Source organism: Protopterus annectens, chromosome 4.part0, assembly GCF_019279795.1.
Source record: "Protopterus annectens isolate FY-2018-M chromosome 4.part0, PAN1.0, whole genome shotgun sequence".
NCBI classification, from domain to species: domain Eukaryota; kingdom Metazoa; phylum Chordata; order Ceratodontiformes; family Protopteridae; genus Protopterus; species Protopterus annectens.
The window spans coordinates 1,119,681,246-1,119,753,334 of NC_056733.1; the positions used below are offsets into that span (position 1 = coordinate 1,119,681,246).

A 72,089-nucleotide genomic window follows, 5' to 3' on the forward strand; every position below is an offset into this window, starting at 1 on the left:
CTGAACATGGTCAATGTATGCTGGTGGTGGAAGAAGGAAAGGACTAGATCAGCCTGTGGTAGTGCAGGGGCAGAGTAGGGTTTTATTTAGGTAGTCTTCTAGTAGTTATTTGAAATCGGAGAGGTTAGAGGTAGATCTTATTTGCAGAGGGATGTAAATCCATTTTTACCGACAGAGTACGAGTTGAGAATTTAGTCAGAGTGCATGTGGGGTTTATAAATGCTGAGAAAATGTTCTTCTTTAGAATGAAGTGGACTATTAGGGCGGTAGGAACTGGGAATATGAATAAAAACAAAGCAGGCATCGGCTTTTTCAATAATGCTGTGTGTAAGGACCTAATTTGATAGTTGAAATGAATTGTGCAAAAGTATTGGATAAAGAAGTGGATTAAATGTTCATATTACATAACAGCTGGATTACTTAATTTTAAAATTATCAGTAGTGTTTGCACTTTACTAGAAATCTAACTTGCTGTCAAGCCGCTGTAAGGAATTTTGAGCCAGATGAAATGTAGCCCATCTATTTCACTAAATGCATAACACTGAACAACACAAGATTTATAATCTCGTCTCTACACAACGTTACCTGAATCTGTTTCCTTTTTCACATTCTTAATTTGTAATATGCACTTTGAGTGAAAATGATTTTGAATAGAAACGATGTTCTGGAAAAATAAAACATATACTACTACTACTACTACTACTAATAATAATAATAATAATATACGACTGATATATAAATTAGGAACCAAATGTGTTTAAAAAGTGTTTTAACGTTGCTGCCTCTACTGTTTCACTTGTATTATAAAAGGAGCTGAATAAACCAGTTAATGATGTTTTTGTTTATGACAGACATGAATGCATCAGTCTGTGTAATGTTTTTGCCAGTGATATTGCCATTAACATTTTCTTTAATAAGAGTATGTGAACTGAAAGTGATAAAAGACAAGTATTCTCTACGGGTTTGCGTTATCTGTCACTCCCACAACATTTCTAACAGGAGAAATAATGACAGCAATTAAAACAGTAAAAAAAAAGCTGAGCACCATCAAAGTACTGTGGTCTCCTAGACTCACTCTGATGCATAGTGCCATATGTGTTCTCCAACACAGGATGCGAGCTTTCATTGACACACATACCACAAATTATTCCCAGTCACATGATATGTCTACTGAAAACCAAGAGTCCCGACTAATCCTGCGCTTAGGCTCAATGTGTGTTTTGGAGAATAAATGCTATAACATAGTTAGGATACTGTTTTTCTATAGTGGTCATGGCATTGCTGATAGTGAAGGTCAAGAAGTGAGCGCCATTCCCCCACATCTCTTTGCCTGCTTCACGCTGAAGCCCCAGAACCAAAATAAATAAAAATGTGCTATAAAACTAAGTTCAATTTGTTTACACCGTAACAATTTTCCATATTAGACTGCTAAGAAGTGACCTGTGTCTAGCATACAACCACCCTCTCACCCTTGGAAATACCGATGGATTTACAGCACACGTCGAATGTCATCAGAAATGCTCTGTTTAGGGATCTAAACCTCTTCTGCAACATCAGCAGAACTGTTTGGAGGGACAGGCACATTTTGCAGAGGAAACCACTGACCAGAAACAGACTCCCCGTCCACATAAAACAAAGTTCATCCCTGTCCATATATAAACTTGGATCTATGGATTGGAAACAGAAAATTTACCCCAGGACTGCCAATAGAGAGAGTCAACTTCTAAATGCTTATCACATGCATGGGTTCCCTCAAATAATCTATGGTATGATCCCATTCATAGCTATCTATCACTATTAAGTGTAACATATAATTATTGACCATAGGATGGGTAAGGTCCATCTCTGACCAAATGGGATAGGTTAATGCATAAAAAGGGGAAATGACTAGGCTTAAAAAGGCCCGCAAGGGCAGCTAGCCTAGTGCATATGAACTGCTCACACACACACAAACAAACACACACACACACACACGCACGCATACACTAGGCTTAAAATGGCCTGAAAGGGCAGCTAACCTAGTACATATGAAAGTCTCACACACACACACACACACGCACGCACGCACGCACGCACACACACACACACACACACACTAGGCTTAAAATGGCCTGAAAGGGCAGCTAGCCTAGTACATATGAAAGTCTCTCTCTCTCACACACACACACACACACACACACACACACACACACACACACACACACGTTTGTAAGTGCTTGTCAGATGTACCTGACCATTGTACAGAGCTGTCTTGGAAGTAATGTTAGTGCGCCTCGCTGATTACAGTTTTCAGACAGGATTTTCATAGCCTTCAGAAAAATGAGAGCTTTTACGACTTTTATCAAGACAGATTCTATTGTAACGTGACACAAGCATTATACGCAACAGTATACATTTAGTATGGTAAAAGTCAAAATAATGTCAGTGTATGTACGGACTAACCTAAGACATTAATACGTCTTGTGACAACAGTGTCTGCTTTACCTGACTGAGCATAACATTGTTGGAGAGTGCAACTCATTAATATTTCATTAAGTATTTAGTGACACGTTTATCAATGTCCAGTACGGACAGTGTGGGTTGCAGTTACAGAAACATTTATTGAGCATTATCAGGAGGTTTCATTGAAAAGTATGTTTCTGTCCAAGAAAGGCATTTGAAACATAATCATTCAGACTATCACAGATGCTGCAGCTGACCTTTATTAAAGGAGTGTAAGTGTTTTGCAGTGTTTTAAAACTCCACATTCTTGGATTCCAAGTTGGGAGTCCTTGGGGGATTCACGTTTGTATTTATCTTACTGAAAATGTTTTTTTTTTTTTTTTAGTTTGCCAGCCTGTAGTCCAGGTCTATATGAAAATGTAGTTATTTTTAATACATGAGAAATACTTGTGATTGCAAGCTGTCTGGTTGTAAAAAAATAAATAAAATCATAATTAAATGTATCATCCAATGCCTGTTGTAACAAAACATAAATAAGCCAATGTGTGGTATTTCCAAAAGAAGAAACGTTTATTGGTTGTATTTCTGAATAAGATAATTGATATATTTAAAAAACCCTAAAACTCAGATAAATTTAGAGGTTAAACACAAAGTGCAGCTAACTCGGTTGTAAGCCATCAAATTCCTTCTAGAACATTAAGTTCTTCCTGGTTCTTACATTGCTTTCCTTAGTTCTGATTCCGGTATATGGTCTGCCCTATGTACCTTCACTAGGGTTTGCCGAAATTCTGAGCAAATAAACCTGCATACCAGCGTTTATAACCTTAAAGAGGAACAGGACAACGAGTATCGAGGTTTACAGTGACAGTAAAAGGGGCAGGTAAATGGAAAGTCAAGTGTGCAATGGAACGAAAACGGGAGCTGACTCGTTAAACAATATATGTTAATTTTCTAATAGGAACTGCGGGACTGAAAAGGGCAGACTTGGGTGAATTAGAAAAGGGTGTTTTGTTTATCATCCTGCGATGCAGTTATCTCCACTGTCACTGATTTTGCAGAACGTCCCCGATTTTTGCCTCATATTTTCCCTAACCCTTATAAAATATTTGTTTTTCTAGTAAATCGTTGAAAACTACAATCAATAATGCCAAATGCGTGTCGATACAAAATCAATTGTTCTTCTAACTTTTAAGCGAATTGTGGTAATATTTGAAAACAATGTTCCTGGTTTTGGGGCCACGCCCCTCCATTTTTACTTTGTCGTGATTCTTGAGCAAAGAACTTGAGTACTACGCGTCAATGAACTGGCATCCTGTCCAGGACTGGTCCTCTGCCTTAAGGTTGATTGCCAAGATTGCTCCTGGGTAACCCGAAGAGAATACATCGGGTATGTGAAAATGAATACATGCTTTGTGAAACATATTTATAATACGTATTATATGCATATACAATGTTAAATATAGTAATAAGCAGTACAGGTTGAAGACAGGGCATGCTGGAGAAGCTGTTTGGTAGAAATAAAGCTAAAAAGGCAAAGGGGAAAATGGGTTGTTTGGAAGCTTTGCTGAACAGAAGCTTATTTTAGGTTGTCAGAACAACAGTGAAGACTGAAAAGAGGAAGACAATTTAAGGTTAGGTTCAGACCAACATATCTGAGTTTCCGTTTAAAAGCCTTAAACCACTTAATACATTTCATAGGTTCATATGTAGGTACTAGGCTATCGGCCCAAGGGCCGACGTAAGCCTAGCCAGCAAGGTTCCATAGCTTACGCCACCCAAGAAATGTTTCAAACTGGTTATAAACCTTTGATTTTTAGGGGTAAAATTTCAAAGAACTCGAGTACATCTCACATATAGAGAAAATAAAACCCATCCAGTACGTGCGTAGTCACAAGAACATTAAAAGTCGAATTTGTGTATAGTATGTGAAAAAATTACTCCTAAAATGTGCCTTTTTCTTAATCGGAGAATATTGATATCCTAAATGCATAGTATCTATTTGGATTTTTAAAATCGGGGAGTTACTTTCTGTGAAAAAAAGGAAAATAAAAAGTCTCCGGTAAATAGTGTCATTACACGGATTAATTTAAAACAAAAAAATAGCTTGTAAGACTACGTTCTTTTTTCTTCTTTCAGTTCAGATGAAATCGATACTTCCTTTGTAGGGATACTTTGGGTGGAAGTGAGAGATGCTCCTTTAACTTAATGTACCACAAACCGCACAAACGTGTTGATCATATTTATCTATCGATTATCTATCTATTAATCTATCGATAGACAGACACAAACACGTACAATGTGTGTGAGTACATATGGTGAATAACAAGCAGACGTGACTGCACCGCAGCAGACCGATCACTGTTCAGCACATTTTCCTCTCATTTTTGAGATACTTGGGTGTCCCTTTCGCCGTTTCATCTCATTCTGCCCACCTAACGCATTAATTTTATAAACTGTGTACATTATGTGTATTTTCCCCGTGTCATCGTTGTCATAAGGTTTGAAAGCTGCATGTATTTCCAGAACGGTTGTTCTCCATACCATTCCTGCTTCTCCTTTAAATTATTCATAATGTTGCTGTAATTTAATCCTTGGCTTTTAAAGCTAATAAGCTGCCAGCCCTGCTTTCTTTTTCCGAATCAGAGGTTCCGACTTCTCAGGTGCAAATCAAATACTATTACATTCTATTAAGAGGGCTGAAACTATTCCCTCTTTTCATTGCACTGCCATAAAAGATGGTAAGTAAATGCACTTCGAGTTTTATTTAATTTTTAACGTCTTTACTCCAGTGCGTGCATCAGGGAGCATCTCCAGATCCTACCAGCAAATCTTCATTTGTCGTGGAACTATGTCAGAAGAAAGGAATAATTGGAAAAATTCGATTTGTTCCCCGAAATGCATCCATGCAAAAATTTTTCTTCACAGCACATTTGCACAGGCAGATATGATTGTCTTCTTTAAAGTACGCACACAAAATATTATTTAGGAAATCAGAATGTCTTAATATAATCAATTTTCGGCAGAACATATACTTTAGATGGTATGTCTACATTTTGATCACTAGTTCTTCGGTGTGTGTGTGTGTGTGTGTGTGTGTACAGATAGGTAGATGCACATATGCACGAGCACACATATACAAATACACACCAGTATACTAGTTAATCATCGTATGTACCTGTGGACGGAGAAATGCACGCATCCACCAGTACACCTGCGGTTGTGCAGGAAATGGTGCGCAGCTGTCTTTATGGCTGATTTCAAGACCACAGTTCTTGATTATATTAATTGAAGTAAAAGATGTAGCAAAACATTCCAAGCAATTATAATAGATCGTTTACTCCTTTCTGAAATTTACTTCAATTTGTTAGTGATCCATAACACCTAGCCACGTTTCTGTGTATTTCCCGTTTTAGTTAGATAATGCAGTCCTGAATTCTGCTCCTGAAATTGTTAACACGGTCGGCCGCACACAATTTACTATATAAACACAGGTGTTTGTGGGAATGTATGGGGTGTGCACTACATTAGTTGATCTTTTATTGACACTTTGTGAAAAAACTCTCAGCCAGAAGTAGTGATGATGCTGATCCAGATAATAAGTAAAATAATAATTTCCTAATCATCGCCGAATATTCTGCTCTGTAAACTAGTACTACTATTACTACTAATCAAAATGTTTAATGCCAGCTATGTTTTAGGTGGTAGGGGTAATCTATAGCCAGCTTACAAAAACGAGTCTGTGCACATGTTGAAACAGTAGAACTGGCACACAGACTGCAGGTGGGGATAGGTTACCAAGAGACCAAGGTCTGCCTGGTAGAGTTGGCAAGGCAATGTGTTAACTTTGAAAGAAATATAAAACTGCTGGATTTGAAGTAGGAAGAATGAGAACCGAGAGACAGACCGAGATTGTGAGGGGAAAAGAAACGATTTTCGTCTGAAGTCAAAAAGTTGTGAAAGACTACGTTAGAGGAGAGTTCGCTGTTTTTGGTTGTAAGAGTAAGTACACTACGGAAATCATAACCCAGGACTGTTAATGTCTTAATACCTATAGATTCTTGTGATTTTGTGGGGCTAAGACTCTGCAAGCGGTATGTGTGTGTGCGTGTGTGTGTGAGAGACAGACAGGGAGACATTGGGTTTGAGACAACATATAACCGTTAGAATAATCTTAAGGTCCCAAAACTTGTCTGATACGTTTGGGATGCATGGATATGCTCAAAAAGGCTCGTGTGATCTTTAGCCTAGTATACACATATGAACCTATAAGAACTTTTGACAATTTTGAAGGAAATGACACTGCAACTTTGCTTCTAGTGCCGCTACCTTTATGCTCGGTATGTTTTTTTTTTACAGAAGTTGTCATTTTCTTTATTACCAAATCAGAAGAGGTTAAGCAAAACACACACACAGACTGGTGCAGCAGTTAGCGTTGTCACCTCACAGCTAGAGGTTCCCCAGGCTGATCCTCGTCTGAGGTGCCCTCTCTGCGGAGTCTGTATGTCCTCCCAGTGCTCACATGGGTTTCCTCCTCTGGTGCTCCGGTTCCCTCCCACATTTCAAAGACATGCAGCAGATGGATCGGGCACTCTAAACTGGCCTTACGTGCGAGTGCGTAGTATGAACTAACTACCGCGCAGGGCTAGCCACCAGGCGGGATAAACCTTGGCTCTAGACGATTGTCGCTGTTGAACTGACACCCCGACCCCAGGTGCAAAAATGAGAAAAATGAGTTGAGTATGGATGAATATAAAACGCAAGCATACCAGATTTCCATCTTTTTGCGGACACTGCAAGGGTGTAGTTAGGCATACTCAACATACTTGAATGAGTACATTTTTCTAAGAATTTCTTGTAAACTTCAAAACTCAAAAAACACAGAATGCTTGGAACTGTGTAAATGAATGTTTATAGTATAGAGATATACAAAGAATGTATGAAAGAAATAACTCTCCAAAATAACTTTTTAGGAGTACAAATGGCAACAGTTGAAAATAACGTTCCCAGCCTATATGTTTGGGTGTAGCATTTTGATGGTCTGGTACATTTTTAAAATGATAAGTGGGTAGTGGAGGCGAAAACTTTGGGTTTCAGTACCAAACACAAATATCTGGCTACACCCTGGGCGGCCAGTGGTTCTAAAGAACTTCATCAATCACAATGTAGCCTAAGAATCAGAAGTTGATAAAGAAGGAGAAAGAAAGCGGATAGTTTGGAGCTTTTTGGGAAATCGTAGTTTAGGTGATAAAAGATGGCCAATGACACACAAAATCGCAATACTTTGAAATATATATATATATATATATATATATATATATATATATATATATATATAGTTTCTTGCATAATGTGTTTTATCTGTACAGCAATTAGAAGTAGATAGTGTGGTGCAATGTAACTCTAGGAATGTAGTTACAGTAGTGGAAAAAGATGCACAGTAGTTTCAGAGCTGGCGTCATTTTTACAAAAACATCAGCACTTTATTAATGATAAACACTAAGGTGATTTGCTTAAGCATTTTCAAGTTATCGTTCTAACAACATCCTATGCAGTACTAAACAAGTAAAAAATAATAAAAAAGTTCCAGTAATAACTGTATTCTTTCAAATCAATATTTGTAGTGGCGTCATAATTTTGATGGAGGAGGAGGAGAAACGAAGCTGTGTATGTTTTAACCCCTGCAGCTGGTGTACTTCTGGTACTTCTGATGTCACCATGGGATGCTCCTTTAGCTCACTGTAGACTTCTGTGCCACACATAAGCCAATGAGCAGGCGGAGGCTTGTTCACATTTGCCAATCGGAACTACAATCGCGGGATGAGTAGCCCAGTCTCTGGCGGCATTTCAAAGAGAGGAGCTACAGCTTAAGCGCAAGGAAGAACTTTTTGGCATCAGGAGCTGCAGCAAGAGCGGTGCCGTTCATGGAGGAGCTGGACTATTGAGGGAGAGGGTATACAGCCAAGCTCATCCACCCCAGAGGATGGAGCAGCCAACATCAACGCCACCGCAGCCACAACATCCACCAAGCCAGCCCCAACAGCACGAAGCTATTACTTTTGGTATTGATCAAATTCTGAGCAGTTCTGACCAGGAAAACTCTTCACAGTCCACGAGCCGAGGCTCAGGTTCTGAAAACGCTGGGTACCAATTGGCAGGAGCAGGTCGTACAGGGCCACCTTACCAGTTTCACGGCCTAGGAGCACCATTCGATGACTCTGGATCTTACAGCGTGAGCCTCAGCCTAGCTCCAGCAGCAGGAGTGATCCGTGTCCCTGCACACCGACCTATTCCCGGTGCTGTGCCTCCACCTCCCATGCCTGCTGTATCCACTCTCGGAGGTCTCAACTTTCCTTGGATGGAGAGTAGCCGCCGTTTTGTCAAGGACCGTTTTACAGGTAGGTGATTTTACATTACCCGTACAGTATTTAGAATGACACTAACTGTCCTGTCCTGCAGCTATTTAAGAACTACTGCTCTCATTAAAACTGTATCTGAACAGCAGATAGTTGTATGACTCTTCTTAGTTTCTTTTCTAATCAATTAGTTTTACTGTATATTTTATTTAATTTCCTATAGCAGACGTCCTCACACTCTAGGAAATAACCTGAATGTAACACACGTAAATACATTCATTGTAAGCGTACATTCAACATCAGTTATTCTTTTCAAAATAAAAGTCGGCCTACGAAATGGCAACCACACCAACAACACGTTTTAAGGATTATACACACACCTATATATTATATATTTTAAATATATAAGATCACCTGAAGCACAAGAAATTCCAAATGTCCATGCATAACGTTATTAAACGGACTGTAAAGTGTAACTTTATATGTGTGTAATTAATGTGCAGTTTGTATATATACACATAAACATACAGGGTCAATAATTTAGAGTTAAACATAATAATAATAATAATAATACTTCCATATTCGTGATGTTAAATTCCGAGAATATACCCACAATTACTAAATTTAATTTCCTTAATGTGAAGTCACTACTGTGATTCTGCTATACATTTGGTACATCAGTGTATAAAACGAAGAGTCTGAGAATAGAACACTGAATAAAGCAAAGTGGCATTTTTTTAGAAACACAAACGGTAAATATAAGAGTACAATTTGTAGTGAATTAGTATTCTAGTCTAAAATGCTAAACTTCATGGAATCTTGCATTTTTTCAATGTACCGACAGATTATAGTTCCGTATTTTACAGAGTATTTACAAACACGGAAAACTGGTTATTTTAATATTTATAAAATGCACACCCCAGAGAAGAAAAGTGCAATTTATTTTCATGATAACGTTACTGTTACCACTTCAGTGTCGAGAAAGGCTAATCAGAACAGCTTTCCCCACAGAACAATTTTTGGGGCATGATAACCCAGTAACATTAATTCATTTGAAATAGTTAATGATAGTTTTTTATCTTTTTGCAACTTAACACTGAGACACTTGTCGATATTAACTGCTTGATATAAAACAGTTTGCATTTGGGGAAATTAGTTTCTGTAGTACTCAGTTGTTCCTTGATGTTACAGATCATTTTTTTGCAAAACATTTCCGCTTCTCGGATTTAATCCATGTAATCAAGAATTTACTTTACACATTGGTAACGCTTCGATAAACTTTCACGGCGACGCCTGCACCTTACTTCGTTTTTATTTATTATTTTAAATGCTGTTGAGTACAGCAGACACAATAATTATAAATTATATTGAATTCCATTGATTATTATTTCGTGTTACACAGATTATTTTAGCTGCATGTTATCAAACAACTGGACACAATTTTTCTATATATCGGTAGTACTAACATCCATTGTGTTTTCCTACCACCCTATGTGTGTCAGGTGTAACACTACAATGCAGAATTTTGATAACAAGTGTTTCTCTTGTTAATTGTTTGCTGCTTCATTTTACCATTTGCAGGTCTGGTTAACTGTCAACATATCTTTGTTTTTCTCTTTTATCTTGGATACCCAACCAGCCGGATCTCTACTATCTCCAGCAGCCTTGACGCCCTTCACAGTGACCCGCAGGATCGGACATCCTTACCAAAACAGGACCCCGCCGAAGAGAAAGAAGCCACGGACGTCTTTTTCAAGGGTACAGATCTGTGAACTAGAGAAACGCTTCCACCGCCAGAAGTATCTGGCTTCGGCCGAGAGGGCGGCGCTCGCGAAGTCTCTCAAAATGACCGATGCCCAAGTAAAGACCTGGTTCCAGAACCGCAGGACCAAGTGGAGGTGCGTAAGTGTGAAACAGATTTTTTAACTGAACTACATATTGTTTCTTGTGGTGTTCCGAATGTTTTGCATGTGCATCTTCAAGGCCATTGATGATAACCGCTTCTAAAAGTAGGATTGTCAAGGCATAGTATCTTGTTTATTAATTTCATAAAATAACTTAAAATGAGGTTACACCAGTGGTTAATTAGGTTAGAGTGTTTTGTGGTCGTGGAGTTGACCAAGTGCTTACAGTCTCTTAAAACTTTCTCGAGTTTGTCAGCGAAATATAAATCACTTTTGAAGTCAGGGATAAAATAATTCCGAGTAAGACACATATTACGAAGGTGGTGGGAATAAACAAAATGGTTTAAATGTGTGTATTAAGTGTATGTTTTTGTTGTTTGGACTTTCTTTACTTTAGGTAAACGCATACTTCTCATCCTATTAGTGCAAGACAACTGGACAAAGCCTAAAATGGGGGGGGGGGGGGGGTAAAAGTAAAAAAAGGAAATATTTAAATATTGCTGTTATAGATTTTAACAGAAAATATATGACGTCTAAAACTCAAATGTATGCCATTATTTAATGACTTCACTCTTCAATGGTTTGCCAGAAAACCACACATTTTATGAAGAACATGCAGAACATATGAGGCAAAGGTCTGGACATTCTGCGAAAATATGCACAGTTGAGAGGTATGGGTAGTGCAACGTTCACAAAATAAAATGCTGATTACAGGTAAATGTTTGCATATTGACTGCACTTAAATATTTGATTTTCAGGAAAATGAACACACACACACACACACACACACACACACACGCGGCTCTATTGTTAAACAAGATAAAGTCTGAAAGTGTATCGGAGTGTACATGTTGCATATTTATACCATGCCAATAGTTGTATATTACCTAACAATGTTGTACAACTTTGTGTGAACATATTGGTGTTATGTTTTTAGAAGCAAGTTAAACATAACAACAAAACAATACCCGTAAATAAGTCAGAAAGTTAACAAACAGTAATGCAAAACATCAAATAGTATTTACATAACAGGTACAACATACAACGGCCAGAAAAAAAATCCTATAATAGAAAAAAGCTACTGTGTGCTATGGACTTCGAAAATTTTAAAGTTTGCACCAGATCATGGATGCTTAACATTTCCCTTCGGACAGTCAACAACAACAACAAAAAAGTGGCCTAGACATCCTCAGATGCATCTAGTTAAGGGTAAGCAAACTAAATAAGACACAACAACTATCAGGTGTAGGGTGAGCTGACTGAGGCTGACATCATTGTTTTGTTAAAACAAACCTAGCAAATTTTGCAGTGCAGTTCTTTCTGTTTTATTATTGTTCGTGCTGTCGGTGGTGGTATGTTTGAGTGGAAATATGCTGATAAAATACTTTTCGGCTTTAAGTTGTTTTGTCCATTCTTCTTGATGTTTAATTACGTTGAGTGGTTTTGATGCAGAAGTTACTATGTGTAGTACCCTCTCATCTTAACGTGTTGTCCTTTATTACGGGATACATTATATTTATCTCAACATCTCTTGATCCGATACAACAATGCCGAGTTTATATGACCCTCGTATAATTAAGTGCTACGCTGATTACTAAGAAAGTTGATAAGATTAAATGTAGTTGTATGAGCAACATACCTTTTAACCTCTTAGAGCTCTTAGAGCAAGAATCTGGACAGAGCCATAAATAATAGGGAATGGGGACATACAGTGACAGTTTTTAAATACTGCTCTTACAGATGGTTTTGCATTAACATTTGCCAATAATTTGCCAGAAAAACAAATCTTTACGAGGAACAGATTAAAAACATGAGACAAAAGTCTGGACATTTTGCGAACATCTGGTCAGTTCAGCGATATGGATTAAGCAAACATTTGTAAAGAAGTCGGATATCCTACGTTGTGCAGCGTTGTCAGTTGTTTTAAAAAAGTCACTACTTCCTGAGAAATAGACCAAACGGTGAGAAAATAAGAAACAGCTGAAAAACCTGACCTCCTCAATCACCTTTAGCGTGTGAACAGCTGTGCCCCAATTATTGTTTTGTTAAATGTGAGTTCTTCTATGGTAGCAGAAAACTTGCCGCCAGCATAATGCGTCTGTGGACTAGTACGATGTCTTGCTTAGCGGTGTATATTTCACCAACATGCTCTATTGCTCTTTATGAAACTATAGCATTTATTTGTCATAGTTTTTACTCTGCAAGTTAGGCTTTTCCCAATGGTTACACCGTCATTATGTCATCAAAAACTTTAAAATAGCCATGTGGGTCTTAAGGGTGTTAAATGGTTGAGTGAATGTGTTTCACTGACCAGAGAAATGATTCAAGGACAAACGAAAGATGCTGTTTCCCCCTCTTTTCTCTACGTTCTCATTCTCTCTTTTTTCTGTCGGAATCTGCATAACTTTGGCTGAAACTGGGAAAACATTTATTGTGGTTTTAAGACCCATGTAACACAGCTACTACACACTTGGTCGTTTTTGATATATATTTTATGTACCTTTTCCGAATAATAATAATCATATTAACATTTAAGTAAACTGGAATAGTTTGATGTAAAATGAGTACACCCCAAAATACCTCAACCATATATTTCTTATTCCACAAATCCCCAGCTAGCAATTTCTTATTCCAGTGACAGTTTATAGTGTCAGCCATTCCGTTGTCTTTACAGTGCAACAAGCTGGGCTAGGAGACACCAGGAAGAATAAACATGGTAGGCTTTATTAAAAACGTAACAAACCAAGGATTTTGCATTTTTGAAATATTAAGAAGCATAATTTATCATGGAAGTACGTATTCACCGGACTAACTGCACGAGTGGTTAGATTACGGTAACATCTCTTTTTATTGTTGTTTAGGATGTAGGATGTTTTAAACTGCATAGTGCCGACAGTTTAGTGTGTACTGTATACGGTATACATCGGAAGAAAATTAAGAATGTCTATACTGAAAATTAAAAAGCATAAGCGATGCATGATTTGTTTGATTTATGGTTGTATCTATACATTAATGCAGCTTCCAAATAATTTTATATTGCTTTTCTTCATTTTTCTATAATACAGAAATTAAAATAACAGATACGTTTAAATAATAAAGGAGAAGGCAAAATGGGTGATTATAGCTCTCAGCCACTTAGCAAAAGAAATCTGGACAAAGCCTAAAGTAATGGGGGGCAAAGGCCCCCCAAATAGAGACAAATTTTAAACAGAGCTCTTATAAACTTATAACGTAGCTAGAGTAACAGGTTTTGTGTTAGCATGCATTTTCTAAAGGATATAAAGTCTAAAACTCAAATGTCTGTTACTATATAGTGACTTCATTCCTCAGTGATGTGCCAGGAAATCACAAATTTTAGGAGGACTAGACCAAAAATATGAGACAAAAAATCTGGACATTCTGCGAAAATCTGGGTAGTTGAGTGATCGTGGTCAGGGGGAAAACGCAAAACACACATTTACTGATAGAACATTCATTAACAAGTCTGGAACTTACTTATCAGGTACATAAACACTATTTCAGAACACTATGTCATTTGTTTTTGAGGATGCCTTAATCCCAGTACTGTATTTTCCATCTGAGGTTTTTATTAACAAATTACACAACGCAGTCATCTGCAATGGAGGCATTAAATTTGATATCTTTCTGCACTTCGGTGATTTTTTCAATGAGCCGTATCTTGCATGGAAATTGATGCGTTGACCAGCTGACATCAAACAGTTTAACAAGAAAATTGGCACCATAATCTAAAATACATATTAGTTGCATTTTGAGGAAGCATTGTTTATATAAGTGAGCTATGAGCTTCCCACACGCCTGCCCCATTATTTATGTGTGCTTAACATGGGACTCCTATAAAATGTTGTATGGCTGCCAATACTTCAACAATAATCTACATGTACTGTCTGCTTCATTGTACTGCAACAGCCTGTTGTGATGTCGTTTTCTTTTCCCCTTTTCACTTTTATTTTCTGACACATTATTAAGACCCTTGTGTCAAAGTGTCACAGGTTCAAAGTTTTGCCTTGCATGTAAGTTTCTTATCAGCAGGCAAAATCAATACTTTATATGTTAATCAGTACACATGACGCTGACTGAAAGCTTATTGTAAACGGAATACTTTCGATAACATAAATGACTACCTTGTTTATTGCTGTTTTGAAATCTCAGTGAAATAGGATTGTGTAAAATTAAGCGAAAATGTCAATTTTTGGTCATGTGGTGGGAGGCTGTTAAAACTTACGATATGTAACGCACACAGACGGCGGTTATAATTGCTAACACTTTACAAAGAAGTAACAGGAGTCAAACAATTTATTATCGAGATTAAGCATGAATCAGAATTACTGCAACTGTGGAACAAAACGGGGACTACAGTGTAGTATTTACTCACGGCATAGAAAAATGAGGATATATCAAGCCAATGTAACTTGTACGCAAGCTCAGGCAACGTACGATCATAAAAAATAATTTAATTGTATCGGTCACAGAGCGGGTGTCTTGATCAATATATATATGTACTTTCTAGACCCCTACACCTTTATTTGGGGCTTAATGATTTCTGGTTTCTCAAAGCTGTGTATATGTATGTATGTGTATGTGCTTGTGTGATGACTTAATTCACTTATTTATCTGCTTGCCAGCATGCACAATACATCACCACTGGCACAGGCAATGCATGAATAAATACCTGCTTTATTTTTTGGCGGCAATATTATTAATTTTATTACAATAGTTCATGCTCAAGGGTACAGAGCGGGTAAACATTTCTGTCATACGACCAACAACCCTTATTTACGTAATACAGATATCCCGATTATTTTCTTGCATTGTTTTACAATTCCAGGATTTTTCAGAGCAGAAACACGTCAGCCTTCCTTCTTTTATCGCTGGCATCCACCGTTATTTTGAAATAATTTGCATTAAAGATTTCTACTTGAAATGAGCGAGAGAAAGAGGGACGTGCCAGTAAACTGATACCCTTTCAGACCTCCATGTTTCACATTTTAAGCAAATACATAGCAGGTGTTATCTGTTTCACTTTTTATGTTTTCTACACTAGATGCGTCTTTCTTCTGTGATGTACAACATAAAAAACTGCAAGTTTTATTTCTGATCCATTTGGGGCTTGTGTGAGGAATACTAAGGGGGCAGGATACAGGCATTTAAGGCACTGACATGTATCACCTGAGTTTGATGAATTCCTGCCCCTCTCTCAGCGAGGTCACTTAGCTGTGTTTTCCATAAAATCCATATAAACCCCTAAAGGAGATGCATAAGTGACCACTATTGCCTAAAGGCCGCACCTGTTTCGCTGTTCGAAAGACTTTCTGTGTATGTATGTATTTATATATATATATATATATATATATATATATATATATACACACACACACACACACACATTTATCTTGTAGTCCACCATCTATCTGTGTGTGTGTGTATGTATATATATATATATATATATATATATATATATACACACACACATTTATCTTGTGGTCCACCATCTATCTGTGTGTGTGCGTGTGTGTGTGTGTGTGTGTGTGTGTATATATATATATATATATATATATATATATATATATATATATATATATATATATATAGTAACATAGTTGTATAAATTAAATGTATTTTAAGTTTTATGGATCATATGGCTCACGGCTGTAAATGTCAGATCGTTGGTGGTAAAGAATACTGTTTAAACTGCGCTGTTTAAATGGCTTAACTATTGAATGGATATTTATGGTGTACTGACTGACTTTTGATACATTTTGACTTCTGCAAATGACTGGAATGTGGAGGTTAATAGCGTATTAGAGAAATTAATTCACCCAGTTAAAATAATACACAAAATAATAGTTTGACTGCGCATTCGTCTCATCTACAGCTATAAAGTTAATGAAAAAAACTGTTTTGGTCTGCACCCCCCATTCACACAGACTATGGGAAGGTGTGATAACCAAACTATCACATTTTGCTTAGTAAACTCAAGATAAAGCGTGGAATGTGGAAGTTATTAGCGTATTACATAAATTAAGTAAAATTACCCAGTTAAAAATAATATAAAAAATAATAGTTTGATCCGCTTGCTCATCTCATATACAGTTACAAAGTTAATGAAAAAAGCCTACACGCTCCCACTATGGAAAGACAAGATTACCTAATTATCATGTCTTGCTTAGTAAACAAAAGATTAAGTATGAATAGAAGCGGACACGTCACCATTTTTTGCTGAAAATATCGTATACTAGTTGTGCAGTTAGGTTCATAGGTAAGCACTAGGCACGCTGGCCTTGCGGGCCAATTTAAGCCTGGTCACTTTCCCAAAGGTGAAACTGAAACCCTGTACCTTGTGTTTGTGAGGTAAATACCAAAACCATTATGCCAACCCAGCCCAACTCCCTATATTATGTATAGTTACATGCCGCATAACCTCTCAACTGTACAGATGCCCAGATTTTGCCTCGTATGCTTTGGTCCGTTTTTCATAAAATTGTGGTTTTCTGGCAAATTAGTGGCAAATTATTAAAAAATGAAGTTAGAGAATAATGATGGACACTTGAGTTTCAGACTTCATACACTTCAGAAAATTCATGCCAATGCACAACCTGTTATTATTAACTTCGTAAGTTTTAAGAGCAATATTTTAAAAAATGTCCCTATTTTTTGGGCCTTTTCCCCGCTTTTATTTATGGCTTTGTCCAGATTTCTTGCTATAAGAGGTTGAGAGGTATGTAACATGGTTTCGCATCGGGTGAATTTTGTCTGTTCCAATGTAGTACTAAACAGACAAAGTAAAAGGCCTGCGTTACCTTTCTGAACTGTAAAATATGTCACTTCCCTTAGATGTGTTTGTTTTGGGGAACTTGTGACAACCATTGAATAGGCTGTTTCAGATAATATATATATTGCGATTTTTGTTTTATCTGATACACAAGTTAGATAAATCAAATGACTCAAACCACAGTCCATGCAGTGATGGTAAATGGAGATCTCTTTGATATCTTTATAGAAATGTAAATGTTTTACTAACATCCACAATCAAGCTTTAATAAGAGCAAATGTTTTTATTTGTTACACCCGAATTCTGATTCAGATGACTCCAATTTTTCACTTGAGAGAGTGAAAGGAGACCTGTAATTTGTTTTGCAGTAAACCATAACCAAGGAAACAGGTAGCGCAGTTAGTGGCAGAATCTAACATTCCACCTTTTTGTATTTTCCAGGGCTTTAGCCGGGAAAAACAAGTAACCGATTCTGTCCACCTAATTACCAAAACAAATAAACACTAGTATAAGTGTGAATGCCAGCATACACAGAAGGTTAACTGATTACAGAATTTGGCTTGTGTTTTTTCGTTAAGCTACTCCCATCGGTAATGTAAGCTCCAAGGGTTATATAGGGGATAATGACATGTTCGGGACTGGGCAGAGAAATGAACGGGCTGAGTTCAAATAATTAATGTGAAGGAAGCACACACCTCTCAAATGTCCAGTTTCTGCAGAATATCCAGATTTTTCCTCATATTTTTTTCTTTAGCCTCATACATTTTTTTTGCTAACAAATAATTGATGATTGAAATCACTAAATAATGGCAAACATTTGCCTTTCACATTTTGCATCCTTCAGAAAATTCACTCTAATGCAAAACCTGTTATTCTATCAACTTTCTTCGTTTGTAAGAGCAATATTTAAAATCTGTCCCCGACTATGAGTTTTCATACTCCATTATTTTGGCTTTATCCATGTTTCTTGTACTAAGATGTTGAGAAGGGCACCATTTCATTTTCTGCAGCCTTTCGATAGTATTTTTATGGACAACGATAAAAAGGTACTAATGCAATCCTTATGAAATCCAAATGGATGTAAACTTTACTTATTTACTTACTGAACTTTGTTAACTTGGTAGGTGGACTGTTCCACGAACCCCTTTCATCTACGACCCGGGCCAACTGGCATATGACAGTAGCGCTTTATATAGTACATAAACAATTGCAATGTACGATAGCGGTTTCGATATATAGTCCTGTAATGTCTCAGCACTCACATCTTATCTTTTACAGAATACATAAACGACTCTGCAGCAAATAAAGTATACAGCATAAGGGAAGCAAATATACTGGGAACGCCGGAAAATGCAGGAGCCTGCAGAAATAAAGGCCTATTAAATGCAACGCCAGTTTCTTTGGATACACGTTTATTTACAGTAAAACATTTCGTCCTTTTGTGAAGTTTTTGTCTTAACTTTTTGATGAATTCTGCTTTGCGTTTTGGAACTGCACTTTCTTTAGAAGGTAAAATGTCTTAAAGATTTTATATCGCGTACTTAAACTGGCGATTTCAAACTCAATTGTTGATGCAATTTGTAGACTTACAGAAAGCGTTAAATCTTTCCTCAAACATGTTTTATTAAAAAGGGAATCATGTTCAAAAAATAAACAAAGGGACACAATAAATATGAAATATACCGCAGTATATAAAAAGGTAGCAGATCAACACATTAACATGACAATTCACTTGGTGAACTTCAACCTACAGCAATTCAACAAAGGGGCTTCAGGGCAAACCCCCACGCCTTTACAGGGACCCGCACACTGCACTCATTTATTCATCCTTTATTCTTATAGGTTCATAGGTAGGTACTAGGCTACTGGCCCTAGGACTTATATAAGCCTAGCCAAACGGTACCCTGGCTTTTGCAACCCAAGAAAATAATTTTCATGTGCCCCTGTCGAGCAGAGCCACAGAAGTGATCTAGGGGTGAATTTCCTATCTCCCATCCAATCATCAAGATTTTTCTTGAAGAGTGCTAATGAGGAGCTAGGTAGTTTGTTCCAGAGTATGGGAAGTCTCTGGGACAGGAATCTATCCCTCCAGCATGGTCTGTTTATTGTGGTGATAAGGTTTAGGTCCCTAGAGCATGTAGCTCGGATGGAGTGGGATTTCTTTAAGTGGAGCATGTCCAACAGCTCTGGGTTTGACATAGCTTTGTATGTTAGGCAGAGATCACCTCTGAGTAGACGATATGCGACGGAGTAAAGCTGGAGTTTTTTTTAGACGGTCTGCGTAGGGCATCTGTTTGAGGCCGGTAATCCTCTTTGTGAGGTATTTCTGCAGCCTTTCCAGTTGTTGTAGATGTCTTGTGAGGTACATACCAAAAGGTGCATTGTACTCTATAATGGGTCTAATGAGTGATGAGTAGAGGGGAACAATGACCTCTTTTTTCCTGGATGAGAAACCTTTTGTGATGAGGTGTGCCATGTAGAAGGATTTCCTGACTACTGTGGCAATCTGATTATCAAAGGAGAGACTATTGTCCACCTGTGTTCCAAGGTCTCTTATCACACTTTCAATGTTAAGTAGACTACTGCATATGTGGTAGTTCATGGGTACAGAGTTTTTACCAAAAGGGATGACAATGCACTTTTTGGCATTGAGCTTGAGGCCATGGCTTTGACACCAGGCATCTGTCTCAGTGAGGCCCTTTTGTAGGATGTCCACATCGTTAGGAGTTTTGATTATGGCTCCTAGTTTGCAGTCATCTGCGAACTTTGTTAGCCAAAGACCTTCTGTGTTAGCCTGTACTTCAGAGAAGTAGATACCAAATAGGAGAGGACCTAGGACTGAACCCTGTGGCACTCCACTTGTCACTGGTCTGAAGTTGGATTTAGGGTCTGCTACTTTCACAGTGTGGGTACTGTCAGTGAGCCAGGTGGCAACACATCTTGTGACATATGGATTTATACCTAGTTTAGTGAGTTTATCTATAATTCCAGAGTGGGGGATAGTGTCGAAAGCCTTGGCGAGATCTAGATAGGCTGTGTGAATGACCTTACCCTCATCTACGGCTTTGGTGACCGCTTCAAAGAAGTCTATCAGGTTTAGAAGACATGATCTGCCTTTTACAAACCCGAACTGGGTAGGGTCCAGAGTTTGGAGATTACCAATGTCATTGTTTATACGTTCCATGATGATACATTCCATAGCCTTGCAGACCAGGCTCGTCAGGCTAATGGGGCGGTATTTCCCAGGGTCCGTGGTGGCTCCCCCTTTGTGGAGTGGGATAAGTGTTGCTGTGTGCCATTCAGTGAGCACAAAGCCTGAGGTGAGGCTATGATTGAACATGGTATTTAGGTGGTGTGCCAGTTCATTCTGTAGTTCATGCAGAACGCAGCCTGGGATGTTGTCAGGTCCCATGGATGCTGTGTTCTTGGCTTTGGAGAGTGTGTTTTTTACCTGTGCAGCCATGATTACAGTAACTTTGCATTCTTCCGGTATAGAGATGGGCCTTTAGGGGGTGAGAGAGGGATAAAGTTAGCACTGAACCTGTCTGCCAGGATGTTGGCAATATCAGTTGGTTCTGTATATTTAGTGCCATTGTGCTGTAACTCAGAGCAGATCTGAGTGTTGCCATTGAGATTCTTGACATAGTGATAGAATGCTTGTAGTTGTCTTTAGAATCAGTGGCAATTTTGTTTTCATAACTAGCTTTGGAGGATTTTATGAGGGATCTCAGCTTCTTACTGAGGCTGACCAGAGAGTTCCTCCAGTCATGGAATTTTACTCTTTTTTTGCAACAGTTTCTTTCTTCTGTTGTAGAGTTTGTTTATGGCAGGGGACTGTCAGATTGGCTTCCTTTTTTGGAGGATAGCATCTTGTTTCTGTTAGGGATTGCACATTGTATAAGTGCTTATAAAGTGCATTTGTATAGGATTCAGCAGCCGTACCTCTATTGTCCATCAGCATGGGTGTTATGAAGTTTGCCACTTCTGTCTTAAGAAGTGTGAAGTTGACTTTGGAGAAATTTTTTACGGTGGTTTCCCTAATGGGGAGTGGGGGTGGGATGTGGATGTCTAGGGTGATTAGCTTGTGGTTGGCTCTGACCAATGAGGAATTGACCTCTGGTGTGGAACACCAGTTGCCCATAATGGTAATGACCAGGTCTAGGATATTGCTGCCCCTGGTAGGGGTGTGGATAAGTTGATCCAAGGCATTGGAATTTATGAATTCCAGAAAACGTTGAGCACAAGAGTTGGTACATGAGTAGTTTTCCCAGTTAATGGTGAGGTAGTTGAAATCGCCCATTATTAGGGTGTTAGGTTGTACCCTAATATTTTCCAGTGTATCAAGAAATGAGGAGTGGGAATCCTGGGACATGGTGGGGGCTCTGTAGCAAGCTACAATTTGGATTGCGGTCTTGCCCAGGGTTAGTTGCACTTGGATAATCTCGGATGCATTATAGCCTGGAGGTGTGGATCTTCTTAAAATACTATAGCTATCTCACCTTTCCCTTTCATATACGTTTTGAACCTCACACAAACTCTACTCATCTTTGTTTCACTCCATTTCTTCTTTATCCCTCTAATCTTCTTTGCCATCTCATATTCTGTATCACAATATATTCTGCATGATTGCATCCATGGTTTCATCTTTATTTTGTGCTTTCAGCTACTTCCCATTTGACCAGTCCTATTATGAACATTCAACATAACATGTAGGCCAACATTTCAAACCTCTGAGCTGACCATCATTTTCAGGGATGTCCCTGATTTTGACAGAAATTTTAGCTCTGTCCCTCTTAATCCCTCGTAAAACTGTTGACTTTTGGATAAAAGGTGGTGAATTACACTTAATAATGACAATTATTAAAATTATAGACTTCTTTTACTTCAGAAAATGAATATTCACTTTCTATCAATATTTCAAGTTAATAGTATTAATATTTTAAAAGTGTCCCTGATTATTTCTGGATTTGTTCCTGGTTGTTGAGATTTGTCCCCCATTTTTTCCCCTTTCACATAGAAAAAAAAAGAATCTTCCACTCACAATGCAACAAACTTTCACATACTTCTGACCACTGATGGGTCACTTCCAAACTCAATCCACCTCCACACAAACACATACTTCAGTTTTGTAGACAATCAACCTGCTTTTGCTCAGTTGTTAGACTGGCAGTTTTGTTAAGACTTGCTGAGTTCATTGAATCATGTTCAGACAACATATGACTTGGCTAGACTGCCTTATTTTCATTTCTTATAGCAGCTCGCCATAATGTTTTTTTAATGGTGGCCAAGGCACAAATGGACAGTGTTTAAAATCATAAAATGATGTACTTTGGTTAAGTGGTAAAAATGGAGGAGAACATTTTTTGCAAAAAAAAAAAAAAACAGCTAAATATCTATAATGATAAATACAGCCACCATAAAGAACTCTGTTGCTGTGCACATAACCTAAATGTTGGTTTATGTTGTCAAAAGCAGAAAAGGGGCTTTTTACATTTTCACATAGCAAGTTAGAGCGTCTTCTGTGTGGAGACATGCGTGAATGGGCGCACCTTCGTTGAAGGTTGTGCGCCAGAGCTGGCAACTTGGCACGTAAAAATCTACTGCCAATCATTAGTGGACCGGAGTTCTGCTGTGGCAACCCCTAACTGGGAAAAGCCGAAAGATACAACAACATAGCAAGTTAGGGGTCTACAACTGCAAAAACATGGCATTCTTCATAAGCACCCATCCATGTGCAATCCTGATTCTCAGTTGCAATCCCATTGGTGGAGGACACCAGCCATCTGACTTACTAACAAAGTGAGTTACCATGAGAGGGCTTGCAAAGGCCAGTGAGACACCATAGCACAAGAGAAGATTTTGACTTGTCTCACAGCCCCCCCCCATCAGCTTGTTGGCGTCCCAGGTATTGGCCACAGAATGCAATGAAGAGTGGCTTAGGAGCATCACTGTTATGGGCATTAAGGCAGGGATTCCTCCCAAACTCACCCATATGCCAAAGTGAGCTGTCATTCTAAGCAACCTGCATTTCACCAGCACATCATTCCTGTATCTCCCCCAGTAGAGGTGAGAAAGCAAGGAACTGTCATTTCTTTCTCTCTCCCATGTCACTAATTAAATGTGTGTTGCCTGGGTCACAGTCAGGGGTTTGTTCCTCTGTGCCAACAGAACTAGAGAAACATATTTTGATGGAAGAAAATGGACCACACAACCCACCTTGTCTGTTTAAGCTGCAGGTCCTACTTATTTAATATCTTATTTGAGACCTTCCACGAGACCCTCCACAATCCTCCTAGGGATTATCTTTTGACCCACACATTCTAGAATTCAGTCACTGTGTGCCCTTTTTTACCTTTCTAAGAAGTCTGATCAAAATTCACACCACTTTCTTGTGAAATAATATTTCCTAGTATTTCACAGAACCCTAAGTAAACATAAACATATATATATATATATATATATATATATATATATATATATATATACTTCCTTAGAATTCACAATATTTAAGTAATGTAACCTAAATCAGTGTTTACCATTTATATTTAATTGTACTGCATTGTTTAGACTCATTGTATGCATGTATGTATGCATGTATGTATGTAGAACCTGTCATATTGTAAGACCACAAAATGTTGTTATGATTGATTGTGTTGTGTTTTTTTTTCTACTGGGGCTTTTCTCCATAGACACTAAATAATGTCTATAAGCAGTCTCTGTCTGCCTCTGTAGTTAGTTATAATGCTTATCTAGTGCCGATTTCTGTTTCTATATCGAAAGTTGTATTTTTTATCTCATGTTAAATTTTGTTTTTGTATCGGAAGTTGCATTTTTATCTATTTTCAGTTTTTTGCTTCTGTATAGATGATCACATTGTTGTCATATTATTCCAACTATTTGTTTTTCTGTACTGAATGTGGAGCTTTTCTCCCCGGGCCACCGCTGTAAATGGACACGTGTCCAGTTGGACTATCCCGGTATACAAATGTAAAATAAATAAAAATAAATAAAAATAGGCTTACACTAAAATGAGTTATGCCCAGTCAAAATTTCCCAGCTAGCAAATTAAACTAAACTAAATAAATACTACACAGTATGCTAGATATAAATTTATCTAGTTTCTGTTCTAGATGTAAATTTATCTAGTTTCTGTGCTAGATGTAAATTTATCTAGTTTCTGTGCTAGATGTAAATTTATCTAGTTTCTGTAAAGTGTAATAATAACATCTTATTTTCTACAGGTGTTTTTTTTCCTCCTTTGTATTCAAGTATTCCGCTAGTTTTACTTGCTATGTTCTAAATCTATTTGATTACCTTTAGTTCATTTGTTATGACCTTCTTAGCTCCTTCTTGGTGCCAGTTCCCTTTCAACATCAATGTATCAAATTAATTTGAGATACACACTTTCACCTGAACTAGGAGTTCCTGAATCAGACAAATTCAACCACAATATTTCAGAAATGGTACTCTAGTGTTTTGAAGTCTAAAAATAAATAAATAAATGCAGATGCACAACTTCTGTCTACAACAAAGTATTTTCCAGTTTTCTGTTTTTTTTTTCAAGTGAAAGCTTAGAAGTATGTAGTGGTCATAATCAGTAGTAAGCACTACTTTTATATGGTGGTGGTGCGGGTGAGGGTTTTCTGTTTACATAAAACTTTTTTTGGGGGGGAGGCTAGCTGTCCTACAGTTTCTTGTTATTACTGTATATATTCATTTTGAAATGCTCACAGATTGTTACCAGACTCATTTTATCTGCCATATTTTAAGCAATTTGTTCAGTCTTGCTATGCCTGTTAGTGTTTCTGCTGCTGTCTTATTTTGTAATTTACACATTAACGTCATTATTTCTGGAATTCTTTGTATTTAAACTATACATGTTTCTATCTATCCGTTCATCCATCTATCTATCTATCTATCTATCTATCTATCTATCTATCTATCTATCTATCTATCTCTCTCTCTCTCTCTCCCTTTATCTGTCTACCTACCTATTATTTTCTTTGCCTCCCACCACTACAGAAAGTTAAATGTATGATGGAGATGCATATTGCCGAAAACTGCGCTATATTCAATGTAGATAAATTTAATGGCAGGATTGTAGAACAAAGGGCTGGGTCAGGATCTTGTTGTTATGCAGCTATTTCCATAATAAAGGCATGTATAATTAACTGATGATAATACAAGAAGTAATGAAAGTAGCAGGTGTTTATGCACAAATCTATTTTTTTTTAATTTACTAACTGATGTTAAGGGCTATTTGAGGTTTATGGATATTTATTATAGCGTATTCCATGCATTAAGTAAAATAGTAATATTGTTTTTGTCCTTCTGTTTAAGAACAGGCCTGCCTTCCTCCATTTTATTAAAATCAGAAAAACACAAACACTGATGAGGTGTTTACAAACACACACACACACACACACACACACACACACACACACACACACACACACACACACACACACACACACACACACACAAATACATGTGTGTGCATGTATGTGTATGTCTATATATATATAATTGCATTTGTTTACAAAGAAATTCCAACTGACATGGAACCCCTTTCAGCAGAGGCTTAGGAAGAAAAGCTCCAGAGTTACAGTAAAACAAAAAACAGAATCATAAAAACAGAAACATAAAGTAATACATGAAACAGAATTTATAAAACAAGTGCATAAATCTGTGTCACTCATTGATGATAACTTGTACATTTTGATTATATTTACCTACTGAGCAAAAAAGAATGTAGAGGGGGAAGTAAAGAATATAAAGGTGAAACTTGTTTCTAAAGAAGGCTAGTAACATTGTAAGAATGAGTGTAAGAGAATGCATTTAAAGTGAGTATAGTTTATTCCAGTAGAATTAGAGTTAATGGCTACATGAATAGTTACTGGATTTGATTATTTACAGAATATTATTATTATTATCAATTTATTTTAACTACGGTGGTGGTGCTACGGTAGCGTTGTCGCTTCACAGTAAGACGTTGTCCTGTTCGATTCTCAGCTAGAGCGTCTTCTGTGTGGAGACATGCGTGAATGGGCGTACCTTCATTGAAGGTTGTGCATCAGAGCTGGCAACTCGGCACATAAAAATCTACTGCCAGTCATTAGTGGACCGGAGTTCCGCTGTGGCGACCCCTAACCGGGAAAAGCCAAAAGACACAACATTATCAATTTATTTACAAAGGAGATTCTTTTCATTATCACATCAGGATTACCTATTGCCAGGACAGGTAACTCTATCTATCTATCTATCTATCTATCTATCTATCTATCTATCTATCTATCTATCAATCTATCTATCTATCTATCTATCTAGCTATCTATCTATCTATCTATCTGTAACGTGTATCACAGGTACCTGAGTTTGTGAAAAAATAGCAGCAAATGCAACACGCTTAAAATGTTTTTATATGGGTGATCCCCCTTGCACGTCCATATGGGGTAAGGATCCCATCACCCAAACTTTATTATTCTTAGTCCAGGACTATCAAATCTCAAGAGAAAGAATGATCATTGAATTCTGTCTTGCCTTGTCTCGAGGAAATTGCAAAATTGGATGGCCTGCTAAGTAGGCCTGTAAGCAACTGTATCTCACTCATATGTGTGTTGGTGAAAGGCAAGATATAAACTGATAAACTTAAACTTTTATGCTTCAGCAACAGACTGTTCTCAACACACACACACATACACACACACACACACACACACACACACACACACACACACACACACACACACACACGCACGTGCACAGTATTTATCATTTTTATTTAATTGTTAACTAGGTAAATCATTTGGTGCTTAATCATATTTATTTGTCAGCTAGATAAACCCACTAAATCCACTAGATATTAGTGTCTCTCTTCATGGGCAACCAGAGAGCACCGTTAAATGGCTTGCTCAGGGTCACACAGTAAGCAAATGGCAACTGTAGGAAACAAAACCTGGAGTATGGGATGAAGTGAACTAGCACCTTATAGTATGATTCTCTGCATTAAGCTAGTATACAATATAGATAGACAGTTTTTGTTAAAATGGTAAGACAGTGGTACAAGGGGAGTTATGAACCAGTACATTTTATTTGCCAGTTTTGTAGCATGACAGAAATGAAAATGTAAAAGAAAAGCCACAATGTGATGTACGTATTGGTCTGTGGAAGGAATGCAGCACTGCGCAATGCAGCCTTGATACTGGAATAAGAAGATTACAGTGAAGTGAGCTGTCTTTACATGGGGTGTTATTTTAGACTTCAGGGTGTTAAAGTGCATACCAGAACATGAGGATTATTTCAAAGAGATCAATGCTTGGTAGCTTAGAGATATACAAAGGAGATGAAAGGAAGCTGAGATGTGCAGATAAAATTAATTTATTTTATTATTATTTATTTGACATTTGTTAATCGGGTTACTCCAACTGAGCCAAAGGCCCATTTTCAGTGGAGACCCGAGGAGAAAAGCTCCAGACAAATTACAATCATGTAACAGATAAGACAAGTACAAAGTGTTCTAGTGTGCATAATACCTGAGAAGTTCTTGTCTCAGCCGGGAATGGACTGCTTTGGTGTCTTTAATGCAGGTGTTGGACTTGTGTAGAATCAGATCACCTTTGCATGAAATGCAGTTGAGATTAGAGTAGTCACAGATTGGTGAGCTCAGAAACAGTGTGATAAGCAGAGTGCAGATATGGATCCTTATGGAAACTAGAGTGCAGCGAGGAAGGGCTGAGTGGAAGGATGAGGTACACAGTCTGTAGGTAAGCTGGCAAAGAGGAAGCACACATTTTGGGAAAGTTATGTGAAGTGGCGTCAAAGAGTGGATATATGAGGGAGACCAATGTCTTAAATGTATCTGCAAAAAAGTGCACCCATGAGCCATCCAGATTCTCAGCTCTTTGAGATGGAATGAAGATTAGGATGACAATCAGTGCTGTGCCCTAGTCTAGAGCCATGTTGCTCATTACACAGCATTTCACACATACTGAGGTACTCTCTGACCCCTAAGGTAATTAGACATTCATGAATTTTAGAGACTGAAGTTAGAAAGGCTACAAGTCAATGTATTTATTTATGTGGTTTAGGAAGAAAAAATGATTTTTCTTTATCTTTGTTTTCTCACCAACACCAGCTGTCTATTTTCTTTCCATCAATTAGGTGAGAGCAAATTGATAGAAAGGTTGTCATTCACAATGATTTTAGGATTCTGGGATTTTTATGCCTAACTTTCTCATCCAGAGGCTGAATCAGGGCTTGTATGTCCCCTCAGTGATGCCAAGCAGCAAATCTGTCTACATTACTACATGCTGTACAGCAGACCACAGCACAGGTCTTGACCTTTTGCATGCTTTTGCACACAGCCTTCACCTGATGTCTGTACCACAGTGGGTTGAGTCACTCTGCCCCACCCCCAGGGTGGGTTAACCAATGCCAAACGCTCACTTCCACTCCTCCTGGCTGGCTACACCTGCATACAGGCTGTTAATTAATCTTATTTGTATGGATCATAGTCAGAGATTTGTCCCTGTACACCAAGAGCTAGCAATTTGGAAGATAATCACAGCTGCAAGCTACAAAAATCAAAACAGGTGCAGAGAGAATAATATAAGAAAGATGTCTGAGGGGTTTACCTGTATTACCTCTCAAATGTCCAGAGTTTTGCCTCTTATTTTTGGTTTGTTCTGCAATAAAATGTATATTTTTCCAGCAAATCCCTAAGGATTGAAATCACTAAATAATGACATATGTTTGAGCTTTAGACGTCATATCCTTTAGAAAATACACACCGGCACAAATTCTGTTATTCTAGTAACTGTCTAAGTTTATAGGATTACTATTTAAAATCTGTCCCTGTTTTTGGAACCTTGTCCTCCCATTATTTTAGGCTTTGTCCAGATTTCTTGCACTAAGAGGTTGAAAGGTTTGTCTATATAATGTCTGCACATTTTGATGAAATAGAAGTGGAATCCATCGCCTCCTGGGCCATCATGAACAGGGAGTTCAACTTAGAGCCCTTTCTTGAAGCAATTCCACTTTAAGACACATATAATGGAACTGCATGAGGCTTCTACAGGATTTACATACCTTTGAAGAGAGGAGAATGTCAATCTGCTATCAATGTGTACTCAGTGAATTGTTTCATTGACCTGTCTTACTGCTCGGCACTTCACTCCTTTCCACACATTTCTGGAACTAGTGAGAGGGATACACATTGTCCTCTAAAGTAAACAGTATTTTGCATGTTAGCTAGATTTTTATTTTCAGTAGTTGCATATTGCAGTACACGCTGTGAGATCACTAGTGGACTTAGAGTCGTGCAGCATCTGAAAGGCACCTCCCTCTTCCACATATTAAGTTTAGTTCCTCACTGAATCATCCATCCATATGAACCCCATACGCTCTGATTTCATTTGGAAGTGCTGAGGAAGAGCAGGATATTAAGGAAGATGTGTAGCACATAGCATAGCTGAGCTGAAATTCATTCCTCTTTATTTTCTTGATTGGGAAGAAACCTGGAAACTGAATAGATTTACTTATGGTACATTCTGACATATCTTAAACATAAGATAGATAGATAGATAGATAGATAGATAGAGAGAGAGAGAGATTTGATCTTAAGGACACCATTTCCTTGTAGAAAGCTATATAATTATTTTAAACATTTGGGCATATAACTGAGAATTTCTTCTAGTGGAAGTAACATTCACTAATAACATTTTCTAAGACAGTAATTTCAGTTTGGTAAATTCTTATACATCTTAAAGATTAGAGAGATTTATTCTTAAAGTCACCCTTTCCTTATGAAAAGCTATACGGTACTTTTTCACATTCGGGCATATAACTCAGAAATCTTTCTAGTGGAAGTAACATTCACTAATAATAAAATCTTCCAAGACAGCTGTTTCATATCAGTACAGCCAGTGCGTTCAAATGGGGTTAATATCAGTAGATCCCAAGCTGAAACTGTGGATGTCTTTGAGATCTGAAATTTAAAATATTATGTAGAAATTGCTTAGTAACCGTGTTAGCTAAAGAAGGCTTTATAGTTAGACAGGCTGAATGACTGAAGGGTGTGCCTTAGCTGATGAGTAAGCAAGCCTGCTATTACACAATGACACCAGATAAAGAAAGGGGGAATTACCCCCCTCCCCTGCATCTCAGACATTTCATGTAGGACTTCAGGAATGAGATATGAAGGTAGGCAGCTTGCATATAGAGAGTCACTAGAAACGTGTCTTGCTATAGGAGTTATAAGAAGGTCTGAAAGATCAATAGCCTGAACTTTTGCTTTGCCTTTATAAACGTGCGCAGATTTGACAGATATAGAGTGGAACTTCATTACTTTTTTCTTTTTAGGGATTAGTAAAAACCTTGAGCAGAATCCTTTCCTTGTTCTGCTTTTGGAAATGTGGAAAACTAAAACATTAATTAACATATACAAGGGAATCTGACACTTTGGAATGACAAGGATGAAACTTCTAAGTTGTTGTAAAACTGTACTGATTACACCATTGACATTACCTCTTTGACCCACTAGTCTACTATTATTAGATATCATTGGTCTATGAAGGAAATTTGTCTCCTATTTGTACTGAATTAGACAGGGCAGAAAATAACTGGTGACAGATCTTAACTTCTCAGTTATGAGGATGAACACCTGTCCTTATGAGAGAGGGAGCACTGAGCTGTTGCCTTATATCCCTCCATGCCTGTCTTTTCTTTTGAAAATGTCTCTCGCAATGTATATACTGCTGTTTAATCTGTCTTCTGTAAATTGATGTTTTGAAGAGTAATTTCAGTTGGAGCCAGAGGGCAAATAATTTGTTGAACATTCTGAATTGTTTAGGGGGACTATTCAGGATCCTGGCCTTTACACAATCAAGAAAAGCCTGCGTCCTTAACTATATATGTCTCCTAATGGGAATAACCGAAGAAGTAGCTTTAATATCAGGCATCATCAGCACTGTAACACGGTTAACCACATGGGAACCAGTACTGTCTGCAGTTTATGTCAATCCTGGAATCTTATCCTTAATTTATTTAGTTAACATTTGTTAACTGGGAAAGTCCGACCTGGAATGAAACCAATTTTCAGCGGAGGCCAGGGGAGAAATGCTCCAGATGCATGTCTTTGTAAAATGTAAAATGGAGATACATGTAGTATCTTTAGTTAAATCATCAATTTACTTCAAAATTTTGGAGAGTTACTGTGCTATATGGGCCCCAAAATGTATATCTCTGACATCCAGAGTGACAGAAATACAGATATTTTTTTACCCAAAATATAAAGAACCCTGCATTCCCTGTTTGCCAGTAGTGGTTTTAATGTAAAATGATACATGAACTTTTATGTGAGTCTAACTGAATTCTAGCTGGGTCAACTTTGGCATTATTATACATGTAATTATGCTTCTTAACCACTTTAGACTCAGCACCATAAAACTTCACTGCCTATCATTCTGCAGTCCGTTGTTCTGCTGTGGTGACCCCTAATTGGGATAAGCCGAAAGGAGATGATGAAGCACGTTATAAACCTGCCAGGCTTCTCTGGATTAGGTGACATTGCGTGTCTGGTTCCAGCTCCACTTCAAGATGTATATCATGGAAAGAACTCATAAAGGGTGGAACTGCAAGAGGCTACTAAAGACGTTACATATATGTTATGAGAAGAGCAAAAGTTTATTTAGCTGACCACTTAAACTGCTCCATCATAAAATTAGTAGTGTTACCAAATGATGTGTCCTCTGTGTTAGATCAGGATTTTTTATTTTACAGACAGGCTAAATAATAAAATAAGCTAGAAATGGTGTTTCATTTATGCATACATTTTAGAAAGCAGAAACAAAGAATCTTTCACTGAACTTGCTGGCTAGGAAATTGTGTTTTATTTATGCATACATTTTAGAAAGCAAAAACAAAGAATCTTCCATTGAATGTTGACCTTGCTGAAATAACAGTTTGTCAAGGGAAGATTGCAGAGAGTACTTGTTATGTTCTTTTCTCAAGGAAAAAATCAAGAGATAAATTAAGCTAAAAACAAGACATAGTGTAAGAATCAAGGATTAGGGGGTGGATATAGTCAACAGAGGAAAATTACTGAAAAGGGGAATATAATATGCTGTGTGCAGGATAGCAGGCATTTAAGGTTAGTAAGTTTGTTTGACCTGTTACTTCAGAGAAGATGTCTAACACTCGAGCATGAGTACAGAAAACAGGTCATCTAGAGACTATGTCAGTTTATGTTGTTTAGGACAATCAGAATGATGTACAGCAGTTTGAATTGTTTATCAGAACTGTTAATGGAGACAGTATTTTGGATATTGTGAACATTTAATAAAATCTTGTTAAATGAACTACAGTGTTTGGAAAATTCATGCTGAACAGTGCACAAAACTTGGTTCATAAGGGAGAGACTGACACCTACTGAAGCACGAGCTTTGGTAATTAAGACTTTCATTTCTCAGTCTCATGGCATATAGTGTTTCCAGCTAGTTAAGGTAAAGTACCATCATATCTAATCTTACACTCTGGAAGGGAACCAGAAGTCTAGGATCACTCACACCAGCCCATAACATACAATCTCTCATCATCACAGTCCATAATCTAACCTATGGGACATCTGGATAAAGTATTCAAGGTCATAATCTTATTCAGCCTCATTTTCACGGGATGATAGTGCCATGGGTTTTCCCTATTTCCTTATTAGCTTTTCCCAGTGGCCTCTTTAAGCTATGTTCGGCTCAGCAAACTTTGCTTGCCAGTTCTGCAAGTCCACATTCATTAAATGCAGTGTTTGCAGTTGTTGCTGTCTTTAAAAATGCAGTGTCATACATTATTCACCCCCATGACAGTGCCCCCCCCCCCATGCAGTGTCACAAGCATGCTGCAAATCCTTTTTTTAATTTCTCCAAGTCTTTGGGGTTTCTAATACTCAACAGGACCCCATTCCTAAGTCAAGGTATAATTAAAGTTTATGAAATTAGTATTGTTTCAGTCTTTGATGTTAGCCAGATGTGCTCTTCGCAGCACCTGCAATGTGCCCAGTAATGACTCCTTCTGCAATTCATACAGAGCTACATTATTGGTAACATTTTTAAGTACGACTGTAATTTTTTTTGTAAGACCCATTGCTCCTACTACTATTACTACTACTACTACTACTACTACTACTACTACTACTACTACTACTACTACTCCTACTACTACTACTACTACTACTACTGATACTACTACTACTCCTACTACTACTACTACTACTACTACTACTACTACTACTACTACTACTACTACTACTGATACTACTACTACTCCTACTACTACTACTACTACTACTGATACTACTACTACTACTCCTACTACTACTACTACTACTACTACTACTACTACTACTACTACTGATACTACTACTACTACTGATACTACTACTACTACTACTGATACTACTACTACTACTACTACTACTACTGATACTACTACTACTACTACTACTACTACTCCTACTACTCCTACTACTGCTACTACTACTACTACTACTACTACTACTACTACTACTACTACTACTACTACTACTACTACTACTACTACTACTGATACTACTACTACTACTACTACTACTACTCCTACTACTACTGATACTACTACTACTCCTACTACTACTACTACTACTACTACTACTACTACTACTACTACTACTACTACTACTATTACTACTACAACTGTCTGGGTATCTTTCTTCCACATTGCCATTGTTTCTGCCTGCAAATCCTGGTACTTTATGACTTTGTGTTTCTCTGTACGTAAGACACTGTAGTCACTAGGTGTAGTGATTTCAATAATCAATGATACTTTTTTCTTCTTCTCATGGACTACTATATCTGTTTTTCTTGCATCTATTTTTTGAACTGTTGGTAATGGATGATCCCAGGTGATGTAAACATCATCATTTTCTATGATGCTTTGTGGCTCCAGTGTTTTTCAGCTACTTCAATATTATAATATGTGTACAATCCCCAATGCAGCATTCTTGCCACATTATTATGCCTTTCAGTATACAGTCCTTCTGCCATTAGTATGTCACAACCAGCAACAAGATGTGCAACTGTTTCCAATTCTGTTTTACAAAGTCTACATTTGTTTGTTTTTCCCACATGTTCAATGGACTTTGTAAACCAACATGTACGTAGTCCACTATCTTGAGCTGCCAATATTAACCTTTAGTCTTTTGGTTTAAATTCACCTCTCCTTAACCATTCCTGCATTCGATCCTGATCAACATGAGGTTGCTCCAAGAGTTTCCTATACTTGCAACTATATTTATGCATTTTCCACATTTCTTGCCTTCTCATCTGATCCTTCACCTTATATTCTTTCTTTTGTTTTTTGGCACATTCAGTTGCTACCTGATTTTTATCTTCTTCTGGTTTGATTTCCATTCCCGTGTGATGCAGATATGCTTCTGCTAAACTAAGCAGTGAAGTCATCTTAGACTTGTTTTCATGTTTCAAAACTTTCACTACATTTGGGTCTTGTGAAATCAGCAGATATGTTTGCAGTCCCACTATCACAGATCTATAAATGTAATCAATTTCAAGGAGGCACATACCTCCTTCATAATGGGGAATATATATCCTTGGTATGCACTGATGTTTATAAATCATTTGATGAGCATGAAGCATCTTTGATGTTTTTCTGTCCAAAATTCATCATTCCAAAACTGTAAGTTAGAACAGGAAGAGCAAATTGGTTTATAGCTTGGACTTTGTTCCAAGATGTCAATGCTGTTTTTAGTATTAATTTAAGGCTTCTAAAATATTTCTTGCTGAGTTTTATTTGCATTTGTTCATCCTTTATTGTTGATCCTTCATCAATTCACAAATATTTATACATCCCCTATTGCTCAAGTTCTTTTATATCACATTCCTGTCCCAAACAGATGTTTTCTTAGTTCTGCAACTTTCCTGCTTTAAAGGTTGCTTTTGCACATTTATTAAGACCAAATGACATTCTTATATCATCTGAAAAAGTTTTGACCACTTGCAGTTGTGTTTTCAGTTCCTCTTCTGATGAACTATAAAGTTTTAAACCATCTACAAAAAGAAGATGAGAAGTCTTTACACTTTATTGTTTTTTGTTTTCTGGGAGCCAAATTATAGCCATGACCTAATCTGTTAAGTAGATAGCTTAATGGATCAAGGGCAAGATAAAAGAGCAGTGGTGGAAGAGAGTCACCCTGGAATATCCCCCTTTGAATTTTTATCCCTGGAATAATAATTTGTCCTTTATCATGGCTTAACTGCAGAGTGGTTTGCCACTGTTTTATGGTGATTGCAATGTAATTGATCAGTGCAGGGTGAATCTTATATATTTTTAAGCACTCTTATCCATGAATGTGGGATACTGTAAAAATGTTTTTTTTATAGTGTATCAATGCCATACTTAGATTCTTCCCCTTTTTACAGTTCTCCATTATGACCTTATTTAACATCAAATGATCCTTTGTTCCATACAACTTTCTTTTATTATCCTTTTGTTCTATTGCCATGATTGAGTTTTTTTTTCTAAATGACTATAAACTCTGTCAGTATCAATTCCAGTGTATAGTTTATACATAATCAGAAGGCAAGTTATTTATTGTCTATAGTTTTTAGGATAGCTTGCAGGCTTGCTCTTAAGTAGGAATATTGTTTTGTTCTGTTGATAGCCAGGTTGGTGTCTGTTCAGGGTGTGCATATAAATAATTCTTATTCATGGCTAAATCTTCATGTTTGTTTGTCTTTCGGCTTTTTCCCGGTAAGGGGTCGCCACAGCAGAACTCCGGTCCGCTAATGATTGACAGTAGATTTTTTACGAAATGCCGAGATGCCAGCTTGACGCCCAACCTTCAACGAAGGCACACCCATTTACGCACGCATGTCTTTCGAATGCTACCCAACCACTGGGAGGACATGCAGACTCCACACAGAAGGCACTCCCAAGCCAAGCCGAGAATCGAACGGGAGAACCTCTTGCTGTGAGGTAACAACGCTACCGCCGTACCACCGCAGGCTAACTCTTCATGTAAAGATGTTAATACTTTTAACCAGAGGTTAGGTACTGCATCTAGTTCTGGGGTTTTCCATTTAGGAGTTTTTCTTAATTTTGTTTCAATCTCTCTGGCTGTTTCTTCATCCCGTTGCATATTCTGCACATTTGAACTTTATTCTTTCTTTTACTTCTTCTATTCATTTAGCATCTTTGTTATGTTCCAGAGATTCTTCATAAATATTTCTCCAAAATGTATCTATTTCTTCATTTTTGGTGGTGTTTCAATTCCTTTTGCCTTGTTTCCCAGTTCTCTATTAAGCATTTTTTGGGTCATCAATAAATTGCATATTTTGTACTTTTCCTTCATATTTATCTGCATATCTTCTAATTTTTTTTCTGCCTGTGCTGATATTTTTAGTTTATTATTTATGATAGTGCATAATAGATCCTGATCATTTCTGATACTGTGTGTTGCTTTTATCATGTCTAACTTTCTAAGTATTTTTGTTGCTCTGTTCCTTCTTCTATACTTTTCTAACAGTGTAACATCCTATCTTAATTGCTTTATAGTTTTCTCTATTCGATGCTTCCATGATGGCATTCAATTTCTCCCCTTTTTTCTTCTTACTACCCTGTATTTTTGTAGTAAGGACTTTAGCTGTTATTCATTTAGCTACACAGTAATATATCCTATTTACTTATGTTATATTGCGTGAATTTTTGTGGACAGTCCTAATTACTATGTTCATTTGTTTTATCGAACTTCTAACTTTTTGGGTTTTATTGACTTTCTGTAATCTGTTTCTTATACTAATCTTAATATGTCTGTCCATCTCTATTAAATCAAGCAACTCTTCTCTTAGGTCATTTTCCTCTAAACTAAAGGCATGTTCTTTGTTCTCCATTTCTTGTTGGGCATTCTATAGGTAATTGCAGTTTCATCCTGCGAATCTTCATTATGGCTGCTGTTCTGGAAATCCAGATTAATTAAATGCAGTGTTTTTTTTATTTAAAAAAAAAAATCAGAAATGGCATTGATTTATGCTACTTGCCACCATGCAAGTGCCTCCCTCAGGGTTAATTTGCATTTGACATTGCCTGTCAGTTAAATAACAATGTATGCATTGATGTCACTCTATCAAGGCTCATTTGCACTTCACATCAATGAAATTTTGCTGTCAATGAAGGTGGCCATGCCCCCTTATACGCAAAGTTAGAAGGGAGGTACCCATGTACAGGATTACCCACAAGTGCCTGTTGTGCCTGGGGGACTGATACTGAACCTCTAGATTTGGTGACTCTCATAAATGTGGGATAGACACTCAGTACCTAATGAAAGGGGTTGGTTCTTGTTTGGGGTTCTGCCCAGTTGCATCTGTCCCCAAGCATCCTTGCTAAAACTAATGCAAATGAATTATCTGTGATAGAGATACAAGCAGTATGTTTAGTTAAGGCACAGGGAGTTGGAGCGAAATATATAGGAATTACGGTAGATGACCTAGATAACTGGAGACTACCATCCTTAGGAAGGTAAAATTATTCTTAGAATTTGTTCTTGTTTGTAAACATTTTATTTCTATTTTCAGAACTGGTTGCTGAAACTATAGCCATCTCTTCTCATTAGATTCACCTAAAGTAATGTAACTAGAAGGGGGATCAGGGAAACCTCAGTTGGGATTACCATGGGGAGTAGACAGATGAACCTGAACTCCATGGTATAGTGGAGGAGTGCCACTCCAAACATTAGGTCCAGGAATACCCGCTGCCTGCCCTACATGTGATTTAGGTGGCTTGGGTTTCCATTTTTCTGGTCAACTTTTATGTTCCTTTTTGATTTTATTCTTTAGAATAACAGGAATTACAAGGAAGTTGTGAGACCATTTGTACCCTGCCAATACCCACTCTAATGACATACCTTCCACTTCTAGAAATACAAAGCAGGTCAGGTCAGAGATGAATTTGTAGATGTCTAACCATTCATTAACGTTCATCTTGAAGTGTGCAGGGTTAGATCCTTTATTCTAGTGTTTGTGGAACAGTTTCTCTTATGAAGATGCAAGGGATTAGGGAGGCTGGGGTCCTTAATGGCATGGAATGCAAATATAAATTTCCACATAGTCTTTGAAAAAAAAACTGTAAGTCTGTTTCCAACCTTTCCTGTAACTAGTGTTCCAGATACAGATTTGCTGTATCCAGGACTGTATGTAAGCTTCTGAGCCCCCCCCAAGCCTTTCTGTGTTGGAGGGAAGCCTTCTAGCTTATCAGTGGGAGTTGTAAGCCCTAGGTAATCTGTCTTCCACATAAGGAGTGGTTCTGGCCCAGAAATTGCAGTTATTGGCTGTTTGGGCAATCTCTTCCATCTCTCTCAACTGTCTGATTTGAAAGCCTGCATTTGCACTTGTTTCTGTCCTGTAACTCGTCTAGTGCAGACACAGATTCTTAGTTTTAGCACTTAAATTTGCTTATTCATGCTCAGCACTTGTTCAGAACTTGTAAGCACTAAATAAGCTACTAATTAGTATAGCACTCAATCTTCCTCTACCTAGAGGAAAACAGTTTGTACTTACTTTTCTCACTTGCTTAGAGAAAAACAGCTCTTGTACTCACTTTCCTCACTTATCTAGAGGAAAATGTTATTTATTCAGGCATGTCCAAGGGTCAGCTCCCAGTGTTCTCTCCTGTCTATCTGATGAATCTGGGCATCTTGAGGCAATGTAGAAATTGCCTCATGTACACAGACAACCCTCTCCTCCTATCACCCAACACTACAACATGTGAGAGATGCACTTATCTAGCCAAACTGGAGGTAAAGCTCTCTCCAACCAAGACTGAACTTGACAGTCATGAGGAGAAGGTAAACATTTGCACCACACTACACTCATCACATAGTCTCACTAAATCTACACCACCAAAATTCACACATAGTAACACAAAAACATACGCGGAGGCTCTCAATAATAATCTGTCTAAGCAACAGAGACCTCCAAAGCAGAAACGCAAGCAACCTCCATCCCCCAACACAACCCAAATGACACAGCCTACAGACTTAGTGTGCCACTCAACCACAACCAATAAGGTAAAACAATGTACTCAACACACTGGTCATAGGTGACTCTATAGTCAGGCACACTGATGTCCCACTTACCGGGCTAAACAAGGAGAAGGTTACTGTTAGCTGCCTGTTGGGTGCCAGGATCCACTACATAACCCACGCACTCAGGTCACTCCACAACAAGTACAAATATGATTCTGTCATTGTCCATGTTGGCATAAATGACCTGAGATGTATCTCCCTGGACTTCATGAAAAGAGACATGGAAGAGCTGTCCGATCTTGTGGCCCAGGCAGGTATGACGCTAGCCCCAAGTAGCATTCTGCCATTGCCCAGAATGATACCGCAGTACAAGGACAAAATGATTGACTTCAACAATTGGCTAAGCTTCTGGTGTCATTCTAAGGGGATACAGTATCTGTCTGCTTGGGAAGACATGGTCGACAGACCACGATGCTTTGTCAGAGATGGCCTGCACCTGTCGCCCCTGGGATTCCAGATACTGGCTAAGGCTCTTGCTGCCCCTATAGTGCCTTTTTTAGGCAAGGTTCAAATAACAAATTCACCACCATAACAGGAACAGGCAAGCAAAAACTGAGGGTAATGCTACTCAATGCTAGAAGTCAAAATCTCAAAATGCACTCACTCGAGGCACTCCTTAAAATGGAGAGCATCGATATCCATGCAGTGACTGAGACCTGGTTCAAGGCTCCAGACAGCACTCCTGCAATACCAGGCTATAACTCATACCACACGTTTCGGCCATGTAACCTGGACCGAAACACTAAAGGTGGAGGTGTGTCCATATTCATTAAGGATATCCATACCTCCAGGCTAGTTGCTCAGCATAATGCATCCGAGGTTATCCAAGTGCAACTAACTCTGGGCAAAACTGCAATCCAAATTGTAGCTTGCTACAGATCCCCCACCATGCCCCAGGATTCCCACTCCTCTTTTCTTGATGTACTGGAAAATATTAGGGTTCAACCAAACACCCTAATAATGGGTGAATTCAACTACTCCACCATTAACTGGGAAAACTACTCGTGTACCAACTCCTTAGCTCAACGCTTTCTGGAATTCATAAACTCCAATGCCCTGGATCAACTTATCCACACCCCCACCAGGGGCAACAATATCCTAGACCTAGTCATTACCAACATGAGTGATCGGTGTTCCACACCTGAAGTCAACTCCTCGTTGGTCCGATCCAACCATAAGCTAATCACCCTTGATATCCACATCCCGCTTCCACCCCCCATTAAGGAAACCACAGTAAAAAAATTCTCCAAAGCCAACTTCATGCTTCTTAAGACAGAAGTGGTGAACTTCATGACACCCATGCAGATGGACAATACAGTTACAACTGCTGAATCCTACACAAATGCACTCTATAAGCACTTACACGAGTGCATGGATCATGCTATCCCAAACAGAACCAAGACACTATCCTCCAAAAAAAGGAAGCCAATCTGGTGGTCCCCTGCTATAAATAAACAAACTGTACAACAGAAGGAAGAAACTGTTGCAAAAGAGAGTAAAATCCCATGAGTGGAGGAGCTCCCTGGTCAGTCTCAGTAAGAAGTTGAGATGCCTTATAAGATCCTCCAAAGCTAGCTACAAAAACAAAATAGCCACTAATTCCAAGGATATCCACAAAGCATTCTATAGCTATGTTAAGAAGCGTGATGGCAACAACCAGATCTGCTCTGAGTTACAGCACAAAGGCAAGAAAATTACAGAACCAACTGATATTGCCAACATCCTGGCAGATAGGTTCAGTGCTAACTTTAGCCCCTCTCACTCCCTAAAGGGCCCATATCTATACAGGAAGAATGCAGAGTCCCTGTAATCACAACTACGCAGGTAAAAGCTGCACTCTCTAAAGCCAAAAACACAGCATCCATGGGACCAGACAACATCCCAGGCTGCATTTTACACGAACTTCAGAATGAACTGGCTCCCCACTTAAGCACCATGTTCAATAATAGCCTCGCATCAGGCTTTGTGCCCACTGAATGGCGCACAGCAGCAGTTATCCCACTTCACAAAGGGGGAGCCACCACTGATCCTGGGAACTATCGACCTATTAGCCTGATGATCCTGGTCTGCAAGGCCATGGAATGTATCTTCATGGAACTCATAAACAAAGACATTGGTAATGTCCAAACTCTGGATCCCACCCAGTTTGGGTTTGTGAAATGCAGATCATGCCTCCTGAACCTGATTGACTTCTTTGAGGCAGTCACCAAAGCCGTGGATGAGGGTAAGGTGGTTCACACAGCCTATCTTGACCTCGCCAAGGCTTTTGACACCATCCCCCATTCTGGAATTATAGCTAAACTCAATAAACTAGATATAAATCCTTACATCACAAGATGGGTTGCCAACTGGCTCACTGACAGAACCCACACTGTAAAAGTTGCAGACTCCAAATCTGACCTCAAAGTAGTGACAAGTGGAGTACCACAGGGTTCCATCCTGGGACCTCTCCTGCTTGGTATCTACTTCTCTGAAGTACAGGCTAACACAGAAGGCCTCTGGCTAATGAAGTTCGCAAATGACTGCAAACTAGGAGCCATAGTCAAGTCCCCAAATGATGTGGACATCCTACAGAAGGGCCTCGCTGAGACAGATGCCTGGTGTCAAAGCCATGGCCTCAAGCTCAATGCCAAAAGTGCAGTGTCATCTCCTTTGGTAAAAACTCTGTACCCATGAACTACCACATAGGCAGCAATCTACTTAACACTGAATGCATGATAAGAGACCTTGGGACCCAGGTGGACAGTAGTCTCTCCTTTGATAGTCACATCGCCACAGTAGTCAGGAAGTCCTTCTATGTGGCACACCTCATCATAAAAGGGTTCTCATCCAGGAAAAAAGAGGTCATCATTCCCCTCTACTCAACACTCATTAGACCCATTATAGTGTACAACACCCCTTTTGGAATGTACCTCACAAGCCATCTGCAGCAGCTGGAAAGGCCATAGAAGTACCTCACAAAGAGGATTACTGGCCTCAAACAAATGCCCTACACTGACCACCTCAAAAAACTCCAGCTTTACTCCATAGCATATTCCCTACTCCGAGGTGATCTCTGCCTAACGTATAAATCTATGTCAAACACAGAGCTGTTGGACATGCTACACTTAAAGAAATCCCAATCTCTCCAAGCTACATGCTCTAGGGACCTAAACCTTGTCACCACAATAAAGAGGACATGCTGGAGGGATAGATTCCTGTCCCAGAGACTTCCCATACTCTGGAACAGGCTACCCATCTATGTCAAGCAAAGTTCTTCATTAGCACTCTTCAAGAAAAATCTTGATGAGTGGATGGGAAATAGGAAATACACCCCAGGGATCACTTCTGTGCCTCTGCTCAACAGTGGCACAGGAAAATAACTTTCTTGGGTGGCGTAAGCCAGGAAACCTTGTTGGCTAGGCTTACATAGGCCCTTGAGCCGATAGCCTAGTACCTACCTATGAACATACATACAGAGAGAGGTAGAGGTTCAAGTCTGGTTTGTAGACAATGGTCTTTAGACCAGTAATCTTTATGGTTAGGAATTACTGAGGCCTTTATAGTTGTGTGATGAGTCTGGATAGGTACATATAAAAAAAAGAGTGGGGTATTGTACTGTATAAGTGATCTAATTAAACAAGAGTACTTGGGTATGATAACTACTTTTGACCTAGAAAAGATACCCTTATATATCACCTGTGCTGAATAGAAGGATTTCCTGACTACTGATGTTACATGATGGCATAGCTATCAACCAATCAGGGACAAATATCAACAGAAACACAGACAATTCAGAAATAATCAGGGACAGTTTCAAAATATTAGTTCTATAAACTTGAAACATTGATAGAATAAGATAATGTGTATTAATATACATTTTCTGAGGTAAAATAAGTCTATAACTCTAAGTATTGTCATTATGTATTAAGTGTAATTCACCTTTCCTCCAAAAGTTATCAGTTTTAGAAGGGATTAAGAGGGACAGAGTTAAAATTTCAGTCAAAATTAGGGAAGTCCCTGAAAATCAGGTGCAGATGAGAGGTATGCATGGTGGTCAAAGGCGTGAGATTTAGCTTCCAGAACACTTCAAGAAAAAATATATATAATAAAGATTTATGTCTAAAAATACTAACATTTTCACCATCTTAGTCGACATGTCATTATTAAATTGCTTTAAACTCAGCACAAAGTTACTCTAGAGTTAAAAATGTGCCCTCAGTGTAAATAGAAAAAGACACCAAACACATAGCTCTCAACTAAATGGGGGCAAACCTCAAAAGAATCAGGGTCAAACCCAGAAATAACCAGGGACATTTTTTAAAACATTAGTACTGTTAACTTGATATTTTAACAGGTAAGACGATGAGAATTCATATACAGTTTTTGAAGTAAAAGAAGTGACTAACTCTAATTATTGTCATTATTTATTAAGTGTAATTCACCATCATGTCTCCAAAAGTCACCAGTTTTAGGAGGGATTAAGGACAGAGCTAGGATTTGTGCCAAAATCAGGGACATGATCATCGCTGAAAATCAGGGACACTTGAGAGTTATGAATATCTTCAGAGTGGGTTTCCTTTGAAGGCCACAACAAGGAGGCAAAAACACTCATTGGTGAGTTTCTTATGAGACAACACTTATGGTAAACCAACTCAAAAACTGTACTTACAATTTTGAAGCGAAACTCTGAATACGTGAAGAAAAACACAACTGAGGAGGAAAGAGGGGAACAAGATAAAGGACAAGAAAACTCTGCCAATATTACCGAACGCGAGAGGTTTACTTCAGACAGGCAGGAAAAAAAAAAACGGAATCGTGATGGCTGTTCTATTATACCTCTCAAGGGTCCCATATTTTCAAGGACATCCCTGATGTTGACCCGCTCTGTCTGACCACTCCTCTTAATCTCTCCTAAAATGCTGACTGTTTGAGAAGATGTGGTGAATTACTCTTAATAAATGACAATACTCGTATACTTCTTTTACTTCAAAAATGTATATTAATTCACACTCTTTTATTTTTGTTAATGTTTCAAGTTAATAGTACCAATATTTTAAAAATGTCCCTGATTATTTCTGGATTTGTCCCTGTTTGCATGTTTGCGGGTGCCTGTCTAATTTGTCTATAATAATAATAATAATAATAATAATACATACATACATATATACATCATAACTCTCAACCTCTTACAGCAACCATTCTGGACAAAGCCAAAGGAGGGAGCAAAGGCTGAACATCAGGGACATGTTTTAAATATTGTGCTTATAGACTTAAAAAAGTTGCCAGAGTAGCATATTTTGAATTAACATACATTTTTTGATGGATATGAAGTCAAAAACAGAAATTTATGCAATTATTTAGTGACGTTAATCCACTGTGATTTTCCAGAAAACCACAATTTTTACGAGGAACAGACCAAAAATATGAGGCGAAAATCTGGACACCTGACGGCATGCCCAATCATTTCTTAAAGAGCCACAGATTTTATGAAGGACACCCAAAAAGTAAGCGGCAAAAATCTGGACAGTTGAAATGTGTGCTATACATAGATGGATTGATAGACAACGATATACACACGCACACGGGAATGAGCATATTTCTGCGCGCATTGTCTCACTCGCTACATGAACAATTAGTCTGAATATATATATATATATATATATATATATATATATATATATAGTACCTTGGAATAGAAGAAGGGTACTGTTTGATTTGACTTCTAGCACTGCTGGCAGCGAGACTATTTGTGTTTTTTATTTGTCATAGTGTGCAGTAAAGTTGTAAGTCTGTTTGTATACCTTCCAGGTTTAATACATCTTCAGCAGCCTGGACAGTAGTGTCTCGCAAAACATGTTGCATTTCATGACTGCTAAAATAAGGTATTCTCATAAGGAATTTATATGTTTATCATTAGCAAAGTGTTGATATTAAAAAAGATAAAAAAACTTTCCCGAGTTTGTGAGTACTGTAAGTAATGTTTTACTTTGTTCCTTTGTTGTTGCAGGAGGCAGACGGCCGAGGAAAGGGAGGCAGAGAGGCAGCAGGCCAACCGACTGATGCTACAGCTGCAGCACGACGCCTTCCAAAAATCCCTCAACGACTCCATCCAGCCGGACCCCCTCTGCCTGCACAACTCTTCTTTATTTGCACTTCAGAACTTGCAGCCTTGGGATGATGACAGCACTAAGCTGCCACAAGTCACTTCCTTGGTGTGATGGGAAGTCAGGGAAAGGGAGGATGTCCTGCTGCTAAACACAAATATAAATTTGCCATAAAACTGCTGCGGTCATTCTCCTTGTCCTCTTCCTGGTACTGCGCACAGACATCCACTCCAGAGCTGGGCACCAAGTGACGGGCATGGGCAAAGAAGGGGTGCTTGGAGCACCGTAGTGCAGTAACAGATTTCCCTGGTGAGAACTCCTTGTCCCTTAAAAGTCACCCCACCTTACAGATCAAAGGGGAAGTATTTGTGCAGTTTATGGTAGCAGCAAACCAACTCTGGTATCTACCTGTCTGCTAACACTTCTAAAGATACTGGTATCTGAAGGCCGGCACTTCAAAGAGTTGCTAACTGATTTCATAACATGCAGGGTAAAAAGAAAATATTAACATTTAAACGAGACAGAAGTTTGGGACAAAAAAATCTGCTTCCGTGTTTTCACCGTGGATCACAGCATTCAGATCATCAGCTACCCAGGTGCATAAACTTTTTATAACACTTCCAGGACTGCAAGATGACAGGTTGTCCCGACTGTTGTGAAATGGAAATCATGCTTACTCTGTTAGTAAATCTGGGGCCTGCGGGGTGGGTTAATGTTGATTGATGGGTCATAAGATATCAATTCATATCGCATGTGTTGTTAACAAGGACAGGTGAAAAATGTCTGTTCTTCTCAGATGTTGTATTAAAGCAACAACAGTGACATTTACAAAAGTAACACTTGTGGCTTTCACACAGAGTTCTTGCATAGTCTAAACTTGGCAACGACAACTTGTTGAGGTCACTGGAATAAATCTCTGCATAAATGACTGGCAAAGACTTGGTCAAATGACCATCAGATATGGAATTCAGTCACTAGTTCTACAGCCACACCATGTTACTATAATACTTCAGAATTCTTCCTGACATGAATCTATGATGTCCCACTACATTAAAAAAAAAACGGAGTCCTGTCCTCTGCAGCAATATGAATTTATTTTTAAAAATAAATGCAAAATTCAGGAAACGCCCGTCTTGTCTTGTCTATGTCAAATGTCTTGGTCTGCAAAGGTTTGGGCCTGGAAAAGTTGACATATTTTGTATGCATCCTCTATAACACATGTTCCAAGCATGACGGAGTTATCTTACTACTAACTTTAAGTTATTATTTAAATAAACAAAAAGCACCTTGAAAATGAATTTTATATATCTATATATTGCGTGTTGCATAAACAAACGTATGCAACAGAACTGTAAATGCACAAATGTGTACATGTATGCACACCTTTCCTATCTGTATATTCTGGTTATAGGGTTCCAATTACACTTTATTTAAAGCCATTCTCCTTTTATGCGGAATTAATTTTATGCCGAAGGTACTGTATATAGCGCAATTTCACATTTTCCACTGTATAATATCACAGAAATGAAAGGATTGTTTTTTTCGGTCCTTGTATAATATATACTTTGTACTTGACAGAAATGTAAATAAAAACGTTTCTTAAAAGTGTACCATATGTGTTCCTGCGTATAGTGGGTACATGTTTATGATGGGGTCAGTAAAATTCATTATGTGCAAGATCACCGATTTGTAGTGATTATAATAACAAAATAATGATATTTATTTTAATGACTTGACCTTTTGGGAATTAGACCTCTGTTTAATTTTCACAGGCAAGCAAGAGTGATTCTACTTGTCATTATTGCACTTTAAAAATGAGTTCATGTATACATATAATAAAACATGCAATTTGAAAACACTATAAGGCAGCACTCTGAAGAAAAAAAAAAAGTAAATTCTGATGAATTACTAGTCCAAATTTCCATATCTGAAAAAATCCTTGTTTGTACAGATACTCAGTCTGCATTCTTGGATTTTACCTAATTTCCCAATGAAACGGCTATATGTAGTATTTAAATATTTCCTGCTTCACTAAAGCATGCATCTGATAATAACCTGAATACATTCGTTTGGGTACATCAAATATATGATTCTGAAAAAGCCTCACGTGATCTAGTGAGATGTCTTCTCTGTGCAGTGATACATTTTAGCTACACTTCCCATGCTCTATAGTGATACTGATAATCAGAAAATAATTTTTCTGTGCTTTAAGACTTTATAACATTGAATCCATTTGCTTTTATGTCTATAGTGTTGGCTGCTGGATAAGGGAAGCTGAAGCCATACTGACATACACCCCAGATGTTTGTTTGTGGATCAAGATAATTTATAAATATGGCCTGACATGAACAGAGATACTAAGAGACAACACACCCAATGTTAGGATACCCAGAAATGTCAATAATTTCATAAACACAATTTAACATATCACAGCTAATAGCATTCAAGATCTATGCAGCAGCTACATACATTCATAACATTGCTCATGGGTTTGGTGCATAGATTGCACCATTCTGAGAAGCTCTTGTACAATGCCAGCATATTTTCACGACCAGAATGGCTAAATGTATCATTATCATTAACTTTAATCATTTATCTCTTATCTTGTGTAAGAAAGTGAGATAAGTGACATTCCTGAAAGAAACTTAAGAAGATCACTGAAAGCCTGCAGAGTTGAGGAGCTGAGTAGTGTAGTCACATAAATCAGCAGCGAGCATGTAATGTTTGTGTCTTAGTTTTCATGTACATATTATTATTATTATTATCATCATCATCATCGTTGTTGTTATTATTATTATTTTGTTGTTGCTGTTATCTGTAATGGACTGCTATCACATTGAGAATTAGTTTCTCTGCCTTATGCCCACAGAGTACTGAGAGAGGGTTCCAGTTAAAATTATTCTGAATTGGCCATAGTAGATTCTAGAGAGTTTAATTTCCAAAACGAATAAACGTTTTTACCATGACTCCATTTCCCCAAAAAAAACTGAACTGGAAAAACAATACAGGAGGATGAAAAATAATGAATGAAACGTATTATCTACTTGCATATCATATAACTGTCTTGAGCACCAGTAGATGGCGCATCACTGATCTACATTCCCTTTTAGGTATTATCAATGTAGAAAAAACTTCTGTACTCTATTACTGCTGGCTATATATTAACAAAAATGTTTTGGATTTGTATCACTTTAGGTCAAGATTCCACTTGTAAGCATAGAACAGCCATGGTGGGGTTCAGTAGTATGAGGTACTGCTTTGTTACTTTGACCACCGTCATGTGTTAAGCTTATGTTGTAGAGTTTGTGGACTGTATGCTCACTTTTGTTGTCAAAATCAGGAAATTAGAACTCTACCAGTATACCATTTTATTTTCTTTTTAATTTAGTGTCTAGAAGAGGAATGCATAGCTGAGGCACTGCTGGGTGAAACATACAATGAGTAATAATGTGTGTGCAAGGGTGGGGTGGGGGAGGATACTAGAGCAAATAAATTATATTTTTTAGTAGCATCCATAGACTGTTACATATGACTAACACTGAGCAGCAGTAATCCTAGTGGGGCTGTATTGAAGAAGCTTGTAATGAGACATAGTCGAGCTGTCGCACTCATCAAACACCAAGTCTTTCATCCTCTTTGCATGCTAAAAGCACAATGAAACATGATTGACAATTCTAATTTGTTACTATGGAGTGCATTGAGAGGCAGTATTATAGACCATGTTCATTCTCTGGGCACAAAAAGCAAGTTGTACCCATGCCTACAGCGGATTCCTTCTGTGAAATAGGCTTCTGTATTCTCCAGAGTAGTTTCTCTATTTAGTCATGTATTAGAATGCCACTGATAATGGACAGTCAACAGTCAGGTTGTCTGAAGTCTTTTAAAAATGCCTTATATGTCACCCTGTTTGTTTAACCCTAGGTGTAGCTTGATGCATTGACTTCTAGATAGTATTTTTCTTCATTCTTTTTAACAGATTTCTCATATTTATCCTACATATAACAATCCATTAATGAGTCAGAAAACATTAAGTTCTCTTGACAGCTTATTTTCCCTGTCTGATACTATTAGCTTGAAAAAAAAGTCACTGCATTGGGATCTTAACATACTGTTTAATATTCTTGATTCCATTGAAAACAATAAACCTACTCATGAAGTTTTATTTTTTTTTTTTATTTTCAGTTTTAAAACCCATCTTTCGTGCCTAATTTTTTTTGCATTTGTTTGTGTCTGCGGACTGCATCTGCTCAAACAAATAAAAATTCAATACTGAATCAGCATCACTTGACTTTCAGACGAAACACTACCTACTGGTTTGTGCTGGTCACTGAGATAGTATCTTGGTAAAGCAGAAGGGTTAGTCACAATATGTCAGATACTGCTAAAATTATATTTCAGTATGACATAACTCAGGAAGCATATATTTTTCTTTGAAATGTAGCACCCTCAGTCTTGATTTATTTATTTTTTTAGCTGGGGGTTGCAGGGTACAGGAGACCTGCCTCTGCTGCATTAAATTTATTACTTGTGTTGTTTCCCTCTGGTATTGTTTCATTTGGAGGAAACAGTGCTTGAGGAGAATTGTTTTCATTCGGTCACATTTTGGTATTTCATTTATTACATTTTTTTACGTATTTCTTTTGAGACCTTATAGGCCATGAGTCCTTGCACTTTTTATCTGAATATTCCAGGGATCATACATTTTCCCCTCCTAATTCATTTGATATGATTGTTAGTCAGGTTGTGCTATCCCTTAGCTTATCCTGTGTAGCTGTGTGGTACAGGTCTTATTTTACCTCATGGCAGGGCTTTCACCAAGACCAAAATATGATTTAGCTACACATCCAAGGAAAAGGTACTTAGTACAGTAAGTGAGAGTTAGGTGTTCAAACGGGAGGGCCATTATTTTGTATGGATAGTGGGAATGCTTTCTTATTTCTTCAACCTTCAGATATACAGCATAAAATTACATTGTGATGTACATCTGGAGTGTGAAGTTATTGTACCAATAACGTCCCATATTCTTTTTGACACTGACCTTTATTTTCTCTACTTCGTGCACCAAAAGCGTGGAATCATAGGAGGATGTTAATTTTCTGACAGTTTCCTCAACAGAGAAGATGTGAATATATACATCTTTATCTGTCTTCAAGCACATAGACACACAGACATGCCCCTTTTCCAATGGTTATTTCCTAGAACTAGGATTTCAGATATCATAACTCATATTATGGATGTGCTGACCTTTACACTTTCCCAAATAAAATGTTCAATTATCTCTAGAAATATTGCAGAACTGATCAACACAAGCTCATCTTTTCAACAGTAACATTAATTAGATTCAAAGTATTAAACATTTTTTATGTCAGAATAAACACAATGAATGTTAATTTTTTTGTAATGTTTCGTAATCACATTGCAATGACTCATTTAGGTTAGGCACATAATAGCAGCAGCATTTCTGCTTGATTATTATGAACTGCCATATAAGTGTGGTAATTTTGTTCATAGGGCTTGATTGTTGAGATATTTTTACAAATATGGAAATTATGACTATTAAGCATGTAAAAAGCACTTAATATCTGCTTAACTGTAGTAGACCAAGGTCAAATATCAGGGGTCCTTTTTGTCTGTCATAAAAGCTTTAAGCTGATAGATTTCAACAGGTGGTATGTAGCATGGCTTTGTAATCATTAATGCACATAACATATGAAAATGCTTCACATTTTCAAAATAGGTGGCGTAAGAATATACCAGTATGTTTTTAGTAAAGTATTTATGAGGTGTTTGAATGTTGTTTAATAGCAGATGTGCATTCTGTAATGAATGCAGCCAGAGACAGTGCTAAGAAATGTAAAGCCACCACAGTTTGAAATGGCAATGACCAATGTGACCAAACAGCCATACAAAGAACATAGACATAATAATACTTCTCAGATTGCGGCTTCTGACATTTATAATGTATTTTTTGTTGTATATTCCTGTTTTAACCCATTAAATGCTCAGCTTTTCTAGCTAACCCATTCAGATGTTTAGACAGGCAACAGTAGATTTGATGTCACTTACTGGATTCTAACAAAACACCTAGAAGCATCTCTCACGATGAATTGCAACTGCTAGAAGTCAGAATAATTTCCATTGTCTTGTCTTTATGGTCTCTGTGATTTGTTTGTTGTTAAATTCATTTTGCCTAGTTATTTTGTATGCATTGGTATCATGTTACTGCACACTAACCTCTGTCTGAAATTTTCTTGTTGAGTAAAGTCCCACGGCATTGAAGAGTACCGGTATGCAACTACTTACCTGCTAGTAAAGTGCTTCACAGAAATCACTCCTTTTCTGTGCAAGTTTCAGCTGGAAGTGTTTTGATGTTGTACTGTCTGTATGATCTCCATCCCCTGGTAGTTACACCTACTGTTTACTTCCTGTTTGACTAACCTGTATGTATTATTTACTTCTTATTAAGTCCGAAGCACACACTTTTGCAGGCAAAGCATACCTCAGCAACACTTAATTGTTTTTGTGTACAAATCACATTCAGCATGAGAAGTGCAGTGTTAAGGAAGGGATTGGGTCACAGAAATAAAAGGTATTTAGTTGATATTCGCAGCAGATATAGCATGTGTTACATTGTAGTGCAGAATTCCATTAGTACATTCCCCTCCCCCCATTAAAATACAAAACAAACAGTAATGCATTAGGTATTAGGGTAACAGTAATACCATGACATTTCTGGAAACATCACTATCACATTCAAAAACTTATGTAAAGCTTATCTGAATCTACTAGTAAATTGCAGCTCCAATAGCATAGCATTACTTACATTTTTTTAAAATAACATATGAATCAATGTCTGAAAAATATAAATTTTGGCTCTGTTTACCAACACACCCTAGGTTTGCTGTAACATAAGCATTTTGTACATACTCGTATGTATGGAATTATTAATAACCTAAAGAATATAATGCTTTTGTTGTCTGTATAAAACTATGTGCTTGGATTATATATGTAATGTATAGTTTCAAGTCCTTTGTCTATTTTACTCTGTACTCTGCTTTCGACAAATTGTACTTTTACTTTATGTATGTAGGGCTTATTCCACTCCCGTGGTTCCTCTGGAAATGGACCTGCCTCAGTAGGGTTAACATGCATACACACAAAAACAAAATGCAATAAATAAGAAAGCAAACAAGCAAATGAATAAATTATATCATACTTAACACCTCTCTTGAGCTTTTAGGTTATATGGACATATTTTATTTGGTTGTTTTATTATTAGCATTGCTACATACTGAATTTTAACATAGTAATATAGTTTACTCATGATATCACCTCCAATGGTAATATATAAGGACAGTACTTGTCAGCAGATATTACAGTGACAGAAGAGATACATTTTATAAATTCCAAAGTAACTGGATGCTTACATGATGTGTTATGTATGTTAGAATAAAACTGTATGGCAATGCCACTGTGCTTTAATGAATGAATGAACGAATGAATTAATTACTTAATTAATTTTAATTAATTTATTTATTTTCAGTAACTGGGTAAAATAAAAAATATATACACACAGCCAAAATACCTTTTATAGGGGACAACACAAGAAGAAAAGCTCCACAGTGTAAACAAAGGAATAATTCTGAGTAGGCATTAGGTCTTAGAACCATCATGTCTTTGGGAGATAAGAGGTAACTGGAATGTGTCTATATTTAATGAGATGATGCAGACTGCGTCTATGTTGTCATGTAAGGCCATAACTGAACCCGAGATCCTGAAACTGTGAGAAAGTAGTAATAACTTCTGCTCACCTTACCATCCACTTCCACAGGTAGTAGTTATGGAGATGTTCTAAGTAATCTGTTTTGTAATGTTTGTACACCTAAAATGCCACTACAATGTAGTATAGCCTAACAGGAAACTGTATTGCAGTGAAATAGGAAAGCACCAAGAAATATACTGGGTGTTTTAATGAATTTTGTTGTAAGAGGGATACATGAGAAACATCATACTGGTGTTTATGAATTTTTATTTGTTGACAGCGATTCAATGAAAATGCATTTGTTGATTCTACAAATAGGCGATTGTGAAATATTTATACAGGTGGGTATGGTGTAATTCTCTTCTTCCCAGTTTTTGTTGTTTCACGGACGATGCTGTGTAGAATAAGGAAGTTTTATTTGTCGAATGTGGTAAATGGAATTAGATTCACGAAGGTAATCAAGTCTGAAGCAAATTAACTGCAGTCAGTGAAACCAAATTTGTAGCCACCAGTATGGATCCCCTATATTTTGTATAGTGAAAAAAAAAAGTCAACTTAAATATTGTAACTCACATCATCATATGCATTACTGTATTTTTTTTTAATTTGTGAAAACAAAATGCAACATTTTTCATTTGTCACAGAGCTCCAATATCTGTTCAGAATGAAAACCCAGTTCTGGCATATATGTTTACCCTCTGCATGTGGTATTGTAAAACATATGTTACAGCATACCTGAAGTACTTACATTTTATATTTTAGTTACTCTCCTTTTATTATATGTGGGAAACTGTAGAAAGCATTTTTATGGTGATCTTGATATATTGGAGAAGAGTGAAACAAATTACAGTTGTCGTGGTTTTGGCATATTATTGGAAAAATCCAACATTAATACTGTTAATTAAGAATATTAAAACTTGTCACTTAATACAGTGCAATTTCATATATTTAGTAATTTGGAATACTTACACAGGCTCCATGGTGTTGAAGGATGGAGCCTGGTCTATAGCCCCGAAACTCAGGTTTGACTAGCAGTCCCTACTCCTAAGGATTCAGCTGGAGGGACAGGAAAGAAGTGATGCTTTTCTAGCTTGCCGATTCATGGAGTTGCAGGAAGTCTGATATTGCATGCTTTAGCACCTCAGTGATGAGGTACGTATATTGTACCCTACTGAAACCTACTTTTGGGATTGTATTAGCAGTTTCCAAGAGTCTGTGATTGATGTCTTTAGATGTCACCATGCATGGGTTGAGACTAGAGGTAGGGTATAAACAAAAATGTATTTCCTTAGGAGCAGTATGACTCTGCACTGGAATACCTATTATCCACTTTTGCCCTAAATATCTGATTAGCTCTGGGAGAAAGAAGATGGGTTTGAGGACCTGAAGACAGAAGACAGGCAACAGAAATAGGCAATGGTAAGCTGGAAGGGGGGTGGGGGTGGGGATTCTAAAAATACAAAGTTTTAAGCACTTAAGCCACAAGGCTTCAGTATGGTGTGCCTATGATGCTCCTTCAGGATTATATACATCAACACTTCTTCAAGAATCGCAGAGACTGATTTTGTGACATGGCAATGAAACCTCCTTTTCCAGCTGCAAAAATGCATGTGTCCTGCGTATGAAAAATGAGAATTGTCTCATTCATCATGTGGCCCCAAATACACTTTTGTATTTTAAGTTTCAAATCAGTTTATTAAACATTTCCTTAGTTATGCATGTATATTTACCAGATTTAACATGAACTCCCATCTTTCGTGACTTTTCATTCTTTGTCCTCCAGATTTTCATCTTATATATATTATATGAACAAAGTAGAAATAGTGACTTTCTTCTAGAAATGTAATTTTGCAGAACAATTTCAGAATTGTTTTGAAGAATTAAGTAATGCAATCACAGTAGCATAGTTTCTGAGTTTAGGATCCCATAAACCCAGTATTCATAAATTTGGTTAACAATATTGAAAGTGTGCATTATTAGCAAACATTCACCAGATTAAACAAGCACATGCCAACTGTTTTTTTTTTTTTTTTATTATTATTATTTATTTACAGGGAAAATCTGACTTGGAATGAAGCCAATTTTCAGTAGAGGGCCGGGGAGAAACACTCCAGATGCATGTCTTTGTTTGAAAACTATTCATAATATAAGATCCCTGCTTATGAAGTAGGACTGTGTCAAAGCTCAGATGCATCCTGAAAGGCGGTTTCAAGTTTACTGAATGACTTCGTCTTCAGTAGGATACAGCATGATGGAGCAGTCCATTGATGGGATACTAAATACCCCTGGGTCGAAACTGTCAAAAAAAGTCAAATTATGACTATTGTTAGTTGAGAAGAATGCAATACATTAACAGAATGGTTATCTCAGGTGTTTAGCAGAGAGTTATGTGTGTCTCCTTTCTTAGATAAAGTAAAGGATAGTAGCATCCTTCAGTGATGGAATTTATATCCCAGGCTTCACCAGGCAACTGGGATGGAAGAATGCAAAGTCTAAAGAGAGATACATTGGTAGTCCTGAAAAGGACCTTTATTTATATTTATTTATTTATTGATTGATTGACATTTGTTAACCAGGTTAGTCCAACTGAGCCAGAGGCCCATTTTCAGTGGAGACCTGAGGAGAAAAGCTCCAGAAATAATACACGTAATTATATTTACAAAATATTAAAGTAGCATCACAGAAATATAGTACAAGTCAACAATGTGTGCACAGCAGTACAATTCACAGGTAAAATAACAGTTAACAAGTACAATTTCCAAAATTTGAGAACAACAGTATAACACATGCCAAATAACAATTAAAAGGTTTACAGAATATTACACAGTGTACAGTATGAATACAGTTTGCTAGAGCAAGTACAAGAAGAAAAAAGAGTTGATAGGGAAAAGCAGAAAGATGAGAAGAGAGGAGACTAGTTCAAGTGGGGGTTTGACAAGGGCATGACCAAGTCATTGGGAGAAAAAGTTTAAGTTCTTAAACAGGTATTCATGCTGAATGCTTCTTATGTTGAGAGGGAATGAGTTCCAAGCATGGGCTACAGAGTATTTGTAAAGGGTCTTACAAATGTTTTTGTTGGGTTTGTATAACTGAAGGAGGTATTTACTGGCAGTACGGAGGTGACGGGGGGGGGTTATATAAGGAGACTAAATTGGAGATGGAGGCACAGGATGAGGATTCATATAGCATAGAATGTGCAATATGTAGCTGGGGTATAAGTAGCTGTTTGGAGAATTCTGGCCATTGGAGTGACTTAAGGACAAGACAGTGGTGAGATTTGTAAGGAAGGTTGGCGACAAATCTGGCAATTTTGTTAAAAGTTTGCTCTAGTTTAGTGATAAGCACAATCAGAAAAAGTCACTGGAAAGTCTCCACTCAAGGTCACAGCTCTCTGTAATTCTAATTGTAGCAAAATTCAAAAAAGAGAGCTCACAACCACCATGACATAAAACTTTAATAAAACAAAGAACAAGCAAATAAAAACATAAGAATTACTGGTAGGAAGGGCTAAGTGAGGGGGGAAGGGTATGAGTAGTGATATTGTGCAAGGATGAGATGGGAGGTCCTGGGTTGGGGTGGATGTCTCCATCCAAAAGAAGAGTTTTGAAGAAAGTGAGAAGAGAGGAGAGTAAGTTCAGGGCAGTAGGAAATCTAACGATCCCTATATTATAAACACTTTTCATACTATAATGGTATCCCCTTTAGTGTAAATGGGGAATATAATTGTAGAACAGAAGGGATAGTATATGCTATTAGATGTATGTGTAATATGTTCTATATTGGACAAACAAAAAGAATATTTAAAGTTAGATTGTTAGAACATTTGAGGGACATTAGGACAGGTAAGATAGGAAGCCCCTTAGCCCAACATTTTAGAAGTTGCCATAATGGAGATCCTGAAGGACTTAAAGCAACTATTTTAGAACAGATTTGTTTAAAGAATAATGACAGGGAAACACATAGATATAATCTTTTTAAAAAAGGAAACAATATTTATTTTAAAATATGATACGTTAACACCTGAGGGATTAAATACTGAATGTTGTTGGAAAAGTGTTATATGAAATGAAATGGGACACTGACACTTTAAAAGTTTTAATTGAAATTTAATTGATGTCTTTTAATTCATTGTTTTATTGTTTAATTGTGCATTGATTGAAGCTGCTGGTATTATATAAAGGATGGCTGTATTTGTGTATTTTACTCCTTGAAGGCTGTTTGTAGCCAAGGCGCTAGAGAAATAAAAGATTTTTTGTGGTTTTGTTGGTATCGTTTGTGTTGAAGCACATACAGTTTGGTGTTGCGGAGCTAGTAGGAAATCTAAGTTTCAGACCAGAGGAGAGAGATGAGTTAGAACAAGTAGGAACTTTATGGTACCAAAAGTCCTTTTCATGACTATAGGTTCATAGGTGTTTACTAGGTTAATGACCACAAGGGCCTTTTTAACCCTAGTCATGCATCCCAAATCTCTGACAAGTTCTGGTATCCCTGATAAGTGTAAGCAGGGGTTTGGGAGGTGAAACATCTACAAACAGGGGCCTGGGAGATGAACCATTTATAGTCTGCCTGTGTTCATTAAAGACATAGGTGCAAAACCAGGGATGAATTTCCTGTTCCCCATCCAATTGTCCAAGTTACACTTGAATTGGGTTAGGGAGGAAATCTGCTTCACATGGACGGGGACTTTGTTCAAGAGATGAGGTAGTCTCTGGGATATACACTTGTCTCTCAGGCAGGCCCTATTTATATCACAGGCAAAGTTTAAGTCTTTAGGATGAGTAATTCTGTGCTGTTTGTTTTGCGGCTATGCGGGAGGTCCATCGGAGTGGAGTGTGACAATGCCTTGTATGCCAGGCATAGATCTCCCCTCAAGAGCCTGTAGGGGACAGAATACAGGTATAGGCTCTGGTATATCTCTGTTAATGTCTTTGCTGTCTTAGACAAAAATGATAATGAATGTCTGGCTGCTCTAGATGGTAACTGTAGTTGGGGAAGGGGTATGTAGGACGGTAAGATGGCATTGCAAGAGTTGATACTAAATTATTACAAAAAATACAACAGTCTATTTTTTATTTTAATTTTAGGAACTTGAATTGGTGATCCTGTATGAGTGTACCTCACAGGGCAGTTTGTACAGATTCAGGCATGTTGTGGGCCTGACTTGCATGACTGACATCCCAAATAGCTGTGATGTCGCATACAAATGATGGTTGTAGAGATTTCACAGTGACCTGATGCATACAGTTAATCCTTTTCCTCAATGTAGTTTGATCTCAGAGTTGGAATATATAATTTCCGGGAGTGTGGGGGGTTTGCATAAATGTAAAACACTAACTACAATAGGTAATTGTACTGCTCCCTCAAAGAATATTCATGTGGACGGTGAAACCGTTTACATGAGTATTCATAAATAAGGCGGGACTTGTTACTGTGCATCCTGTGAAGTATGCTCATACAGGATTACTCTTGAATCTATGTAAATGGATATAACATAGTTTTGTTAGCAGAATTGCTATTACTGAGGGTTTGGGGACCTAGTGCTATAGTAAAAAAGGTCTGGATTTGGTCAAGGTGGGAAGCTATAGTCGATGGATAGGGAAAATTATTTTTTAATTGTTAAAACTCACTTAAAATAATTACTAGTGATGCTAGGACAACCTGCTTGTAACTGTTATATAATGTTAGGGTTGTTTTATTAAGTGTTTTATACCACATTATACAGAGAGTCATTTAAGGATGTGGATGAATATATAAGAAGCTATAGTGCTGGCTTGGTAAATTTCTTTTTGGTAATTGTTTTTTTTTGCCTTCACTATCCTTGACCATCAAGCCTAAGCCCCCTTGCTTTAGTGATCTATTCTTCTCTCTCAGCTGGCCAAAGCCACTAGCTGGTGAGAGAGTTGGAATGAGGTAAGCTGTAATCAGTGCATGGTTCAGTTTTTTTGGATCTAGGTCTGATGACAATCTGGCCCTGCAATCATCAATGTGTTTGGAAGGACTGAAGCCTGAAGTCTCCACTGTGGTTCACCCCCTTACATTAACCCCTCACCTTAATCCATAGGACAAGCAAGTCAGCAAAATGTCACTCACTCCCACTCCCTGGCTGATTACCCAGCAACAAGGCCTGCTAATCAAAACCATCCTCCTACACTGCAATTAGAGCTCCATCCCTCTGTGATGCAAAGCCAGCTTTTGTCTGGTAATAAAAAAAATTAAAATGATTCCAGTCTTTAACAAAGTCAATTGGCTTCATTATTTCTCAGTCTCCATTAATGAGCCTTTTCTACATGAAAGAGTGGTTTTAGAAATTGTTTAGATATTTTAGTAAAATGATTATTCAGGCTTATGTAACATATTGTACAGGTCTGCTTTCCAAAACATTGTTTCCTTGATATTATTTTTCTTGTTATAGGCTCCCTCTGTTTTTCAACAACCCGTTCTACTTTCTCCTGCCTACGTTGTTGTGAAAAATGTTTTTGTGCACTGGAGATATTTTCAAAAAATAGTTGCTTAAACAGCAATCTGTCTAACCTCGTGCATATTATCCAGATACTCCATTATTTTCTTTTTAGAACTCTACATTTATGCCTCTTCTTGTTCTGTGAGATTCCCCTTATTTTGCAATATGTTAAATTTTGTCAGCTCCTATAACTTCTTAACCATATTTTTCTCTTTTATTTCTTCTCTGTTTTTCAACTCTATTTTCATTTTATCCCTCTCAGTAGCTATAACTTCTGAAAATATTTCTGTCTTACCTAATAACTCCTCTGCCCAGTCCTTAAATTCCTATCTTTTTAGCAGGAAAGATGGAAAGTACCATTGTCTCATTTTTACTTCAATACCCTGTATTTTGTCTTAGTTTTTATTTGTGCATGGTTTGAAATAGTTATTGGATGTGTGTTGAAGATTTCAATTAAATGCACATGTTCCTGTGAAATATAATTTCTGTGTCTAGTCCAATTATTGTACCTTGGGGAGTAATATGTAAATTCTGTCCAAGTTCCTACTCTGAAGTCACATCTTCCATACCAAATATTTTCATATATTTCTTCAGAACTTTATCCCCATTTGTTACATATTCCCTTCTAGGCCCAGTGATACAGCCTCAGTTTTGCAAATCAAGTTCTATTACCTACCTATGAGTAACATTCCCTGCTGATTATTTCCCCCAAAACTTCTTAAACTCCGTAATAACAGTTTTGGTGGAGTATAAATGCATGCCAGCATAATCCTCCTCCCTTGACAATAGCCCTTTACTGCCACAAATCTACAATTTTTGTCTTTTCCCTCCTCTATCACTATTGGAACTCCTATAATAATTAGTATAATCACTCCTCTTTTCCTTTACCCCTGGTATTTTGCTGAATGTTCATCCTGAAATCCTTTTTTTGTCAAATTCATACGATCATTTCTTTCCAAATGTTTCTCCTGCAGCATTGCTATTTGTACTCTGCATTTCTTAATATAATTCACATTTCCTTTTTGTGTATACCTGGCCAGTTACATTCCAAGATATTGTGGATAGCATAGCCATCATGATAAAAAAATATTGGTCTCATCTAATATATGACCTTTTTAATGTGTACTTCCAATTTTTGCACTGTGTGCACTTACTAATATTTGGCAGGCTAATATTTCATACAGTTGTTTATTCTCACCTCCATTTGAACCTATGTCACATTTTCAAGACTTTTTGTTTTAATGAAAACCATTAATAAAAATAAATGCACTGTACACTGTTCTATCAAATAAAGTATTAAGGCTGATAGGGAGTGCCATCTCTTATTTAACTTACTTTCCATAAATTCAAACTTTATTTTTCACTGAACTGCTTGCCATTGTACTTTTAAATTTTGAAGTTCCCTCAGCAAATAATGCTCAGAGCTCTCAAAATTAATTGCTTGCACCTGCAGACAGCTCATCTTCATGAATAAGAACTCAGCAATTAATCTTTGTCACTCTCACTCAGAATAGAATGTACAACTGCCTTTATCTGAGACTTCTTGACTCTCATTGAACATTTAGTAATGGAAAAAAAAAACAATCTAATACTTTTGCAGATGTAAGAAATTTAGCATTTTTCATGGCTTTCATTATTTTGTCTTGTTTTTAAAGACTACTTGCTTAAAAAAGGATTTGTTTATAGATTAAGCCAAGGACATTAATCTACATAGTCACCCTTGTTAAAATAAAAGAAAATATCTCAATCTACATGTAATATAATCAGCACACTTTAACATGCCACCTCTGCCCCAGCAACCCAAGATCACAGCATGTTAACATTAAACTTGCTTTTGTCCAGCCTTTCCTCTCTTGTTAAACTATAAAGCCTGTATTTCTTACAACTGAAAAGCATTTGTTTACTTTAATAACTTTAACACATACAACAGTCACTGAAACTATTCCCTCACAATTAAACACCCCATGAAAAACACTTCACTCTATACATACACACATATATATATATATATATATATATATATATATATATATATATATATATATATATATATATATATATATATATACATATAAAGTATATATGTATATAGGTGTACTTTCCTTCACCAAAATTACAGCTACCGAAAATTAAAAAGTTGACACCAATAAACCGAAAGTGCAGTTCAATGAAAACTCACTGTCGTGAACTACACTTAACCAAAGTGCAAAAACACTAAAATACACACTGTGAAGACATTGTTGCAGGTGGGCAAGCCCCCTGCACCCCTGCTAATTATATATACTAACTTCAAGATTGCACTACAGTGGGGAAAGGGGTAAATTTCCTTATCCTCACTGTACCACGATCTATATTAACAGGCTCCAACTGCTGTATAGGTTCCACTCCCATTACAACTTTAAATGATAAGGAAAAAACACTGCAACTGTTCTTCTAAAGGATACCAGAACTGACCATTGTTTGTTGATGCATGGTATGCAATAGTGAGTTTTTGTTGAACTGTACTTTCTCTATATTGGTGTTGGCTTTTTGATATGCAGTAAACTGTAATTTTGGTGATGGAAAGTAGACCCCTCCACCCCCCCCCCACACACATATAAGGCAAGCAATTTATATCAAGAAATGTTTTATACAAATACTAACAAGAGCAAAAATTGTTTTATTTAGTGTTGCTGTTTTTCCCCTTTTAGTGTCCTTCTAAACATTAATGGGTTATGTGCTTTACAGTCCACCCACAAGCTTAACAAAGTCAACAAAAGTCCAATCTTTTTCAGCCACTTTTTCTTGCAAAGCCATATTTCACAAGTGTAACTGATGCTTTATAGTCTCCTATTTATTCAGTAATTTCAGCATTGCATGTCTTCTTTCAGTTCACCTCCATTTCCCAACACCAGACTCAGGTTCAAGTCCCAGCTACTCTTGATTCTTTTAGTCAACTCTTGTTCTTTTTTCTGTCTTTCAAGCATTTTTCTTTGGAACATTGGAAAATGTTTCACTGGCAATATCTCTCTGTGAATGTTACTGTCAGAAGAACGAGAACGAGTGCTTGCTGGCTCATTTTTTGATATATAAGCTTTTTCATTTTCTCCTTATCCTGTTCTACATCAAAAATGCCTTTGATTCTAAATGAAAAAGTAATATGAAGAGAGTTGGATATAGCAGCTTGAATTTCAGATCTGCCCCTCAACATTCCCTAATTGCTAGGATAAAATTTCTCCTCTTTTGCCTGGTGTACAGTGAATAATCATTTTCCATAAACATTCTGCTGTTTTAATATTGTTCCATTCTGCCACAATTTTGTCAGGATCATCTCTTTCTGTTGCCATGATTGCATCTTTACTAATACAGGTCTTGGCTGCTTACTCATGGCCAGGTTTGGAGCATACAGTTGATATGCCCTTTCAGTTAACAAATCTTGCTGTGAAACACCAGTTCAGTTGCTTATTTGTGCTTTCATAAAGTTAATACAGTCTGCTCCTTCTAGTTTCTCTGCTACTGCAGAAAATCTCAAGTTTTCTCTTTGTGCTATGTCTCTTAACTCTATTTTTTGATACAGCTCTTCTTGAGAAGCCTCATACTCAGCCAACTTTTTCTTCATTTCAACCTATGAGTTTTGTAGTTTTATCAGTTCACCTGAACAGCTAGTTAAAGCTTCTTCATATTTTCAGACTTTTGTTATTTAAGCTGATATATCTGTTGTGTTTCGTTTATTTTAACAACCTCTGAGTACATCTGATTTATTTTTTCCTCTGAGTACTGGAAGCCATCTCTTGAACCAAAGCCATAGTTTGAACTGCTTTTCATTGAACAACTGCAGAATCATTCCCAGGCAGTGTTTTCTCTTGATCTTTTCTGTTTGATTTTCATTCATGTTCTCTAAATTTCTTTTTTACTGGAATCAAGGCAGTGTACTTACTATCCAATAACTGAATTTTACCCCCAAAGTAGTTTTAGTGGCACTCCTTTTTCTCATTTTTTGATTTCACATTGGGAGAACTGAGGTTAAGCTGTTGATTAGTGTGCAGCCATCTTGAAGTCATGGTTCAGCAAATTGTCATCCTCTGGCAACAACATATCAGGGTAGGAACATGGCCTCATTCCAGGGTGGTCTGCTATGCAACTGCCCGATGTGTTGCCCTCAACATCAAGCCAGTTGTTCTACCTTGACAATCCTTCTGTACTCTGCCATGTCCCCCCACCACATTCACATCTGCAATCACCTCAGCCCAGCAGCTCTGTCTCACCTTGTGTTTTCAACCCCTTCATATCAGGAACAGATTATCGCTATATAAGGCATTCAGGAGAACTTGTGTTCTTGGAAGTGTGAGAAATCAAACTTTTTGCTCTTTGTTACCACTAAAGCAAAATGTCAACTATATTGTGCAGCAGTACAGTACAGTACAGACAGACACATGAAGCATGTAATCAGCACTGTCGCACTTTTGACACCTACTTGTTGCCATCCAGACAGCATCAGCATAGCAATGCACCTTTTCAATGATTGAAAAAGATGTAATATTCAGCATAAATGCAATTTTAAATAGGATGCAGTGTGCATTCATACACGGTGAGCTTTCCAGAGTTAAGTATTTCTGAATAGTTATTGGCTACCATTGCTAATGTTTGCAGAGTATAAACTGGTAGTGCATACAAAATGAAAATTCCATCATTTGTCACACATGCAGTATTGGTTGGATGTGCTTTATGGAGCACTAAAGGACACTAATCCATATGGACTGTGTCCCACCAGATGAATGACTCCTGCTGAGACTGACAGGTGGGTCACTTAGTAGGTGCACCTGATGGACATGAACACATTGAGCCCATTTCCCCCTTACTTGGAAAGATGGCAGCACAACAATCACAGAGAGCTTCCTTATGGATGGAGATAGTTTATCATTTAGTTGTGGACCATGTGCTACTTGTGCAAAATACATTGTATGGAAGCATTCCCCAGCCAGTCCACATGCCAATGTGTGGATGAGGACTGCCCAAAAATGATCACAGAATACAGGAATCCCCAGAAGAAGTGAACAGTGCTGGCATGAGTGGCTGGACCTAAGATTAAGAGAGCTTGAAAGGTCAACAGAGCTGATAGAGCATGAGCATTTACACCCCACAGTACCACTACTTTGATATCATATACTTTTCTTACATGAGGTAGTCCTTCCTGTGATAATTATGTACTGATGTATTATTTCCTGTTTGTCTTACAGATGCAGTGAACTAGTAAGCAAATGTGGAAAAGTTTGCTTGGTGTTGAGGTAAGTTACAACTGTATGTCTTGTTTATATATATATATATATATATATATATATATATATATATATATATATATATATAGCTTAAGGCAAGTGTATCTAAAGGACACAGCTGCGACTGTGGCCTTCACAAGGAGTACGCACCACACTGCATGATAGGACTGCACTACTTCTTAGTGGTCATCTTATGCTGATATGGTACAGTCCAAGTGGTATGTTGTGCAGTTGCCCTTTATTGTTGCATTGGTACTCATGTGTGTACAGGGCTGTTAAATACTGTATGATGGCATGACCTTCTGGACAGCACAAGTGCAGAAGTGTGCACACAGTAACTGTATTATGTCAGAGCAGCACAGCATAGTACATTTGTACAGCCTGCCACCTAATGCACACTCTTCATGTGCCCACTTAGTTTGGCCATATGCATAACCTTCTGAGGTACTGTTATAAGATGTGTGGCTAGGTAACATTACTATATGTATAATTTCTATGGTAGCATTCTACACACTGTGGCTTGGTAACATTGTTGTCTGCCAACTTTCTATGCTAGTTGTTTAGACAATGCATCTGGCTAGTATGCCCATGTGCAGGTGTGTCTCTGGTACTATTGCAGGCATTATGGCTAGGTAGTGTGGCAGCATACATGACCTTGTATGGTATGCTGTCTTAAGCAGTGTACTGACGGGAGCAGAGTATGTGCATAACATTACCTTTTTTGTGTTGTGAAGCAAGGTGTGTAGCACATGGGACCTTAGCACCTGCAGAACGCTGTGTTCATGTGGGTGTGCACTGTGCTCTCCACTCCCTTATGGATGGGTCAGTCAGAAGACATTGCAGCATTCATAGTATTCAATGGCTCATGTGGATGCTGCATTGGGATATACAGCACCAATCTGACGTTAAGGCATTGCTGCTTCAATGAATAGTGACAAGATTTTGCGGACTGCAGCAGGGCCATAACTCACCTCTCCACATCAGATAAGACCAGTATCTAGCTACATATTCCCGGGAACATGGCCCACCTGCACTGCATCCACCACCATTGCAGATGGCAACTTGAATTAGATCAGGTGGCTACACAGTCCTTCACTGCATTAAACACCTCCACAGGAGGACATACCCAAACACATGCTCCCATGTACCATTGTACAGGCCAGCCCTTTCTTCTTGTTGTCATATGAATGTATGTAATTGTCTAGATGTTTGCATATATTTGTTGTTATTGTTGCTGCTGTTGTTTTTTATTGCAGTACTATGTTTACCGTCTTTTATTGTTTTTTTATTATTTTTTTTTTTTGCTTACATAAAATATTGCCATGGTGTCCTATGTGTTTTATATTTCACTTCTGCATATAAACTGGGATGCGATTGCCTGAGAGGAATATGTGAGGGTATCATGCACGATCGCTGATGCAGTGGTAGGGACATTGATGTCCATGTACTGTTACTTAATATCATTAATATCATGGGATGATGTACTCTGTGCTTCCTTGCACATAGATACAGTGTGGTTCAGACACTGTGGCTCTGTACGTGTATGCCACATCTATTGCACATACCTGGTATACCATTCAGTTACCTATATGTGTGTGTGTGTGTGTGGTGCTTACCATTGCAACTTTGCTTATGAATTACATGTATTGTCATGTGTGTGTACCTCTTTTTACATAAACTGCATATGTATTTGATGGAAAACTATTTGTAGGAATATAAGAGACAGAACAATTAACTGCTCATATGTATGCTCACAAACTCACATAATGTACGTGCACATATTCCATCAAGTAGATCTGGGTTTGCTTCCCTCAACCATCACCTGCATATCACTTGCATATTGAGTAAGGCAGCTCTTAAAGTTATAACATTCACAGTCACATGTTTTAGCACTGTGTGCATGTGTGTGTGTGAACACAAACACACATGCACAAAAAATATATATATATATATATATATATATATATATATATAAATATAAATATATATATATATATATATATATATATATATATATATATATATATATATATATATATATATATATATATATATATATATAGGTCTCCTTCACATGGTCGACAGTTTATAATGCCGACTTTCATATGGCCAAGACCATATGATCGACATTTGAAACGTCGACCATGGCAAACCAGCATCTATATACAGTGTGGAATGGAAAGATTTCCACTTCCGCATTGTAGTGCAGTCTAGGAGTTGGTATATTAAAGTTATGGGGGGTAATTAATATACGGTTGGTATATTAAAGTTCCCCTTAAAGGAAGTTTTTGTTTTGTTTTTTTACGGTCTACTACCATTGTCAACAGTTCAAATGTCAACCTAGACCTATATATATATATATATATATATATATATATATATATATATATATATATGGATTCACTTCAGAAGCTCGAATTTACAAAATCTCGAACTGCAAATAACCGTAAGCAAAAGATCGAGTTTCGTAAATTCGAACTTCTGAAGCGAAACCAAAAAAAAAAAAAAAAGACAAACTTTGCTTTTGCAGGGGGGGCTTCCCCCTGCACCCCCCCCACACCTCCCCTACTTAAATATACCAACTCCAAGATCGTGCTACAGTGGAGAAATGGGAAAACTCCGCCTTGTGCTGTATGTGGAAGCAAAATGGGAGATTTCTCATTTCCTGTCAACACCGCAAAAACATTACGTACACACAGACCGTACAAGAATCCTTGCCTCTGTGTGCACGCAATGTATTAAGGTAAGTAAACTCTTATTTTTACACACTACACATCTTCGATTTACTGAAATCTCGATCATATGGTCTCGACCATATGACATTCGAGATTTCAGTAATTCAATTATGTGAAGTGTTCCCATACATATATATATATATATATATATATATATATATATATATATATATATATATATGCAATCAAATTTCACATACTTTGTGTAAAAAAATGGTGGCACCCTGTATGGCTGCAGTTGTATCGGCTTGTTCTAGAGATATGCATATTTTGTCTTCCTTTGCACAGAAAATCTGGAAAAAATCAGTTTCTGCACTTCCATTTGAAGGTGCAATAATTTGCAGTAGACAGAAGTTACTAGAAATTAAACAGTTGACATCTATATGTTGCTGGTTGGATGCCTTGAAGTCTGTGGAGAATCTGGGGCCTACTACTACCAACTATACTGCTAAGTAATGTGAGATCACTGGATAGCAAGATGGACTACTTAGGTTCATAGATTAGTACTAAGCTAACTGCCCTTGCGAGCCATTTTAAGCCTAGCCAATTATCCCTTGTGAGACTTGAACCCTGCACCTTGTGTTTGTAAGGCAAACACCTTAACCATTAGGCCACCCTCCCAACCCAAATAAACAGTTCATAGGCTCATAGATTAGTACTAAGCTAACTGCCCTTGCGAGCCATTTAAACCTAGCCAGTTATCCCTTGTGAGACTCAAACCCTGAACCTTGTGTTTGTAAGGTAAACACCTTAACCATTAGGCCACCCTGCCAACCCTTGAGACTGGAACTCTCCAACAAGAACAATGTGAGAAATATTTGTTTATTTTTGATTACTGAGATGTGGCTACATGACAAGATAAATTATTGTTTCATGCAAACAGAAAATATACAGTGTGTGGAAAGGCCAGAGGAGGTGGAGTTTACATCTGTGTTAACAAAATATGGTAGAGCAAATGTAAAATCATACTATCACACTGCTGTGAAAACTTAGATTTCCTGTCCATTAAATGGAGACCATTTTACTTGCCCAGGGAGCTAAATGGGGTCAGTGTAACAGCGGTGTATATCCCACCTGGTGCTAATACCACTGAGTCTCTAAATAAACTATGCAATCACATGGGTGAGATGCAGAGCATATATTTTGACTTTGTACATGTGGAAGCTGGTGATTTTAATAAAGCAGATCTGAAAGAAGTACTCTCACACTACCATCAGTATGAGGACATTCCTACAAGGGGTGATAATATCCTGGACAAGGTGTACATAAACTTAAAGAAAGCTTACAAGGCAGTGCAACTTCCACAAATGGGAAAGTCTGACCATTATGTCATCTTGCTATTACCAGCTTACAAACCTACACTGGTTAGAGAGAAACCCACAAAGAAACAAATCAAGGTATGGCCCGAGGGGGCTATGGAGGCCCTCCAGGACTGCTTTGAAAGAACCAAATGGGATATGTTTAGGGAGGCAGCCACAGTGAATCAGCATCTGACCACTGTTGAATACACTAAGGTAGTGATGGCACACATTTCAAACTGCATCGATGGGGTAACAAATACCAAGAGTATCACTGTTAGACTTAACCAGAAGCCATGACTCACCCCTAAGGTATATGAGCTTCTGAAGGAGAGAAACAGATCTTAGAGGGCTAAGGATAAAGCAGCCCTATGTGCAGCAAGAGGTAATCTGAGGAGGGGTATAAAGGAAGTTAAGAGGGAGTATGGCAGAAAGGTGCAGAGCCATTTAAAGACATGAAAGATGCAAGGAGACTATGACAAGGCATACAGGAGATCACTGACTACAAAATCAGGTCAGCATAATGTGAGGACATTATTGAATTCTTGGACAGTTTGAACATCTTCTTTGGTAGATTTGAGGAAAGAAACAACAGGTTGGCACTAAAGCTACCCACTTATGAGGAGGATGCAGTACTCAGCCTCAGCACAGAGGAGGTAAGAAGAGAGGTAAGGAGAGTGATCCCCAGGAAGGCTGCTGGCCCAGACAACATACTGGGCAAGGTGTTAAAAGGCTGTGCTGATGAACTGTGCACAGTGCTCAAGGAAATATTTAACACCTCGCTTGCCATGGCAAAAGTACCCTCATGCTACAAGGACACTAACATCATTTCAATACCTAAGAAAACCATTCCCTCCAGCCCTTATGACTACAGACTAGTTGCTCTGACATTCACTGTTATGAAATGTTTTGAGAGACTAATCAAAAAGCATCTTTCACCATGCCTACTTCCAGATGTTGACCCTCTGCAGTTTGCGTACAGAGCTAACTGATCCACGGTTGATGCCATATCAGTAGCACTACACACCTCCCTTGAGCATTTACAGGACAAAGACAACTATGTGAGGATGCTGTTCATAGACTTCAGCTCTGCATTTAATATGGTGGTACCAATGCAGCTGACAGAAAAACTGTCACATTTAGGAATCAGTAAATATCTCTCTAACTGGATCCTGGACTTCCTGATTGAGAGACCACACAGGGTGTGTTCAGGTAAGAACACATCAAAGTGAATCACGATTAACACCGGGGTTCCACAGGGATGTGTTCTCAGCCCACTGTTATTCACCATCCTGACCCATGACTGCTATGCTAAGCACAAGCCCAACCATATCATCACGTTTGCTGATGACACCACAGATGTGGGGCTCATCACAAAGGAGAATGAAAGGGCATACAGAGAGGAGGTGGCATCTCTGATCAGTTGATGTGAAGGGAACAACCTTGATCTGAATGTAAGCAAGGCCAAAGAGATTATTACTGACTTCAGGAAAAGGAGAACAAACCACCCGACACTCAGGATCAATGGTGAGAGCATGGAGACAGTTAAGATATGAAGTTCCTGAGTGTACACATATCAGAGGCTTTCTCGTGGTCGGGAAACACCAGCCAATTTGTCAAGAAAGTGCACCAATACCTCCACTTTTTAAGAAGGCTAAAAAAAAGCTAAGCTTCCTCCTCATATTCTCCCCACCTTCTATAGAGGTGCAATAGAGAGCATCCTCACCTGCAACTTCACAGTGTGGTTTGGAAGCTGCACAGTTACAGAAAGGAAGGCACTGCAAAGAGTGGGGAGGGCTGCAGAGAAGGTTCCAGTCTTCCACCAATACAACACCTTTATTCTGCAAGAAGCATCGAAAAGGCCAGCAAAATAATACAGGACATCATGCAACCAGAGCATGGACTATTTAAGCATCAGGCATTGGGCAGGAGATATCACAACACCCGCTGCAGGACTACAAAATTCAATAACAATTTCTACCCCACAATGATTAGACTTCTGAACACGGGCACTAGTCCCAGGGGTCTGGACAGAGAAGGTTCCAGTCTTCCATCAGTACAACACCTTTATTCTGCAAGAAGCATCAAAAAGGCTAGCAAAATAAAACAGGACATCATGCAACCAGCTCATGGACTATTTAAGCATCAGGCATTGGGCAGGAGATATCACAGCACCCACTGCAGGACTACAAAATTCAATAATAGTTTATACCCTACAGTGATTATAGGTTCATAGGTTCATAGGTTCATAGGTAGGTACTAGGCTATTGGCCCAAGAGTCTAGGTAAGCCTAGCCAACAAGGTTCCCTGGCTTACGCCACCCAAGAAAGTTATTTCCTGTACCCCTGTCAAGCACAGCCACAGAAGTGATCCCTGGGGTATATTTCCTATTTCCCATCCACTCATCAAGATTTTTCTTAAAGAGTGCTAATGAGGAACTTTGCTTGACATAGATGGTTAGCATTTCCACAGTATGAGAAGTCTCTGGGACAGGAATCTATCCCTCCAGCATGTCCTGTTGATTGTTGTGTCAAGGTTTAGGTTCCTAGAGCATGTAGCTTGGAGGGATTCAGATTTCTTTAGGTGTAGCATGTCCAACAGCTTTGGGTTTGACATAGCTTTATATGTTAGGCAGAGATCACCTTAGAGTAGGTGATATGCTACGGAGTAAAGCTGGAGTTTTTTGAGGCGGTCAGTGTAAGGCATTTGTTTGAGGCCAGTAATCCTCTTTGTGAGGTACTTCTGTGGCCTTTCCAGCTGCTGCAGATGTCTTGTGAGGTACATTCCAAAAGGGGCATTGTACTCTATAATGGGTCTAATGAGTGTCAAGTAGAGGGGAACAATGACCTCTTTTTTCTTGGATGAGAACCCTTTTGTGATGAGG

The 72,089-nt window shown here is 37.9% G+C and overlaps 1 protein-coding gene across 1 annotated transcript; it reads left to right on the top strand.

Annotated features, from left to right (window-relative positions):
• The first annotated feature begins 8,119 nt into the window (after window positions 1-8,119).
• On the top strand, window positions 8,120-47,333 carry TLX3 (T cell leukemia homeobox 3). The gene is made up of 3 exons (XM_044069093.1): window positions 8,120-8,837; window positions 10,435-10,693; window positions 45,599-47,333. Exons 1-3 carry the CDS (start codon window positions 8,423-8,425, stop codon window positions 45,807-45,809), a joined length of 885 nt encoding a protein of 294 aa, XP_043925028.1. The 5' UTR covers window positions 8,120-8,422; the 3' UTR covers window positions 45,810-47,333.
• The last annotated feature ends 24,756 nt before the right edge of the window (window positions 47,334-72,089 follow it).

Coding starts and splice junctions, on each gene's coding strand:
- TLX3 (XM_044069093.1), top strand. CDS start 8,423: ATGGAGCAGCCAACATCAACGCCACCGCAGCCACAACATCCACCAAGC. Junction 8,838..10,434: donor TGTCAAGGACCGTTTTACAG/GTAGGTGATTTT, acceptor ATACCCAACCAG/CCGGATCTCTACTATCTCCA. Junction 10,694..45,598: donor AACCGCAGGACCAAGTGGAG/GTGCGTAAGTGT, acceptor TTGTTGTTGCAG/GAGGCAGACGGCCGAGGAAA.